Source organism: Canis lupus, chromosome 4, assembly GCF_003254725.2.
Source record: "Canis lupus dingo isolate Sandy chromosome 4, ASM325472v2, whole genome shotgun sequence".
In the NCBI taxonomy this organism is placed as follows: Eukaryota; Metazoa; Chordata; class Mammalia; order Carnivora; family Canidae; genus Canis; species Canis lupus.
The window spans coordinates 86,737,113-86,802,451 of record NC_064246.1 but is presented as its reverse complement, the minus strand read 5'-3'; the positions used below and the strand labels follow the sequence as shown (position 1 = coordinate 86,802,451).

General features: G+C 46.1%; 1 long non-coding RNA gene across 3 annotated transcripts; it reads left to right on the top strand.

Moving 5' to 3' along the window:
• Nucleotides 1-15,484: 15,484 nt before the first annotated feature.
• Nucleotides 15,485-48,785, top strand: LOC112652803 (uncharacterized). 3 transcript variants are annotated; one of them, XR_007410454.1, is made up of 4 exons: nucleotides 15,485-16,006; nucleotides 23,181-24,137; nucleotides 44,799-44,989; nucleotides 46,034-48,785. It is a non-coding gene; the product is annotated as an uncharacterized LOC112652803 (long non-coding RNA). The 3 variants fall into 3 exon arrangements; XR_007410453.1 differs by having other exon boundaries at nucleotides 23,133-24,137; nucleotides 48,218-48,785; XR_007410452.1 differs by having other exon boundaries at nucleotides 23,133-24,137.
• The last annotated feature ends 16,554 nt before the right edge of the window (nucleotides 48,786-65,339 follow it).

Sequence of the window (65,339 nt, the reverse complement as noted above, 5' to 3'; positions counted from 1 at the left end):
TTGAGTTTTCAAGGTCTAGGAAGGGACATTTATTGAACCTCTTTGCTCAGCAACTAGCAGGAATCGAGCCCCTACTCATTTTCGTAGTCCTTCAACATCACAACCCCGATTGCCAGGCACCAGGGACACAGAACCTTGCTCTTGAAGACCTTCTGGTTGGAAGTGGGAATTGCAGCCTCACCGATGCCACGTATCAGAGACCTTGTGTTCGTCTGCACGGTGTAGTTTACTGGGTCAACGGCAACAAATGTTCAAGGTTAGGAAATATTTCTCCTGCAGAAAAATGTCGCCTGTAATGGTGTTTATTTTGTTTGGAGTTTGGCCTAAGCTGTGCCGATAACTCAGTGGAGTCACTGAGCTCTGAGAGACTGAAGGCCTCACGTTGTGTATCTTTTTCGACACTTGCGGAGAATTTTCCGGAAGCTGGCCTGTAATCTGATTCTTTGAGAAGACGGACACCTCTGCTGGGGACTAAAGACAGAATTTGATTCTGCAAGTGAAGGAGCCTTAGTGCACATATGTGAACAGGATCTTGTTTCTTGTGAAGAAAACTTTTATTTGCTTAAGGAAGACACGTCTTTCTCAAGACTGTCACTTCACAGGGACATTAAATTAGCATTGGCTAGGAGCTGCCAACGACAATTCATCTAGGTGTTACAAGTCTTCCACCAACAGGATTACTATTGTAACGTGTGAAGGAACCTTTAGTTGAAATTAAAAAAAAAAAAAAGAAAAGAAAAAAGAAGGCATAATTGTTAGAAATCGAAACACAGTCTAACTAAGCAGAGACTCGTACGGCTCCCAGGCAGGGTGACGGTCTTGCGTGGATTCAGTGAGCACGAGCGCAGGGTCGGTGTTGCAACCTTCGGTGAGGCTCATCGGGGCAGATAAAATAACCGTAATGTAATGGGGAAGTAGAGCGATGCCAGTGATACGCCCTTTGAAGTCACAGAACAAGTCCCAGAAAGATTTCTCCAAAATTCTAATACTTTGAAAGGATCATCAGGCGATTATTTGAGCAGATATTTGGCTCTAGATTAAAAATGAAATTTTATGGTCACAATTTTTGTCAACGGTGTTGACTTTGGGTGGCTAACAAGCTGGGATCAGGCCTGCTGGATATTGCTTCAGGCGGTGATGTCAGCAGCTGCGTGTAAAATAAATAAACGAGAGATTTGGCCAATGCCAAGTTACACAGGCAGGAACACAACCACCTCTTTCCACTTGCTTTTCACCATGAGTTTTGTGTGACTTCAAGGAAAACCCAGAGCAAGTTCACCGGCAAACCTGGAGACTAGTGAATATTTTATAGGCTGACGGGTAAACTGCATGCACTGGCTGAGAAAAATCCCAGCCAGTTTCTCAGTCCCTGGGAGGTGTCTGGGGTGGATGAAGCGTCGTAGGAGCAGGTGGGAAGCTGGATCCTCCGCAGGAGTCTCCTCCCCTCCTCCCCCCTGCCCGGACTGGACCAATTCTCTGTGACGTCTGCCTTCTGCCGTGTGCTGTTTAGCACCGTGTTCTTTTAATTATTATTATTGATAATAACAACTGCTATTTATTGAGGGCTTCCTACGTGCCCGGCACTCCTTTAGGAGGTTAAAATACATTCGGCCTTTCATCACTGTGGAGTCATTTTAAATATTTTTCAAAGTTTTGAACAACATCTTTTTTAAAAAAAGATTTTATTTATTTGAGAGACAGAGAGTGTGTGGGTAAGAGAGAGAGAGAGAGGGAGGGAGGGAGGGAGCAGGGGGGAGGGCAGAGGGAGAAGCAGACGCCCCGCTGAGCAGGGAGCCAGATGTGGGGCTCCATCCCTGGCCCCTGAGATCATGACCTGAGCAGAAGGCAGACGTTGAACCGACTGAGCCAGCCAGGCGCCCAAACATGACTTTTCAACAGATTCAGGAATGGATGAAGAAGGGAATTTTAAAAAAAAATACACTTGAAAGCAGGTCCTCAAACACGTGTACACAATTTTTCTTAGAAGCTTTAGTCACGATATTCAAAGGTGAGACAGCCCAGTGGGTTCGATCTGCGCCGAACCCCTCAACGTGGCCTCCACAGGAACAGGCTGGCCTTCAGGCACAGAAGGAAGAAAGTGCTAGGAATGAACACCGCTGCCCGTGGATGAGCTGCGGAAGCCTTATGCCACCTGAGAGAAGCCCCAAGTAGAGGGTGTTGCCTGCCGCAGGATCCCGTTTACATGAAACACCCAGAAGAGTACATTCAGGGAAACAGAGAGCAGATTGGTGGTTACCGGGGGCTGGTGGAGACGGAGAGTGACCGCTTCCAGATACGGGGGCTCCTTTTGGGAAGATGACAACGTTTCAGCCGCAACACCGGGAAGGCGCTAAACACCGCTCCCGTGCCCAGGTGCAACAGCTCATCTGTGTTAGGTCAGGCTCGTCTCAGTAATACGAATTTTAAGAGACTAGTCCTAGGACTGAACCAAAGGGATCTAATTTCCGATAACCCTATATTCACCCTGTTTCATCCCAACTTGAAGCGCTTGTGACAGTCCCAGTGGGAAAGAGCAAGCAGCTGGGTTGGTCTCACTCACTTGATGTCTTGGTTCAAAAGACACCCTTTATTAGAAAGTTCCCTCCAGGGACGACTGGGTGGTTCGGTGGCAGAGCATCTGCCTTTGGCTCATGGGATCCAGGATCGAGTCCCGCATCGGGCTCCCCGCATGGAGCCTGCTTCTCCCTCTGCCTGTGTCTCTGCCTCTTTCTCTGCATCTCTCATGAATAAATAAATAAATGTTTTTTTAAAAACATTTTTAAACATTTAAACAATGTTCAAATGTTTAAACATTTTAAACATGTTTTTTTAAACAGGGCCCGGACTCACCTCTTTGTTTTTACAGCACTTTAAAGCAGCTGACATATTTATTTGTTAATTTTTCCTGCCTCTCCTCCCAATTAAATATAATCTCTACAAAAGCAGAATTTTTACTATTTTTATTCACCCTTGTACATAAAACAGTGCCTGGTTAGGAGAAGGAGCCCAATACCTATTTGGCGAATGAACCAAGTCCTGATTTTCTTCACTGCTAATGATCACGGGTCCCCTAAGGGAATAACATTCGTGGCGGGAGGGCAGGTGTCATTTACCTTTTACTTCCACATCTAGGACGATGCCCAGAGCAGAGATGATGCTTACTGAATGGCGTTGGGACCAAACTAAAGACGGTCCAGTTGGCAAGATGAGACATAGGTAAACAAGAACTTAAGTGACAATGCAGAAAGGGCCAATGATGCTATAGGGAAGGCAAGTGTCATCAGGGAGTCATTAGATTTGGTTTCTAATTCTGGCCCTTTTCCTCCTCTCAGGAGGGGATTTCAATCTCTCTAGGCTTTGGTTTTCTCATTGCAAAGTTTAGAAGGTGGGACTGGATGGACTTTCTGACCCATCCTAAGCTTTAATCACAACACACATATGTGTAGCAAAGGAAAAGAGTGTATGCATGTAAATAAATGGAAAATCACCCCAGACGGGAAAGGTGTGTGGTTACCTTCCCTCCCTCCCCAGCCTGATCAAGTGACAGGTCTACAGAGTACGAAGGCTGAAGAAAATCTCTTCCAGACGTGAAATTTTGTTGCTTCGTATAAATTTGTGAACTGTAGGCACGAATGAGCTCTAAAGGACATCCTACGCCTTTTGAGACAACAACGTTTAGTTGGAGAAGCGGTGAGTTTATGCAGTTTGACTTACTGGATGGAAACTCTTCACAGGAACGTTAACTGCATTAAAAAAAATTCTAAAGGTTGATGGGAGCTTAAAGGCATCTCTAAGCCTACGTAGCAGTGAAAGATCTGATTGCGATGATTCCCAACTGGAGTTCTCAAGTGCACCCCCCCCCCCCCCCGACCCCCTGATTTCTCTTGTTTACAGCAATATGGACGGAAGGTGTTTGCAAGCTCTAGATAAATGCAGACACGGAACTGAAGCCCAAGCAAAAGCTCTGTTCTCCCTGCCTGGGGAAGTTGACTTGAACAATGATAGCAATAGCATGCAAACGGAAATCGGGGTTCGGCTGACTCCTTGAAGAAACTGGTTGGCTTCAAGGCCCTTAACATGTTTGCTGAATTCTTTGTGATTTGACAGTAGGGACTCTCTCTCTCTCTCTCTCTCTCTCTCTCTCTCTTTAAGGGGAAAGGGGCAGAGGGAGAGGGAGAATGTCAGGCAGGCTCCCCACTGGGCAGAGCCCGATGCGGGGCTCCATCTCATGACCCTGAGATCGTGACCTGAGCCGAAATCAAGAGCAGACACTTAACCAACCGAGCCACCCAGGGGCCCTTTGGCAGGTCTCTCCTCCTCGGAACTGTAGCGCAAGAGCAGAGACGGGAGCCGCCCCGGACAATCAGACACAAACCCTCGGCTGGGCCAGCGCCGCAGAGACGTTTGTGAAAGGCCGGCTAAAAATCCATTTAAAGATTTTTCCTTCAGAGCGCTATGAAAAAGAAATAATCTTGGCAAACCGAAGTCATTTGAATTCAATGCAACAAACATTTATCGAGTACATACTCTGAGACACATACTGTGCTGCAGTGAAAACAAAAACGGGGTTGAATTTTTAAAAATCTAAAGGTCGTTGTGTAAATGTGACCAGTACGTGACTGAGTTCTTCCTCTTAGTCCTTTCCCCGCTTAGAGGACATTTCTGCCTCATTTTCACATAGAATGTAATTTTCTTTCCTTCTCTAGTATTCCTTGAAATATGCATGATTATTTTTTACCATACTTTGATTTTTCTTATACTTTATTTTGTACTATTTACAATGATACACATATATATAAAATATACTACACTACATATTGTATTATACGTAAGTATATTTGTGTGTGTGTGTGTGTGTGTGTATATATGTCTTTAAATATGTATATACATTTTCCCCTCCTTTCCCAGGACTAGAATTTCCTCCCACCCTCCCATCCCCCAGCTACATGGTCCCTGTCTGAATATTCGATGTAGTTCTTTGCTTTGACCAAGTGAGCCGAACTGGGTTATAATTCTTACAACTATTGTTCCGTTGTGCAAATTGGTTAAATTCTCTAGGCCTCACTCTTCTTTTTCATAAAATTTATAGGCAGTAAAATAAGGAAAAATAACCTCTGGATTTTTGTTGGAAGCCTGGGTGGAGCTGTAACTCAGGGACGTCAGGAAGAGCGATGGCAGGATGGCACAGACGGCTGATAGGTGGCCACCTACTAAGCTGACCCTGTATTAGCACAAAGTAAATGTTTGTTTAGTTGCACAGACGTGCAAGATATCACTGAGAGATTGTAATAAAGGTCTTAGATTAATGATAAAATCTGAGACAGGCTAAAATAAAATATTTAACTAAGAAGTACTTTGCATGCTACCAAGTGGTAAAGACGATAAGGACACGGGCCTGCCGGGCTGAACGTACCCTAACACTAAGGCGACGGATCGGGCTAATCCGGAAGACTGCACCGCATCTGCTGAGAAGGCGACAGAGACGACGCCTGCTGCTAGAAATTGAATTAGGGACCAAATTGCACAAGTAAGAATGAGGCTGGCATCTAGTGTTCCGTCATCTACGTGACTTCTGAAAGGCAACTGCCCGAAGCATCATGGAAAGAGCCTAGAGTGGTAAATAGTGTCACCCGGGTGGCCCCTAGCAGAAATCGGGATGGCTTCAAAAATGGGAGATTGCAAGACACCCCCCGACAAACGTCCCCAGAGTGAAAGAGAACCACCTTCCTCGAGCTATGTTTGTTCCAACCATGTTCTTCGGGGAGCTTGTAGGTGGAAAAGCAAGAGATTTCCTACCAAACAGCTGTTGGTGAAGGATCAGAAACGGAGCAGTGACAAGCCCCCCGGAGGCTGACCCTGGCTTGGAAAGCGGTGCACACACCGGTGTGAAATAGTCAGAACCAGGGGAGGTCCTCAGGGAAGGTGTCAGGTGACCTCTGAGCGAAACCGGGTCCCAGGAGAACTTTAAATCGGTTCCCCCGGGAGATTCGGTTGCTGGTGTAGTTTATACCTACAGAGTTTGTGCCAACTCTACTGTTCCATGAAGTATTTGCAACTCCTCCAGGGGATTTGTTGTTTTTTAAAGATTTTATTTATTTATTCATGAGGGACACAGATTGAGAGGCAGAGACCCAGGCAGAGGGAGAAGCAGGCTCCAGGCAGGGAGCCCAACGTGGGACTCGATCCTGGGATCGAGCCCTGAGCTGAAGGTAGACACTCAACCCCTGAGCCACCCAGGCGTCCACCTTCAAGGGATTTTTGATGATATTCAAGTTTGGAAATCAATACTCTTAAGTCAAAAGTCTGCAAACCGTGGTCCACCCACAGGCCAGGTTCGATCAGTTGCCTAATACTGTATGAACAAAGAATGGCTTTCGTATTTTTAAGCAGTTAGAAAACATGAGTACTCTTTTGTGACGTGTAAAAATCATCTAAAATTCAAATTCTCCAAGTGAGAATAGCACAGTCAGGCTCAGACCAGTCCTTTGGGATCGGAAACAGCAGAGTGGGGCCCAAGGATCTGTGTTTGAACTCCTGGGTGCCCTGTCCTACGGTGTATTTGATTAAAAGCTCATGCGTGTCCTCTGTGCAAAAGGCACCATGCATATGCTATTTCATGCTTCTGGGCTAATGCAAATCAACTCTGAGGGAAGTGCTATTCATTTATGTGTATACAATGCAAGCTGTTCTTCTTCTTCTTTTTTTTTTAGAAGCGGGAGAGAGATAAGGGGAGGAGGGGCAGAGGGAGGGAGAGTCTCCAGCCCGCTCTGTCCCATGCTTAGCACGGAGCCCGACACAGGGCTGAGTCTCACAGCCCCGAGATCCCAAACTGAGCCAAAATCAAGAGTCAGACACTTAACCGACTGAGCCCCCCGGGTGCCCCGGTGCAGGCTGCTTTTAATGAAACCCTTCCTTGCACTAAGGAAACAGATCTGGTCCAACAATATGAGATCCTGGAAGGTGCAATTACTTTTTCCCCAATATTCCAGGCATTCCAAGCCAGGGCCACCCCCATATATAAGGGAACCAGCAGCCAAAAGTCCCTTTAAAATAAGTTGGCATTTTGAATTCAATTGTACATTAGAACTTTGAGCTGTTTTTGTCTTTTTAAGGGTTTCCACTGGGACGCCCGGGTGGGTCAGAGATTGAGCGTCTGCCTTTGGCTCAGGGCGTGACCCCGGGGTCCCCAGGATCGCATCCCACGTCGGGCTCCCTGCATGGGGAGGGAGTACTCTCTCACGAGTAAATACATAAAATATTAAAAAGACTTTCCCCTAGTTTTTATGGAAGGTGATAGACAAAAGGCTGAGTGACACTCTGTATTAGTTTATAAAACCCATCCACTGCCGACCAGAATGAACCGGAAAGCAAGAATGCAACGACCGAGGAACAGCAGTTTGCTATGACATTTTTTAGCTGATTGTTCCTTGCAGGTGACTTGGAACCTCATTGTCATCAGGGGCATTTGTAGAATTAAACGTGTTTGTGTAAGTTACTTGTCAGTCAGAGATAAAGGAGGGTGACTTTGGGGACCGCTAATGTCCCCGGCACTAGTTCAGTGTTGCTTGAAATGCAACAGTGAGACCTGAAGGCATCGGGCAGTGCACGCAGGGCTGGCAGGTGTGCAGGTGGCTGCTGCGGGCGGGTCCCGGGGGAGGAGGGCGGAGAGCGAGAACACTCTGAATGGTTTCCCGGAGAGTTCGGGGATATTCTAAAGGACTGAGCAGGTTCCCTGGCAATATATTTGGAGGGAGGGGCCAAATGAAGGGAATATAGTCTGTGGCCAAGTGCAGAAGAGATTAAGGGACGCCTGCCCGCCAGGTACGGTGCCTCCATTCACAACTGTTTTGTCGGACTGGGTGAGGCCCTGAGTTTCTGTCCTTCCCGATTTCCTTTCTCTCCCGCAAACATTTTTGAAACACCTACGACGTGTAAAACGCTACACGCTGGGAAGTCTGTCGAGTTTATCATTTGCGTTAAGTCACCTGTAAGAGCTGACATTTCTCAAAGGTCTTGGATTTTAGTCTGAATCTGTTTGAAAACATTTTTAAGTTGTTAGAGTTGAAAATATTTGTCATACAAAAATAATTGAACGAATCACATTTTGGCCAAATCCACAAGGTGATCTGGTGTTTCTGATGCTTCCTCAAAAAATATGCTCAGCACATGCACAGCCTCAGCACGTCCTGGGAGCTCGTTGGACGTGCAAATTCACGGGTCCATCCCGGACCTACGGAGCCAGACCCTCTAGGTGGGGGTGGCGCGAGCAATCTGGGTCTCAATAAGCCTTCTAGGTAATTCTGAGAAGCCCTGAGCTAAGCGAAATTATGAGACCATGATTGTTCTATTGATTGTTCTAATTAGTAGTTTGGAGTTTCAGTGATGAGGAAAACAGTATGGTGCATTCAGCAGAATGGGCAAAAAAGGTCAACATCTTATTTTTCATGAAATTGAAAATATTGCCATATGATAATCATTTACACATTCCCGTGGTAGGAAGACGGATGTGAAGAGTTGGGGGGAAAATGTTGGGAAAGACATTTAATACTTTTTTTTACGTAAGAAGGCTTTGGATGGAGTTTCTATGTTAATTAAAGTTATCTGAGCCATTTAATTTGAGGAGCTGGCTCATAACCAATAATTGCATAGGAGAGATTTTTCTCTTTTAATAAAATTGGAATCTAGAACATAGTGGAATAAATCAACTTGCACGTTTAGTTGTTCAAACTGGCACTTCAAAATGATCCATGAAAGGAAGAATATTTTGTTTTTGTTTGTTGGTTTTTAATTTCCAAATGCATTCTGGAGTGTTACTTGTGTCATATAAAATGAAACCACTAGAAAAATGAGATTAGAAAGATGCACGAAATGCAAGCACTGGGTTTTATTGCTACAGTCGGCAGACACTGAATGACTCTAACAACTGGTATCTCCAAACGCCGACTCTCCCTCTCGGAACCAGCGTCACTGCGGACTGGCAACGAGGTTCACAGAGGGACACGCATCTGCAGGCCACACTTGGTGTAGCCCCAGTTAAACCACCTCTAGTGCAAGCACCGGTAAACCAGCTGCAGTAAGAGACCAGGTGAGTAAGCTCCAGGAAACCAAGCAGCGGTGGAGGTTGCAGGGTCTTGGCTAGAATCTCAGTTGGACCTTTAACCTTGTGCCTCAATGTTCCGACCTATAAAATGGGGACCATTATACCACAGACCGCCCAGGATGCTGGAGGCAGATGTTAGTGGCTGATCCTGCTCTCAGTGAAAGAGTATGGGATTTAAGTTCTGTAGGGAGGGAAATGAGGACAAGAGAGAGGAGAAGGACTTCGAGAAGTGGTAGGATCAACGGATTATAAATCCCACTAGGGTTAACTGAGTTAGTAGGATAAGGGGAAGGACGCACACACACAAATGGTTGTCAGGGACTGCGTGTTTGCGACCCCCCTCCACTCACATGTGAAAGTCCTGAACGCAGTGTGACTGTATTTGGAGATGGGGCCTGCGGGAGCCGATCAGGGTTAGGGGAGTTCGTGGGAGTGGGGGCCTAACGACGGCACGTGTGCCTTTGTAAGAGAGACACCTGCGAGCACACAGGAGAAGACGAGGGTCTGCAGCCAGGAGTGTGCTCTGGCCATTAGTGGGCCTGGCCGAGCGGGGCCGGGCTGCCGAGTCCGCACCTGGGGGAGGCTCACCTCTGCGGGGGGAGCTGCTGGCCCGCGGCATTGGTCCCCGTGGCGCTGGCGGCCTCGACGGCAGGCCTCGCCAGTGAGATGCTTGGAATTAGGGTTCCTGGGTGAAGTCCAGAACAAGGACAAGATCCTTTAACTTCTGTACCGGGAATGCTTGGACTGGCGCGGGGAGGAGGCCCTCTTTAATCCTACAGTGTAATGCCTGAGACGAAGCCCGTGGCGCTGGATCGTGTCCAGGGTGGTGCACGTGGGTTCATCGCCTTGATGGTGGCCCGCGGGCCAGGTGCGGGTCTGTATCTGTGTCCTTGAAGGTGTCCGACTGTCTGCCCCTACTTGCTTTAGGCCCAAAGAGATTTGCACCACTAGTACCTCCATTCATTCAGGGATACTTCAGTGCCGCTGAAGGTGCCGGGGGCGGGGTCCCTGAACCTGGGGACCCCGGTGGGCCATCCCGGTGGGCCATCCCGGTCGGTCTGCGCAGCTCAGCGGGTGCGCCCTGCACTGGGGGCTTGCAAACAACCAACAATTCTTTTCCACAGTTCTGGGGGCTGGAAGGAAGGCTGGGATCAGGGTGCCGGCCTCCCCCTGCTCGCAGGCTGCTTTCTGCTTAGGGACAGGGGGACTGACTTCTCCTTGTGTCCTCAGAGGGTCGAAGGCACTGGGCAGCCCTTCGGGGTCCCTCTTATAAGGGTACTAAGCCCCCTCGAGAGGGCTCTACCTCAGGGCCCCATCCCCTCCCAGCGGCCTCCCCTCCCGCTACATCACACCGGGGATGAGGTTTCAATGTATGAATTTTGGGGAGACGGACCTGGAGCCCTTGACACATACTCATCTGCTGTCCTTGCCCCACAGCGGCCTGTGTTCTAGGCATATAGGAGGGGGGCGCTGAGGGGGACAGATCAGAAGCAGTGCGCTGTCGCCTGCGGGCGGGGCGGGGCTGGCCCTGGGGCTCACCCTGCGGGTCGGAGCGGACTGCGGCCTCCAGGGCAGCGGCAGCGGGGCGGCTGGCCGGGGCCTGGGGCCGGAGCTCGCACACGAGGCGCCGCAGCACACCGGAGGGGACTGAGGGGACTGAGGGGACAGCGCTCAGCGGCCCGGACACTGAATCATGGTCGTTTCCTGCCTCCAGGTTCATATACAGCATTTGCGTGTGCGCATCCTCATCCTCACGCCCCTCGGTGACCCCCCAGCGGCCCAGCTGGCCGGGCTGACCCGTGGGGCCCGCGGGCACCTCCCCTCCCCCTCCCCTCTCCTCCCCTCCCTCCCCTCTCCTCCCCTCCCCTCCCCCCCCACCTGCGGGTCTGGACGCCGGCGCCCCGCGGCCCACGGATGCGCACGAGCCCCTGGGGGGCCCCGACCAGGCCCACGCTGCCCGCCGCGCCCCGGGGACCTGCCGGATCCAGGAGCAGCGGGGCCTGCGGAGGACACGAGGCCCCGACACCGCCGCTGCCGCCCGCGCTCGCCGTCCCGCGGCCACACCCCTGCGGCGGCCGCGACCTGGACCCACCGGCCTCGGCGCGCTCGACCCTTCGCTCCTCAGCCCCCGCCCTCCGACCCCCACACCGTCCCCCCAGGTCCCTCCGTCCCCCACACCTCTGCCCCCCAGGTCCCCCCGCCCTCCACTTCTGCCCCCCGGGTCCCTCCGTCCCCCCCACCTCTGCCCCCCAGGTTCCTTCTCCCCCCCACCTCTGCACCCAGCAGGTCCCTCTGTCCCGCCCCACCCTCCCCTGGTCCCTCCGCCCTGCCCCCCCGCCCCCCCAGGTCCCTCCGTCCCCCCACCCCTCTCTCTGTGTCCCCCTGCCCCCCAGGTCCCTCTGTCCCCTCCACCTCTGCCCCCCCAGGTCCCTCCTCCCCCCTGCCCTCTGCCCCCCCAGGTCCCTCCTACCCCTGCCCTCTGCCCCCCTAGGTCCCTCCTCCCCCACACCTCTGCACCCAGCAGGTCCCTCTGTCCCGCCCCACCCTCCCCGGGTCCCTCCGCCCTCCCCCCTCCCCCCTCTGACCCCTCAGGTCTCTCTGCCTCCCCTCCCTCCGCCCCCCCACCTCTGCCCCCCGCGGGTCCCTCCTACCCTCCCACCCCTGCCCCCAGCGGGTGCGTCCCTCTGTCCCCCCCCCAGCAGGTCCCTCCTCCCCCCACCCTGCCCTCCGCCCCCTCACGGGCCCTCCCCCCGCGGCTCTCCGACCAGAGGAGGGGACCAGCCCGGGCAGGCGGGCTGCGGGCGGGAAGCGGGGGGGCCCCCATGGGAACCAAGGCGGCGCGGGGTGGGAATGAGCACCTGTGGTGGAGGCACGTGCCCCAGCTCAGACTGTCCCTTCCTAAAGCAGCTGCGCCCTGCGGCGGGCCTGTGCCCGGGGTGCTCCTCTTCCTGCCCGCCCGCCCCCTCCTGCCCCCCGCCCCCCCTCCTGCCCCCCGCCCCCCTTCATGCTCTCCCTCCTGCCCTCCCCCTCCCCCCCCCAGAGCGGCCTCCCCCAGCGCCCCGGGCAGCGACGAGCCTGCGGTCTGGGAAGAGCCGAGAACAGCGTCAGGGGAGAGGAGGGGAAGCAGACTCCGGACCCAGGAGGAGGTCTTCGTTCTGTGTGCACAGATTATCTTTCTTACGACTTCTATTATGACAAATTCCAAGACCGGGAGGAGGGTGACAAACATCCGTCCACCTGCCCAGCTGGATCCACAAGTTGTTAACATCTGCTTGTGTCCCCTTTGGCCGTCCAACCATCGGCGCCCGTGTCCCTCTCTCCATCTCTTTATCCATCCCAGTCCATCCATCCACTGACCCATTTGGCTCTTTTTAAAATATTTTATTTTATTTTATTTTTTTAAATATTGTAGGGCAGCCCCGGGGGGCTCAGCAGGTTAGTACTGCCTCCTGCCCAGGGCTGATCCTGGAGACGTGGGCTGGAATCCCATGTCGGGCTCCCTGCATGGAGCCTGCTTCTCCCTCTGCCTGAGTGTCTGCCTCTCTCTCTCATGAATCAATAAATAAAATCTTTAAAGATAAATAAATAAATAAAAAATATTGTATTTATGAGAAAGAGAGCCCATGCACATGCACGCACATGCACGGGAGGGCAGGGGAGAGGGAGGGGAAAGCAGAGGCCCTGCTGAGCGGGGAGCCCAGCCCAGGGGTCATGAAGGCAGACACTTAACCCGCTGAGCCACCCAGGCCCTGGTCTTTAAAGCCTTTTACAAATAAGTTGCCCACATCATGAGCCTTGATTTACAAGTTAGCTTGCATCTCTTCAGAATAAGGACCTTCCCAGCACATCATCAGTACACTTCAAATCATTAATGATAATTCCTTCGTATGTCAAACATCCAGGGTTATATTGAGCTTTTATTGTTTCCATCATTATGCTTTTCCCTTTGAGAAGTTACAGTCCATTTAAATTTTGCCTCTTTCCGGTTCACTTTTTAGAGCTTCTTTTAAGAAATGTCCTTGAGGCATCTGGGTGGCTCAGTGGGTTAAGCGTGTGACTTCGGTTCGGGACATGGACCTGGGGTCCTGGGATGCAGCCCCTGTGGGGCCCCCTGGTCAGTGGGGAGTCTGCTTCTCTCTGGGCCCCTCCCCCTGTCGGTGCTCTGTCTCTGTCTCTCACTCAAATAAAAAATAAATAAATAAATAAAATCTTTTCTAGAAAAAGAAGTGTCTCTAGAAACTATCAGCATACTTATTATTTATGTTGTATCTAATAATCCCAATATGTAAAATTTTGTATGTCTGTTTCAGCTGTTTGCTATTTTTGCTGATTCTCTTATGGTTCATGCTCCTTTTGTGTTTCCTGAATTTTGAAGGAGAACTTCCCATTTTCCTTGGAAATTTATTAATGGAAATTCTTTGAGATTTGGTGTGAACTTAAAATCCTGCAGAGAGCATGTGTCTCACTTTTGCTTGCAACAGAACTGAGACGGCTGTATCCCAGGTCTCTGCTGAGATGAGTCTGAGCACACGGGCAGTGCATATTTAGACTGAAAACCCAAGTAAGGGGCCGCACTGTAATTACTAAACCGTAGAGGAGATTTCTGTTTCATTCATTCAGCATGAACTTTGGGATAGGTATGGAGTTTTTGTTTTGTTCCCTTTTGGTTTTGGTTTCCTTTTGTGTGTGATGTATTTCTTGGTTCCCTTTGGGGGTCTAGCTTTGGGTACATGGTCTCCTATTAGATTCCGGATTGGACAACCCTAAACTTTATTGGATCTTCCGATTTCAGCAAAAAAAAAAAAAAAAAAAAATCACTTTGGGACTGGCTTGCTTTTCAGAGTTTCCAGGTTTCTCCTGGGTTATCATATGTCCAGAAAGAGGAATTCCACAAATCCTTCACTAGGATTAGAGGAGAGAATATTCAAGAAAGAAGATGGCTGTAGGGAAAGACAAGTTTCAAGGTTGGAGTTTAATTTCTCGTCTTCAAATAGTGTAGAATAATGGTGATACACAGAGGTGCATGCCAAGGTTTTCTATTTCATTATAATCAAAACACGAAACAAAGATTAACTTCATCTGACCATAAAGCAAATATTCAATTTTCTTGCAGCAATGGAGGTTATAAATTGTCTAAAAAGGGATACTTTACACTTTCCAAACCAGAGCGACTACATAATGATCTGATTAATAACCAGAAGATGAAGTTCCTGCTTTTGATCTTTAGAGCAGGAAAAGGTTTCTTTAGACGCACAAAAAGATGATCCCATAAGAGAAGTGAAAGATGAAGGTGACTCTTGCGGGTGTAATCTTTAGGATGGGCCCTATAGGAAACCACATGTCTGGCATCTATGATGACTCAGATGAAGGAAGCCAAAGTCTACAATTCGACTGAGTGACCATCACCATTAACCAATCTGAAAAATCCAAAGATGTTAGTAAAAATCTGGTAGATAATGTTATCTTAAAATTTTGAATTTTATTATCAGGTAGTATAGAAAACATTATCTTTTTTTTTTCAGTTTAATTCACTAATAAAATCCAAACCTCTGACTTGTTTATGTATACGAGGAAGAAAATGAAATATTAGGACAGGCCTCCTATTACATTTCCTCCAGAGTAATTCCACAGTGACAGTAGGATACATGGATGAGCAATGAGCTCTCTTCTTTTGAAGATGGAGGGGTTGTTGTGTCTTTTTTGTTCAGTTGGCACATAAAGAATATGTAGATATCAGGCTCCTGAAGGTAACCTTGCCTTGTTCCTCCCAGGGTGGCTGAAGACAATCGAAAACTGTAACACACTCAACTTCAAATCACTGGATAAGGATTTTATGGGTCTTTTAATTCTTACTTGACTCCCCCTTATAAAATTCCTCTAATATGCCTGGAGAGGAAGTTCCCCTTTTTGAAGTAAGATGATTTTTATCTACTATATAAAAAAGAATTGATGATACGTCCTTCCGGACTTTCCTCTGCTTCTTTAAGAGTTCTGTCGAGAAGCAATGAACAGGACGGGAGAGGCACCTACTGTTTGGACTCAAAATGATGGAGTGGCTCCTGGTCTTGGGCCCGTTCCAGTGTCTCAGGCCATACAGCCCGGAGAAGCCCCATGGAGCATTAGCTTGTAGATTATTTTTGTGCACTTTAGTTGAACTTGCCCTCTGGCCTGGTGTTGGAGAGTTTTTGGCACCAAGATTTATAAACTCCTACATCACTGTCAACCATGTAGACATTCTTCACTTTGTACTATTTTCTCTCTTCTCTTCTCGTTGCTACTATCTTGGTCTAGACCCTCAATCCCAGCCTGCACTGGGATTGTTAGAATTTTAACCAGTTAGAACACTGGTTCTGTATTGTTAGAATTTTGACCAGTTAGAATACCGGCTCCCACCTCTCCCCACACCTGTCCACCCTGTGTGTGACAGTCTGTTAATCCTTCCGAAAGCCATGCAGTTTAGATTCCCCTGTGCTCGGAAATACTTAATGGCCTCCGCGGTGGCTCCGTAGAAAAAGCCCAAACGTTGAAATTCTGCTGTAAGGTCCTTTAGGATCGGGCCCTAAGTTCCTTATTCAACTTTATCTGTCTCTTTACAACCACTAGGAACCTTCGATCTTGGTTACATTCGTTGATCGTTTGTAGCTCGCTGCAAGGATCACATTGCAAACCTCCAAGTCGGTGGAAATCATTATTTTTATAATGTGAGACCACAGAGAACGAGGTAAGGATAAACACCAATGGACGTATGGAAGTAACAAACCTATTTCAAGATTTAATGGCTGTTTCTAACTCCACACATACCAGCACAATCTTCCTGAGTAACTCCTTGGTCGCAAAAGAGGGATGTGACCCAATCCATCTTACCTGGAAGCCAAAGTTCACACCATGTAGGAACTTCTGTTTCAGGTAGATCCGTTCTTCAGCTTTTCTCTTTCTGCCCTCTCCTCTGACATTCATTGTTAACAGTGTCTGCAGGCCTGTGCTCCTGAGTGTTTCCCATCCTCAGAACCGCTGGGTTTATTTTGATGGATGTTCCATTGTTCACCGTGCAAACACAGCATCACTTTGGATTTAATTTTCAAATTGATGAATATTCTGAGGGTTTATTATGCATGGGTGGTCTTGTCCATAACAGAATCCCTAGTCGATTTTGGCAGCTTTCCACATTCACATGTTTGTTGCCCTGGAATTCATTTTGTTCGCTAATTCTAAACCCTAGATCCCTTTATTCTTAAAAACCGTGTGATAAAATCAATAATTTTGTATTGAAATATTACCTATGTATGTATTTTAATCTCCTTTCAGTTTTGCTTTTGGGCTATATTGTATGCTCTGCACGGTATATTATTATATTAGTGCATTTTATTATTTGCATAGAAATAAATCGCATGTATACTGAGGAAGAACATAGTTTTAATGACAAGGGTGCATGATATTATGAGATTAAAAGTTTGGTGGCCATTTTTTTAGACCATTGATTTGACATTTACTACGTTTCACAACATTCTTTTTTTTAAAAATTTTTTTTATTATTTATTCATGATAGTCATAGAGAGAGGAGAGAGAGGCAGAGACACAGGCAGAGGGAGAAGCGGGCTCCATGCCAGGAGCCCGACATGGGACTCGATCCCGAGACTCCGGGATCGCGCCCTGGGCCAAAGGCAGGCACCAAACCGCTGAGCCACCCAGGGATCCCCCGTTTCACAACATTCAATTATGTGCTTAAAAACAGCTTTATCGAGGTATAACTGATTTTCCATAAAATTCACTCATTTTGGGTGTACAATCAAATAATTTTTAGCAAATTTACAGAGTTGTGTGACCATCAGCACAATCCAACTTTGGAATATCTTCATCATGCCAAAAGATCCCGATCTCTCTTCCTAACCCCAATCCCAAGCAACCAGTGATCTTTCTTTCTCTATCGATTTGTCTTTTCTAGATTTTGGATATAAATGGAATCATACAGTATGTGGTCTTCTGTGACTGGCTTCTTTCACTTAGTACGTGTTTCTGAGGTTCATCCATGTTGCAGTACGTATTACAACGTCATGTTGCAGAGTGTGGATATCCCACACTTTGTTTATCCATTTACCAGCTAACGGTCATTTGGACTGTCTCCACTATCTTGATTATTGTGACTAATACTGCTAATGGACATTCACGTGAATATATGTTTTTATTTCTCTTGACAAGATAATTTCCTAAGACCTAGTTGCTGGGTCATATGGTGACTTGATGCCTAACTTTTTAAGAAGCAGCCAAACTGGTTTCCAAAATGGCAGAGCCATGTCACATCCCACTAGCAATGTGTCAGGGTTCCAGTTTTTCCACATCCTCCTCTTTAATACTTGCTATTGTCTTTTTAGTCATAGTAATTTCAGGGGATGCGGCTAGTATTTCATTGTGGTTTTCATTTGCTTTTCCCTAATGACTAATAATGAGCCTGTTTTCCACGTATACCTTCTTTGGTGAAATGTCTATTCAAATGATTTGCTGGTTATCTTTTTATACCTTCTTCAACACAGGAATCCTCCATGGGGATAGGGATAACATTTTATACTTCTTTGGATCCCAAATACTTCCCTGGTACATCATAAGGTCATTTGCATACTGGTGTCCCAAATGCCCAAAAGGGTGATGATAATTTCATATATTAAATGTAAAAAAAAGTTCTATATTTTATCTTATTGGTTCACAAACCCAAATGTCTATAGTCACCGCGCTGGTAATGTAAATGCATAACTTGGGGAGACTTTAAGGAAATAGGGAGTGGTAAAGAGGGCAAGCCCTCCTTTACAAAGACATCTATGTTCATTAAAAATAATCACTGCGCAAAGGAAGTTCATTTATCACTAGGTTGACCCTCCTCCCCCCACCTCCCCGCCCCGTAGGTGCACACCAGACCCTCCACCACTGAGCCTAATTCTGGAGAAGTCATCATGCTACTCAGAGTGCATTTCTCTAGCTGATGCTATGAGGATCTTTTCCGAGAGAGTCCACAGGCTTCCAGTAAGTTTTCTTTTCAGGGGGCTTTCTACACCCATTTTATTGCAACCACAGGGGGTCTTTCTGCCTGTGGCCTTGCTGATGACCCTGGGACACTTGGAGCCCCTCCCAGATCTCTGGTTACTCTTTAGGTCAGCTTGCAAGGCTCCACTGCCACCTGCGAGGGCAACTGATGGGACCCTGGTTCCCTGCTGCCAGCTCCCATTCTCACCACTAGCTCTTTGCTCCTGTCATTTCATTGTCCTGCAAGATTTCCCAGCCTCCACCTCCACCTTCAGCTGCTAACTCCCACTAATCCCTCTAGCTCAATTCCATACCACCCCCCAAAACCTTTCATAGAACCCCATTTTGCTCTTGTCAGAGCACAGTCCACATTTTATTGTAATTTCCTCTCTCTTTTTCAATTTCTCTGTTCCTTGAGGACAAGGGCTACATGGAGCGAATTCACTTGTGTAGTCTCCATGACCAGAGCTTTGGTTTCATGGAGGAGCCCCAAAAGATGGCATAGCCTGCCAAATGCATTGATGTACACGGGGCCCTATAACATCACATTGGGGAAGGACGTCTTGATGAAGAGTCAGTAGGCCTGAGTAGCAAGGATGTAATAAAATCCCCATATACCTGCCCGCAAAGTGGATATCGGATTTTAACTCCTATTCTCTTCTGAATTTGAAGCTTGGGAGCCACATAGCATTTTTCTTAGCTTCAGGGTTACTGCAGGTGCTCAGGGAGATAGTGTCTGGGGCCTGATGAGAGGTGAGAGACTGGATGGTGTGGCTCCAAGCTGTGGAGCCATCCACATGTGATCTGACGGGTCTTGTCACTCTGATGCCTGTGTCCTTTAGTTACCCAGCCCCTTCTTCCAATAAAGTCCTTCCTCGGGGGAGGGGGAGGCACTTACCTAACACACCAGTTTCTATGATATGCCAAGTGATGGTTGCCCAACTAATCCATGGACTTAATCTTCACCCAATGAAACTCAGGGCTGGGAGTGGTAGAGATCTGTAAGTGCCGAAACTATGACTTTATCTTCTCCTTTCAAAGGGCTTAAGTCATCTGCAAACCTCTAGGGCTATATACACTGGCTTAACCTTCATTTGGAAAAGGAAGTTACCCTTTCGGCTCAAAGTTTTCAAGTGACTTTTTAAAACTCGACTTGAAATGATGCCTGACGTCGGCATGCTATCTTGACGACTTGTCCTTATGCTCCGAGCTTTGAGTGCCTCCAGAAATGAGAACTGATGAGAGAGATGTCTTTCATTACATTTATTTTCCCTTTTTCTTGGGCAGGATTGGACCTCATTTGTGGAGCTTGCCAGGTAGATTCTCCAAATTCTAGGATGAGTAGAACCTTGCCTATGATGTTGCTCTTTCAAATCCCCTCCTGTGGGGCTATTGGCAATACCACAAAGGACATGGTAAATTGAGGAGGTTCTTCCCTTGGGTGTCAGGATTTCCTCAATCTTTGTAACCCTAGAGTGTTTTTTTTTTTTTTTTTTTTTTTTAAGGCAGTGTGATTAAAAGGACTTCTGATTCCTCAGTATTACTAATTAGCATGGGTTTAATTTAATAATATTTTAACACTTCATTTATTTGGCATAGTTGTGGAATGAGAGGCTTCCTATTAAGTGAATTATTAAGGGATATTTCCCTGAGAAGCATTAAAACATACACTTAATTATTTTTACAACTACAGAAACATGCTTCTCTGCCTTATTAAAGCATTTTATAAAAGCCACAATGGAATGCCATACTGATTACTTAGGCAAATCATAAGAAATCCAGATATTGCATATGATTCAGTGCATTTCTATGCCGAGGGCTTCTGCTGAGGTGTCTAAATATAGTTGATCCTTCACTAAATGGCCCCAGGCAGCTGCCTTTTGTTTTTTCCTTCCTAAATTCTGCGGCCTGTTTTTTTTTTTTTTTTTTTTTTAAGGCTCTTTATATCTCATTCATGTTGTCAGGTTGTGTGTGACCTGTCACTTTTTTCCGCTAATATTAGATCTCTTGTAGCTGTCCACTAGTCACACCCTTCTCAGATCTGGGCCTTCAGATCTTACAATGGGCCGGACAAGTAGATCACTGAGCTGGTGAAATGTTACCCAGGAATGATTATGTACAGAGACGCTCTCCTTGGGGTCAAAGAGAGGAAATCCACCAAATGGAATGTGTCATATCCGAATTGGTTAGTTTTTAAGATCATTTTATTGGCCCGAGAGTGGCCTTTTTTCTTTAATAGGTAATTTCTCTGTGTAAATGATGTGTTCTTTCATTGTACCTGAGTGCTCCAACTAAGGAGTAGAATTCTAGAAGGAATCCAACATTCTGTTGTTTTCAGGCTGTGAAGATGATCATGGTGAGGTGGGGGGGCGGGGAGAGAAGATAAACATCACAGAGATTCGTTACAGGTCCATAAATCAGTTTTCATCTTTCAGAATTCTAATTTTTTAGCTCGCCCTGAGGTGATCCGGCTGTACAATAAATCACACTGACTGTATTCGTTCTCACTGTTGCTGTAACAAATCGCCACCAACTTAGTGGCTCACAAAATATACAACTTTATTAGCTTACAGTCTGAAGGGTTCAAAAGTCCAAAATCAGTCTCACTGGGCTAAAGTCAAGGTGTCTGGAGGGCTGGCTCTTCTAGAGCCTCTCGGGGAGGATCCGTCCCCCCAGTCTGTTTCAGCTTCCAGAGGCTGCTGACCTTCTTTGCCTCCCGATCCCCTTCTCCATCTCCAGAGCCAGCCTTGCGATACCTTCAGTCCTCTCTGACCATCTGACCTCTGCTTGCATCATCACCTCTCCTTCTCTGACCCTGGTCCTCCCAGCTCCCTTTTATAAGGACCATCGTGATTGCCCTGACCCCACCAGACAAACGAGGATGCTCTCCCTGTCTCAAGGCCCTTAACTTAACCACACCTGCAACATCTCTTTTGCCATGTATGGGGACATAGTCACACATCCTGGGGGTTAAGGCAGGGGTGTTTTTGGTGAGAGGAAGGGAGCATTACGGATCCTACTGCACTAACTAAACCTGCAATATGTTGATTCAAAAACTAGAATGGCAATTTATGATTTAGGGTTTTAATATGTCTAGTAGGATAACTGGAATTACCCATTACTTCAGACAGTCTCTACTGCCCGGCATTGGTCAAGCGAGGAGACTAAATAAATAATAGAAGCTTGCTTGGTGAGCATATGATTATACCTTGGTCATTGCCAAGAAACTACAGAAGCCTGATAAAGTGCCTTTGTACTCTGACTATGTCTACCCAGGTAGGCAGTACTGGCTGTTAGATGTTTTTTTTTTTGGATAGTACTTGAGTTTGATACCCTGACAAACTCAGCCTCACTGATTCTTCTTTCGATAGACCTCATGGAATCTAGAACTTGCTGCTGTAATTATGTTTTCTAGTGTATAAAAAATGTGACAAAACTGTGTAAAATTAACTCTGATCACCACAGTTAAAATGCCTGGATCAGAATCCACATCTGAGGGTGAATACTTAGCCTGTGGAATATCATAATGAGGAACCAGCTCTTTTACTTATTAGTTCCAATCTCTGAAAAATCTGGATGCAGGAAGTAACTTCATTGGTGCAATGTGTTGTCTTCAAGATTAAGTGAACCCTTGGCTGGATCTCTATGCCTTTGGTGAATAGGGCCCAGGACCCGGCAAGCCCAGTGGGCTGCCAGGGTCTGTGTAGAGCTCAAAGTCTAGAGCCATCTTAGTGCTGCCCTGTCCTGCTTCAGGTCGATGCTGACATCCCAGTAGGATCTGGATGGTATAGTCTGCAAAATATCACTTTACTGGCCCGAGAGTGAAAATTTCATGTCAGGTGCTTGTCAGAGGGTCCAAGAACAGGTAGGGGACTTTCCTAAGCTATAAGGATAGATCTCCTTCCTGACTGCTTGGCACCTGCTCACTAGTAAATGTTGCCACATTTGTCAGAAATCAGACTAAGTCTTGCTTTCTTCATAATCTGCCACCTGGGAGGAGGGTCTTGGGTCTCTGTGGGCAGAAGGATGGGTTGGTAGGTCTTGGCGGCCCAACTTCAGCGAGCATCAGCATAACCCAGAGAGCTGGTTAAAAGGCAGAGACTGAGCCCAAGCCCCTGAGTCCCCAAGGCATAAGTCTTGGGGAGGGGGTTGAGAATCTGCATTGCTCACAGGGTCCCAGGTGATGCTGTTGCTGCTGGTTGGGAACTACTCTTTGAGGTCCTGTGGGGCTGGGCTTTGCTACGCCTTACAACAACGAAGGGTTATTTCTTGCTCACACTACGTGTCTCCCGTGGGTCTATAGAGGCTCTGCTCTGCATCATCCCTGATCGCACTTTGCAATCCAGACCGATGGAGCTTTGCTGCTTGTGGTACGAATGTGAGAGCCTTGGCGGTGCCATGCTGGCAGCTACAAGACTTCCAGCAACTCACTGGCTAGAGCTGGTCACATGACTCACCCAAACCAAGTGGTACCACGAAGCACGCTATCTGGATGTTGGCAAGATAGTACTGATGGCTACTTCAGGTACTGCCCAGCTTTAACTGAAGAAGCCCGGTAACAGCTGAACAGTCAAAGTGACAAGTCAGTTTACAGGGCTTGGGAATGATGTAGCTGAAGCCATCATGGCTCAGTTTATCTTGGCTATTGTTTCATTCTCTCAAATAGAAACGGAAATCATTCTAGCCTCATTGCTGCTAGATCTACACAGCATCTCTACCTCTGTTCCTCTGAGGTGTGTGGTTGATCCATTTTTCCCCTTTAACTCCCTTTTTATTTTTTTATTTTTATTTATTTAAAAAAATATTTTATTTATTCATTCGTGAGACACACACACACACACAGAGAGAGAGAGAGAGAGAGAGAGAGGCAGAGACACAGGCAGAGGGAGAAGCAGGCTCCATGCACCGGGAGCCCGACGTGGGATTCGATCCCGGGTCCTCAGGATCAGGCTGTGGGCTGAAGGCGGCGCTAAACCGCTGAGTCACTCGGGCTGCCCTTAACTCCCTTTTTAATTTTTAGGTTCTACTGCAGACATGATCTTTTCTGCCTTTCTCTTCAATTTTAAAGATTGACCTGGCTTCAGAGACCTGCTGCCCTGATGTGCTGTCTACAACGGCGTAAGAACAGTCTGCAAATTTGAGTCATCACCGATTTTTGCTTTGTGGCCCTTCCTTCCTTCCTTCTTTCCTTCCTTCCTTCCCTCCTTATGCAGCTTTGCAATCAGTTAAACCATCTATGAAATTGCAATGACCTAATGCATCATTTAGGCATAAACACATTTTGGCTCAGAAATTATTTCTCAAAACCTCTTTTTTGAGTTGTCACTTCAGCACATATTCCTGTCAAGCACTGACCTCTTACTGATTCTTAATTTCTTTTGAGGCAGCCAGAGATAGTAGTTACCTCTTCACCAAAGGAGAAACCATAGGGGAAAATGACCCGGTGAGGACTGCTGGTTTTCCATTCTTCGGTTCAATCACTTCGGTTCATCGGGGAAATAAAACTGTCAGCACAACATCTCTGGGCACAGAGGACATGGGTAGGGTGTGTGATTCAAAGGATTGCCTACGGCTAAAGCCACTGTGTAAGCTTTAATTAACTGGGACAGCCAGGGGCAGGTACTGTAGAAAGAAACACTATCATTATTGATGTTAATTTTTTATGTGAATATTGGGAAACTCCTGGATGCATTGTTCCATAATTAATTTTCTTATAAGTTATGAATGTCCTAGGATATCCCCTAAAGGAGAGCTGGAGAGAGCGATTCATTTAAGTCAGTTTAGTTTTTAGAGGCTCTTCCTGTAGCCATATATTTATGACTACAGTTGAGTTTTGGTTTCTTGTGTGGCTTTCTGGAGCCTAGAATAACTTTGCCTTAAGATGGAAACGGTTAATGATTACGACTATGCTTTTTCAGAATAGTTTAAGTTCCTTGGGTGCATTTTTAGGCTGCAGGCTGAAGCACGATGAACGGAACTTGCAGTTGCGTTGGAGTTTGAACCAGTTATTGCAGGAAACACACAGGTATTTATTCGCCAATCAAATACATATTTTCTTCTTTTGTTTTTTTAAGTTGAGGTTATCCTGAAAATTGGTTTTAGTTGTCAAATATATTGCCTTATGCTAAATATCATGTATATTCTAATATTTTATTCTCTTAAAAGTTGAAATTGTTTGCCTTCCTATTGTTGATACTGATATTTTTACTGTTTTTTTTTTTTACCACAAATCTTTAAATGGGAACAGATAGGGCAGGCTACTTGTATTTGCCCCATGGCTTAGAAACCCAGCTGATAAGACCATTTTTAGTTGAACCAGATTTTCAGGTAGAACAGAACTGCTAACATTCAACAGAAGCCCCGGGCAAGGCTGAAGTCAACCCTGAGGGCGAATGGGCTGGGGGAGAGCTCAGTGGTGCAGAGGAGCAAGTTTTCTTTAGGGAACATGACTTCTTTTGCAAAATGAGGACAGTTCCAGAGATACAGGATATCACAGGGTATGAAGAAGATCGAATGATATGCAAATGGCAGCACGAAGAGTAAGAACTTGGCAGATAGTGAACACTTAGTAGAAGTTGGCTTTTATTTTTCAGGTCTCTCTTCCTTATTCCTTCTTGTATAAATAAATAAATAAACAAATAAATAAATAATCAAGCAACAGGTGAGCACTGCTGTCTTGTCTTCAGTGGTAAGACATTGTGGGACTCGCAAAGAAACTTCAAAGTCTTCTCTGAAAGGATTCAAAGCAAGATGAATCATATGTGATGACTTAGAAAATGTAAGACAGAAAGACGTTCTCATTGGTTCTCAGACAAGAAGCACACAGCATGGGCATCAGAGAAATCCAGGGGCGGGAGACGTGACTCTGGAGTGAAGTGGTCTGGAAGGAACCAGTCGATCAGATGGGTATGAAAAGTGCTGGTGGAGGTGAAGGCAGGGTGGAGAGTTGCAGTACCAGGTAGGAAGGGGCAATAAGACTCAAAGGACAAGGATCAGAAAGTGTGTTTGAGGAAGAGTAAATAACTTAGTTTGTTGGTAGGAAAGTACTCTCTACTGGTGAGTATTTGGTGACAGAAAGGTGTATTAGAGTCATTTTAGGGTAGAAACTTGCTGGCTCGTGTACCTTTTTGTTAGAACCATGTTGTAAGTGAGATTGAAAGATATGACCACTAATATTTTAGTTGGGAGAACATATTTGATTCTACACTATGGTTAGAATATGGTCACTAATATGGTCTACTCATAAACATAGTCAAGACAGTATAAATCCACAGGCATATGGTGAACTCTCCAGAGAGCCCCTTCACGCCTTCTCTCACTGGTTTTTAAATAGCACTCTAAGCTATTCAGATATTATACAGTACTTATCTGATCTCATATAATAGTTATCCGTTTTGCTACATTGCTCATTCTTGGCACTGGCCATTTTTGGCCTATGGGATGTATGTACTTATTGACCTGGCAATAGAAAATATTCAGTCTTGGATCAATATGTAAGTACTTACATCATATTAAATTTAATTATCTATCAAAATGTATCTGCTGCTGCCATAACTTATCACTTCGGGGGGGGGCTGCTGATGCTAAAGTAGTATTGAACAGCTTGAATGATTCATATATTCTTTACTTTGTCATTTCTTCTATTGAACTCCTCAAAATATTTAAAATATTTTCGCCTTTAGTGTGGAATTATTTTATGTAGTTTGTGACAAAAAGCATCTAAAGCAGCATGGATAGCCCTAGTGTCAAAGTTGATGCTTTGTAGGATTAAAATATTTTCTTCATAAAGTAACCAACTAAGCTTACGTATAAAAGACATATGCTTGAAAATATTAACAACTCATACCTTTGAAAAGCTGTCCTAGGATTGAATGAAGAGAAGAAGACATTTTATTTTCACAGAATATGCTTTTATAATTTGAAAATTTTACTTTATTCATTTTTAAAGTTCAAATTTTAGAGTCAAATGCCTAGATACTGTTTCTTTAAACTTTGGGGAAAAAATAAACTTTGGGGAAAGTTTTGCTGTGTTTAAAGTGATAGAGTATAAAGGATGTTTGCACTGTATAAAGCATTATTTACTAAGTGTCTGCTTGGTTAATATAATGGTGAACGAAGCAGAAATATTTGCTAAAAAATAAGGCATAAGTGCTTATGCTTTCTGGGTTCTCATTAAAATTATAGCAGCACAGATCAACAGGACATTCATGGTATTTAAGTATTTCCTTTTTCTACTCTGATATCAGAGTGAGGCACCAGCCTTGACATTGCAGAGATCAGATGGAACATAGTTTATAAGTTTGGATTGTCTTGGGAGCTAAGGGGCTCATGTGTTATGCTACTTAGAATCAAGGGAATTGGTGCATCTTGAATGAAGTCAGGAACTTAAATTAGTATTCTGAATAAAGGTGTTCTTAACATTAAACATTTAAAAATTTAAACATAAGAAAAAAATAAAAAATAAAAGACATATGCTTGATGACAAATGCTTCTTCTTTTAAGATTGTGTGTGTGTGTGTGTGTGTGTGTGTGACCATAATCAAGAATTAGGGTAATAAGGGAAGGAAGGAAGGAGGAATATAATCCAATAAAACGACCTTTGGGTAGTTCAGATGTTCTGGATGTATAGGTATTTCTTTTTTCATTTTGTTGACATTTTATTATGAAACATTTAAACTTACAGTAAATTTGAAATAATTTTATGTAACCATCTATATTCCTATATTGTACCATAAGCATTTTACTGCATTTTATCATATATTTATCCATCCCTCTACCCGGCACATGTACAGAATTTAATTCTAACTATGTAAGGAAAGACTAAATCAGCTCTATACAGTCAGAGCTCCAGTTGTTTAGATTTATGCTATTTGTGTTCCTATTTCTGTAGTATCTACCATCACTTCCAAGCAAGACCAATGGGACAGATTAGAAGAGTCTGTTCATTTTATCAAAAAAAAAAAAAAAAAAAAGGAATCCTTTTTGAGCATGTTCCCAGCATGAGTCTGTGGAGCTGTGCAGGCTTAGCTATGCAGCAATCATCTGGGGAGCTTGTTAACTTGATATTCTCTCACTCCCTAAAATTCTTAGTCAATAAATCCAACATGAGGATTTGAAATCTGCATTTCTTTTTAGAAGTCTTTCAAAAGGCATCAGAGGTTATTTTGACATGCGGTTGGATTTGGAAACCATTGACCAAAGGACTATATCTTAGTCTTTGGAGGAGGCAAGACATTTTGAGGGAAAAGTCAATAATACAATATATAACCAAACATTAAATTCTGTGGTTTGCCTTCTAAATTCAAGAGATTTCCAGGAAATGGAAAGCCCCGTGTGGGTTAGAAAATTGGCCAAAGTTTCATAGATAGCAAGAGGCTTAAGAGAATGAGAGGAAAGTATGGAGGAGATACGAAGTTAGTAGGTTTTGAAGGGTGTCAGATGCTAGAGAGCAGAAAATGTAAATTCCTGAAGAACTTTCAGAGAACAGTCTTGAAGGACTTTGCTCCCTGTCTTACCAGCAAAGACACACCGATCATAACACACACTGGAGTATTCAGAACCCTTCTCATGGGAAAATTATAAAAGTTGAATTAATCCATACCTTGGGACAAAAGGGGGGATTTTCGGGAAGGCTTGTACAGCTCCAGGAAGGCGGGGGTGAGGACACAGATGTATGCAAGGCACCAAGTCCCAGTGGGGCTCACCCTTCCCATTTCTCACTTCAGTCACTCTGTACTGGCCTCATCACTCAGACTGGCTTCTTCTACACGGTGACCAGTCGGCTTCTGTCCGTCCCCGGGCTACGGGTCGCCCCCATCATCAACCCTCAGCATTGACCCTGTGGTGGACACACGGGTGGGTGCCGAAGTTACAAACCAAAAGCAGATTCCCCGCGAGGGACAAGGCGGGGGGCAGGAGGGTTAAGAAGCTCATCGGTAGGCCTGAGATGGCCCATCTGCACGGCGGGCTGTCGGCGGCGCTGGGCGAGCAAGGGGGAGCCTGCAGGCCGTCGGGCAGGCCACGCGTCCTTTCCACGCCGCTTCAAATTTCCCTTCCTTTTCTGTCTTTATGTTTGGCGGAGTCTACTCAGTCCCGTCTAGGCTGCTGCTTTATGGAGCGTCGAAGCTCTTCCCAGGCTGTGCTCCGAGTAGCACCTCGCTTGCTAAAAGGCACTGGATTTCGAACAAGTCATAACAGTTTCTGACAAGATCTTTCTTTTGAAGGAAAATGTGAGAAAGCGAGGGAGATAAAAATGTCTTTGTTTTCACCAAAGCATAGTCAGGATGAATAATTAAGAAATTGATACTGAATTCAGTAGCATTATCTGAGCTGTTAGTCAAAAGAAGGTGGATGAGGGTGTGGGTGTGTCTGTGTTTCCAGACGACAGGTGGAAGTTCCTGAGTCTGTTCCTGTTCATGGTTCCATCCAACTGAGGATGAGGGCAAAACTGTCACCTGGTTGGGTAGAGCTGTCTTTCCAAAACGACACACTTAGAGCAAGTACATGGCTACCCAGTGGTACGATTTCGGGAAAGAGATAGGGTTCTAAGACCAAAATACCACCCTTAACCCCATGTTCAGTATCAAAATGCTTTTGGCAGAGGGCCAAGATACTTTCTTCTACCTTTAAAAAAAGCGACAGACACCAGTATTTCTGGAAGGACACTGTTAGGACACTGATGTAAATGCATATCAAAATGTCAATAAACCGCACCAAACACTTTCCTGACTTTTTTTGTTGGATGAGGCGTGTGCTCATGCGTGTTTGCATTTGTGTCTGTAAATTAGACGAGGCACCTCGACCTCTGCCTGATACACTCTGCCTGGAGCGGATCGGGGTATTCGGTTTTCATTCTACTTCGTACCACATGCAATTCATGGGCTTGAATGGGAATCCTGTCTGCAAGGATAATAACCAAGAGTCCGACGTTGGAGGATTGTGGGATATTTATGGCTTTGACCCTGTTAACAATTCGTTTGGATATTAGCATCGACAAGGCTGGTTCTCTCAACACTCAGATCTTTTCAACCAGCCCGTAGGAGTTAACTTTTTTCTCTCCGGTTTCTTGTTGAAGAGCAGAGAAAAGTTCAACATTCCTTCCCCAATGTGCTATCTTTCACTAGAGCGTTATCGCCTTCAAATGACAACCTTTGGATGCAATTCAAATCAGATAAGGCCTGTTATTTATTTAAGGCCCTTTAAGAACATAGCCAATTAGAGACTGTTGGATAATAGGCACATCACAGAGATTTCCTAGAAAGGGCCCGGTAACGGGGTTTTAGAGCTCCCATTACAAAGCATGGCGGGTTGCCTGCTTTTAAAAGAATGTTTATTTTTGGAAAACTGCGATTCTCTTGTTAGCTTCACACTCCTTCGGTTGTAGGTGTTTCAAAGAAATCTGAGCTCTTGTCAGGCTATTTCTATGAAGCCACCTACTTTTTTATCTCATAGATTGCTTGCAAGAAAGAATTATAATTAAAAATAGGTTTAATGAAACTGTACTCTACATGATTCCACTAACCTCAAATTAAGAGTGCACCGAATTTCGATTAATAAATTGCTTTGTTAATTTAATTCAGTGACTGTGTGCTGCGGGCTTACTAGGAGTCGAACGCCACAGCCAACGGATAGAGGAGTTCTCTACTCTTATTTGACGATACACAACAGCTAGGCTCCCATGGACGTACACACACAGGAGCATCGTAGAGCAGGCAGATGCCAGGCTGAGAATCACCTTAAAGTGAAGGGCTGGGCAGTGGCCGTGTCAGCATCTTCCTTGAGGGTGCTAGGGACAGTCGTTTTTAAGAGAGGCCACTTAATTGACGTCTTAAGACCAGAAGGAGTCAGGCTCGTGGAGACCTAGGGAAGAACATTTGAGGCGGAGAGAGGCCGAGGGAAGAGCCGACTCGCAGGCCCCAAGACGGACGTGGGCTTGGCATGTTGGAGGAAGAGAAAGCAGGTCCATGCGACAAAAGCTGGTACAGAGATTCAGAGAAGTGGGTAGCTTCTAGATCCTGGACAGTTTTGTAGGTCAGAGGAAGAAATACAAGTTTTACGTGCAATGAAAAGCATCGGAGAGTTTTAAGCAGAGGAGTGACATGATCTAATTTAATTTTTCTATAGGAAATGGGTAAGAGGAAACAAGGATGGCAGTCGGGAAATCGATTATGAGGGAATCATAGTAAGCGAGGCCAGTGGCTTCAGTGCACAGTGCACACAGCCCAGAGCGGGTGCAGGATAATCCCTTAGACCGAGGAAAGAACGTATTAGAGGGCCCTGTGTGCATAGATGTGCATGTTCATAAAACGGATATATATGTATATATATATATATGCACGTGCATGTGTACGTGTATGTGTCTAAGCGTGCGTTACATACGTGCATGTTACACTGTCTTTTTTAAAACCTTCTATTTCGGGCAGCCCGGGTGGCTCAGCGATTTAGCAGGGCTCCCTGCATGGAGCCTCCTTCTCCCTCTGCCCATGTCTCTGCCTCTCTCTCTCTCTGTGTCTCTCATGAATAAATAATAAAATAAAATAATAAAAATAAAAATAAAATAAAATAAAACCCTCCTATTTCTATGTAATATAATGCATAATATATAAATGCCACCATCCATATGTTATTTAGAAATAGATCAACATACATAATGGGTGTGTATGCGTTCAAAAATATTTTATTGGTGCAGGCATGATCCAAAAGTTTGGAAGTCACTGGTCTGGGCGTCAGGTGGTGATGACTTGGATTTGGTGGTGTAGTGGGAATGGAGAGCAGGAGATGCTTTAGGGATAAGGGTCAAAGGTAAAAGTAACAGGACCTGGGGCGCCTGGTGGCTTGGCTGGTTGAGCGTCTGACTCTTGAGTTTGGCTCAGGCCATGATGTTGGGGTTGGGAGGTTGAGTCATACCTCAGGCTTCATGCTTGGCACAGAGTCTGCTTGAGATTCTCTCTCTCCCTCTGCCCTTCCCCTCTCCCAGGGCCCCGCTCGTGCTCTCTCTCTCTCTCTCTCTCTCTCTCTCTCTCACACACACACACACACACACACACACACACACAAGACCTGTTGAGTTGGGTTGTGTTGCCGTGTGGGTCCAGCTCTGGCTCAAGAGAGCCCAGCCCCAGGGAGCCCTGTAGGTCTGTATTTTCTTGGCGGAGGACTAGGGACGTAACAATTTTCAAGGCCTCGTTTACCTGCCGCTTTCACACACAGTATGGCCTCCACTTCTGCAAGACAAAATAGCTGTGTCTTCATTTCAGGGCCACGGCTGCACAACACCGAGGGCCACCGTTAGCTTTCTAGCCTCTGGAATCGTGTTGTGTGTGGTTGTGGCTGTAGGACAAAGAGTTCAGATTTACACCTCGAGAAGGTGCTCTGTGTGAGCGTGTGCGCATGCACGTCTTCAAGAGTCTTTTCTCGGGGCGCCTGGGTGGCCCTGTCCATTGGTTAAGTGTCTGCTTTCAGCTCAGGACACGATCCTGGGGTCCTGAGGTCAAGCCCCACATCGGGCCTCCTGCTCAGCGGGGAGCCTGCTTCTCCTGCTCCCCCTGCTTGTGCTCTCTCATTGTCTCTCTGTCAGATAAAGAAATAAAATCTCTTTTAAAAAAAGAGTCTTGGGACACCTGGGGGGCTCAGCAGTTGAGCATCTGCCTTCAGCTCAGGCCGTGGGCCCGGGGTCCTGGGATCGAGTTCCCCCTCGGGGTTCCTGCAGGGAACCTGCTTCTCCCTCTGCCTCTCTGTGTGTGTGTCTCATGAATAAATAAACTAAATGTGTGTTTTTTTTTTTAAGAGTCTTTTCTCTTAGAGTGATTTTTGGATTAGGCTTATTCCCCTGCCCACCTTCCAGATGAGGTTCTTTACTTGAGACGAGAGAAACAAAGGAATACTTTGAGCCTAATGGGGCACTTCGTGGCCGGGGGCTCAGGTCTCAGGGATGAGAAGCCGACTTCGGGGGGATCTGCACCAGCACCGGGGCTCTCGCTGCCTCTTCCTGAGGGTGGTTGTAAAAGCGCGGGACCCTGGGGTGTGGGCATTTCCACACGTCATCTGCTTTTGCCCTTTGTCAGGCCTGATGGAACATATAACACCTCTTCTTTTTTTTTTTAGAATTTATTTATTATTATTATTTATTTATTTATTTATTTATTTATTTATTTATTTAGAGAGCAAGTGAGCCCCTGAACAGCAAGGAGGAGCAAAAGTAGAGGGAGAAGCAGATGCCCCGATGAGCAGGGAGCCTGACGTGGGGCTTGATCCCGGGAGTCGGGATCATGACCTGAGCCCAAGGCAGACGCTTCACTGACTGAGCCACCCTGGCGCCCCCTTCTCCTCTTATTCCCACGTCCCCAAAATAACCCACCCACCTGAAAGGCATTAGTGACCTATATTAACCTTATTGAAAAATGCGTCCGCAGAAGATATTTGTCCCTCCCTCGTCCACTCCTAGCTCTGCCTTCAGAGAAGCCGACCTCCCCGCAGCCCTGAACCTGGCCTGAGCTCGCTCAGCCTTCTGTATGGCACAGACTCTCTCCTGGTTTCCCACACGTCACACCAGGAGCTCTTGAAGTCGTCTTCGGGGCAGCCCAGACCCCTCACTGAGGGGGACCCGGGCACCTACTACCACGACAGCGCTCTGTCCGTGTTGGTCCCTGGAGTTTGCCGTAGGTGTTACATGTTACCCAGCAGGTTGTTACTGCGATGAGGTGAATTCCAAATAAACTGTTGGAATATAACCTGTATTTGCATTAGAGACTGTTTTTTTTTAAAGATGTTTATTTATTCATGAGAGACACAGAGAGAGACGCAGAGACACAGGCAGAGGGAGAAGCAGGCTCCATGCGGGGAGCCCGACATGGGACTCGAGCCCCAGGTCCCCAGGATCAGGCCCTGGGCCCAAGGTGGCACCAAACTGCTGGGCCTCCCAGGCTGCCCCCGTAGGGCTCTCCCACCGTGCTGTGCCTTCTGCACCCCTGAGACGCCCGGGACGTCCCACCTCTGTTAGTTCTCTATTGCTGTGCTTAGGAAATGCCCACAGAGGTGCCCGGGGCCTCGGTCGACCAAGGGCCCGACTCAATGTTGGCTCCATCATGATCTCAGGGTGGTGAGGTCGAGCCCTGGGAGCAGCTCTGCACACAGTGGAGTCTCCTTAGGCTCCTGTCCCGCTGCCCCTCCCGCCTCCCCTGCCCACTCGCACACTCTCTCTCTCTCTAAAAAAAAAAAAAAAATATATATATATATATATATATACACACACATATATATTTTAAAAATATAGTACATAATATATATGTATATAACCAGAAACTCAGTGGCTTAAAATACACAAGTCTATTAAGTCATAGTTCTGGAGACAGGAAATGCAAGATCTGTGTCTCTGGGGTGAAATCAAGGTGGCAGCAAGCCTGTGTTCCTTCTGGAGTCTCCGGAATCTGTTTCCTTGCCTTTCTGGCTTCTGGAAGCTGCCTGTGTTCTTAGCTTGAGGCATCCTCCTCTAACTGAAAGCCAGCAGCATGGAGTCCCCAAGCCTTTCCCTCTGGCCTCTGCTGCTTTCGTCACATGTCCTTCTTTCTTGCTCTGACCCTCAAGCCTCCTAGCCACGTAGACTCTTGGTGAGATAAGGCCCATCTACATAGTCCAGGATGATTTCCCATCTCAAGGTCTGCGAATTCCCTTGCCGGGTCAGGTCGCGGGCTAGCCGAGTCCCAGAGCATGGCCATCGTTGAGCGCCCTCACTGTTTGCACCACATCACCTTTCAGTTCAGAAGCTGGACTTAAAAAAAAAAAAAAATTATTCACTTATTCCTGAGAGAAACACAGAGAGAGGCAGAGACACAGGCAGAGGGAGAGGCAGGCTCCCTTCCGGGAGCCCGATGTGGGACTCAATCCCGGACCCCGGGGTCACACCCTGGGCTGAAGGCGGGCGCCCAACTGCTGAGCCACCTGGAGGCCCAGAAGCTGGACGTCTCCAAAGGCTCAGTTGCTAAGTTGAGAAGAGTGAGGCGTGCACCTCAGAGGACAAATTTAAGGGAGAACCCCCCAAAAAAAATCAGTAAGCAAAAAAATATTTTAATGCAATATTAAAAAAAAATTAAAATTTCCAGAATTGATACCCACATGACAGTGCCCTTTGCTTAATCAGCAGAAGCAGGGGACCCAGTGTCCACAAATGACACGCTCATGTTGGACGCGGGTTTAGGAAGAGTAACCGACGGACGCAGGGCTCTGGTGGCTGCGGGGCTGGCACCTGGGCGAGCGGGGCTGCAAGGGGTGGCACCTCGGGGTGGGGAGCAGCTGCTGGCCCGGGCTCTGGCTTGTGGAAGATGCGAGTGGCCTTCGGGCCATTGGACGGTGCAACATCGGTCCCGGGCCTGGTTACGCAGCTGGGCTATAGACTCAGCTGAAGGTTCCGGGGGCTCCTATCATCCTTGACTAAATCCCTTTTCTACTTAAATAGCCGATTTGCTGTTGTTGGCAATGGACAGCGCTGAATCCTGCGACTTGAGGCAGTGAGGACGACCTCAGTTGGTAGGGTGGCCAGTCCCAGCCCCGCGTGCACCCCCGGGAGGACGGCCGCGTGGCGGTGCCTGCGCTGAGGACGTGAGGCTCGGCCCCCCCAAACAGAGGAGGTCCGAGGAGGCCCCAGAACCTTAAGGCAAAACCATTGCTTCTCAGCTCCTTACCTAGTACTTCCCTGGTCCCCAGTTAGGAGCTTATTTGGGATTTATTAGTAATAAAAAGATACTGACTTTTTCTTTGCTCACTGACTAGCAGATCAATTCGTACTGAACTCGTGTCTGAAGGGCCTGTGGGGTCCTGCTCCCCTCCCTGGGTGCCCGGGTGCAGGGGCCCCGAGGGCCTGTGGGGGTCCTGACCCCCTCCCCGGGTGCAGGGCCGTGGGGCTGGTGCTCAGGTGCAGGGTCCCCGAGGGCCTGTGGGGTCCTGCTCCCGTCCTTGGGTGCAGGTGCCCGAGGGCCTGTGGGGTCCTGCTCCCCTCCCTGGGTGCAGGGGCCATGGGGCTGGTGCCGGGTGCAGGGGCCTCGAGGGCCTGTGGGGGTCCTGACCCCCCCTCCCCGGGTGCAGGGCCGTGGGGCTGGTGCTCAGGTGCAGGGTCCCCGAGGGCCTGTGGGGTCCTGCTCCCCTCCCTGGGTGCAGGGGCTGTGGGGCTGGTGCCGTGTGCAGGGTCCCCGAGGGCCTGTGGGGTCCTGTTCCCCTCCCTGGGTGCAGGTGCCCGAGGGCCTGTGGGGTCCTGCTCCCCTCCCTGGGTGCAGGGGCCGTGGGGCTGGTGCCGGGTGCAGGGTCCCCGAGGGCCTGTGGGGTCCTGCTCCCCTCCCCGGGTGCAGGGCCGTGGGGCAGGTCCCCCGATGCGGTGAGGCCCTTCTCTCTTGTCACGCACACGGGGCCGTGCGCAGCCCGTTTCCTGCAGGAAGGGCGCCGGGGTCTTTGCAGGGACCAGGCCGTCTGTCCCTAACTGAAATTGTTGAAGGTTGGGAGCTCGGCTTTGCTGATTAACGAAGAATTTGCTGGAGAGGGAACGACCTTGTTGGTGGCGCGGACGGCAGAGAGTGAAGGAGACACTTGTCATCTGTTCCCCAGGGCTGATGTTCCAGCGGGGCGGCCGGGAGTGAAGAAATCCGTTACTGTCATTCGGATAACGGGGTGAAGGCACCCAGAGGGCAGCGGGGTGGCCGGAGGCTCCCTCGGCCCTGGCGGCCCTGGGGACAGGTTCTGATCAGGGGGCCTGCGCGACACGGGCCGGAGCCACAGCAGACCCAGACCTGAGACCTGAGCTGGGGGACAGGGTGACCTGGGAAGGGTGCGGGAAGGTGGCAGGGGACGCGCTGGCCTGGGGAGGCAGGAGGGCCGAAGGCTGCAGAAGACCCGCACCCGTTGTCCTCCTCCTAGGACTGGTTTCCTGCTGGTAATGTGGGCAGCTCCGGTCCCCAACCCCACCCCCTCCTCAGACGTGATCATCCCCCCCGTGTCTTTTTCTCCCCCCACCCCCATCTGATGTGAGGCTGCAGCAACATTTGTTTCCTCTTTATTAAATTGCAAGGACCACTTTCCAGAATGAGGTGTATGGATCGGCGATTCCTGCAGGCACGTTGCCTTGGCAACAGGGCAAATCTTACCCATTTCAGCAAAACCTTATCAATAAGGCAGCCGCATAGGAGACTCAGGGGCACCTCATTAAATGCGTGCTGGGCTTGCCCTGGTCCCTGGACCACGGCGGCGCCTCTCAGACGGCTAAGGAGATGCACCCGGATTGAGGCACTAAGAGGACGGTCCTCAGCAGTCGCAGGGGCCACCCCAGGTTGCCGGGAGGTTCTGGTCCCCTGGTTCGGCCGCAGCACGTTCTGATCCCCTCGGGCCTAGGCACGCAGGAGCCAGGCCCAGCACGGGCGTCTGTTCACTCCCACCAGGACCCATGGCCTAGAAGCCAGCGCCTGGGCGGACGACAGGGTATCCAGTCCTGCCAACTGTAGTCTGTGAATGGGCAGGTGTGAGGGTCCCTGAAGGCACGAAATAAAATGGAAAAACCCATATATCTCACACCTTTCAGGTTAAAACTTAAGACACCTGGTGCCATTGAGGTATATTATATAATTTACTGTAAAAAACAAGTATATAAATGGAGCCTTTTTTGTTACAATAAATTGTATTTTTTGTTTTATTTTATTTATTATTATTTTTTAAATATTCTATTTATTTATTCACACAGAGAGAGGCAGAGACACAGGTAGAGGGAGAAGCAGGCTCCCTGCGGGGATCCTGATGCAGGACTCGATCCCAGGACTTTGGGGTCATGAACTGAACCAAAGGCAGATGCTCAATCCCTGAGCCCCCAGGCGTCCCTGTATTTTTTGTTTTATTTTTTTAATTTAATTTATTTTATATTTTAAAATTTTTATTTATTTATTCATGAGAGACATACAGAGAGAGAGGCAGAGACACAAGCAGAGGGAGAGGAAGGCTCCACACAGGGAGCCTGACGTGGGACTCGATCCTGGGACCCCAGGATCATGCCCTGGGCTGAAGGCAGTGCTAAACTTCTGGGCCACCGGAGCTGCCCTATTTTTTGTTTTAAAAATGGGAAATATTTACGAGAAATCTAAGGGGGAAGCTGTATATTAATTCAGAGAAACAATATACATACACACATACATATGTACTTAAATACAACTATCTATCCATCTATCCATCATCTATATCTGTCTATTGATTGATTGGTTGATTCATTGATGGGTATAGGCTCACGTGATTGGGGGCCCTGGCAATACCGAAACTGGTAGAGTAGACTTGTAGGCTGGAGATTCAGGTAAGAAGATGTTTTAGTCTTGAGTCTGAATTCTGCAGAGCATCAGGCCTCAAGCAGGTGGGGTTTCTACATTCCAGTTTTAGGGGAATTCTTTCTTCTGATGAAATCTCGGTCTTTGCTCTTAGGGCCTCCAACTGATTGGATGTGGCCCATCACTTTATGGAGAGTACACAGCTTTGCTCAAAGTATCTTTATTGATTTAAATGTTAATCACATCCATAAATACCTTCTCAGCAACACCAAAACTGCTGTTTGACCAAACAACTGGGCACGGGAGCCTACCGACGTCTGCACATGAGATGGCCCATCACCAAGCTCAAAACAAGAGATTTGATTTCGATAGCTCTGTTTTCTAAGGGTAATTTCATTTTTTTTTAATGTGAGAGAATAAAAAGGAGGTGAAACTAACATGTAGAAGAAAAACAGGAGCTAGAATAAAAGTGATTCTAATATTTCTAGGAACTTCCTTATCCTTTTAAAAATGTTCTTATTTCTAGAGCTTTTGTATGGCAAAACCATTAAGGAAGCATATTCAGGAAGCTGGTGAACCAGAATTTTCTTTATAATTATTTTATGTAGTACCATCAAGTTAAAAAATAATCGTGTACTTTGACAACAGGAAACTACTGCATATCCTGGATAAAATTAAACTCTGTATAATCTGAGGCTTTTTCAACTAGGAAGGAGATAATTGACTTCTTTCATGAATGTGGTATGGTTTGATCAAAAGGCGTAATAATTGGCTGTTGACAGTAAACGTGTATAAAGGACTAATATCAATGAAGTAACCCGTGTTGGGTTTTGTCGCTACAGGGATGTCTCTCTCTATGGCTGAGTGGTTTTAGCTTATGTGCGTGGGCAATCTTCGAGGATCGCCAGTTTCGATTGTTAGATGGTCTTCTCTTGAAAAACAGGAGCTCTGGCTTCCACGTCTTGGTAATGGCCTCCTCCATCTGATAGACCCTCTCCTGACCCCAGATCTAGGATGATATCGTGAACCAGGAAATATTGCCACACCTTGAGTGCCAACCCTCCCAGGCCGGCGTACCAAGGTGTTGAATCCAATGCTGCTGTGGAAGTGTTTTGTAGATGTGGTTGTTATCTATCATCACCTGACTTTAAGGGGATAGCCCTTGGTAATTGGGGTGGGTCTCATCCAATTAGTTGAAGGCCCTAAGAGCAAAACCTGAGGTTTCTTAGATGAAGAAGAAATTATGCCTCAAAACTGAGGCACAGAAATCCTGCCTGAGTTTCTAGCCTGCCACCTGCCATATGGATCTCAGACTTGCCAGCCTCTACAGTCACGTAAGCCAATTCGTTGCAATAAATTTCTCAAAAGCCTCGTATATACTGACTCCGTATACACATGCATATATATTTATGCGTATATATCCTATTGGTTCAGCTCCTGTGGAGAACCCTGAATAATACCCGCACTCATATTGCTTTTGTTTGACTCATTCATGTGCATTGTTGAGCTTGAAATGTATCTGTTAAAAATTAGTACTTATATGCCTTTGCTTAGTCTAATGGAAATCAGCCGTTTAGGCCATGATGCTGTGGACCTATTAGTATAGACCAAACAACTATTTTCCTGGGGATGACTAAGGACTTGTAAAACCTCTTGTAAGTTGGATTGAATGTAGTAGAGTTTATTAAACCAGACAATATCATCCTATAAATCTAACTTGTTTAGCTGTGGGACTCAACATTGAAGGTATTAATTGCCAAATATTCCTTAGAGTTGGGTATCCAGTAAAATAAATAGACTAAATACAATGTCAATGCCTAAAATCACGACCAATTGCAAGTTACATGGATCCCTCTGCAAACGGAGCCATCCATGAGCAGGAGGGGTGAGAATGTTTATCGTCTCAGATGGATGAAGTTCAAGGCATGTGGTAAGGATCCCTGCGTGAAATTTCAGTGCCTTAAAAAAGATTCCAGAATCTGAGCTTGGTTTAAAAACAAATATCAGCCAAGGGATGCAGCTTCATTTTCTGAAAAGGACACTAAGATAGAGAACACCAGGGATGCTCAGGGCATCGACGAATAAGGAAACTTCCCCAAATTGCCATCAGTAGATTTGTTTGAGAAGATGCTGGGTGTAGACGCATTGTCAGTACTATTCTAGAAATGCAGACACAAATACAGGGCCTTTGGAAGCTCAGCCTGAAGCCATGTTCTGACATGAAACCCTGGCAAGGGTTTCTTTTCTTTTTTTAAGGTTTAATTTATGTATCTGAGAGAGAGAGAGAGAAAGAGAGAGAGCGTGGGGGGAGGGCCAGAGGGAGAGAGTATTCGAGGGGACCCCCACTGAGCAGGGAGCCCTTCAGGGAGGCTCTTTCCCACCACCCGTGATATCAAAACCTGGGCTGAAACCGAGTCAGGCGCCCGACCTGGGTCATGCAGGTGCCCCAAGAAGAGGGTATTTCTAAATCACAATGAAGCATGGAATTATGTTGAGGATCCTCCAAATCAGCCAAATAAATGATTTTGGGTCGTGTTGTGGCCACCTCGCTCAGAAGAGTCTGGAAGACCTCTATCTACTCGTGTGGGAGACAGATGGCAGCCCCCAGCCATAAGAGCTTCCTCTACAGGGGACCCGGGGACATGGGCCCCTGAGCCCTGACTGGCAACACGTGTTGGGGAACACACGAGGCCTTGCGCAGAGATTGGAAGGGCGGGGAGAGTGGGAGAGAGAGCTGGGCCCCGTGTAGACGCTGGAGGGGTGGCCTGAGAAAGGACCAGAAGTGCTCTTGCACGTGCCTCAAGTTTGCACGGCTGAGAACAGGTGGGTTTCCTCCTGGGGGAGGCCAGGGCCTACTGCTCCTCCTGCCCTTGCGGCCGGGCAGCGCCTACCTCTCCGGGTGAGGTGCCTGAGGTGGGGTGGCTGTTGCAATCCTCTCTGTCGTTCTTCCAAAAGCCTCGCCCTCGTATCTCTAGCTCCCTCCAGAGCCAGAACCCCCACGGCCGCAGGTGTGAAGGGTCCAGCCCGCCCCAAGCTCTCCGCACCCTTCCTCGCCCGCTTCATGCTCCTGGTTCTTAAAGCCCTCACCGTCTCCGGGTCAGGACCCTGGCCCTTTGGAGTTCTCGGCTCTTCTGCACGCCTGATGACTCGTCCGCCCTCAGCTCTGTGTTCTGTAGCTCGTGGGCCCATGGGCCGGGTCGTGTGGCTCCACTCCTGGCTCCGCGGACTCTGAACGCTCTCTCCGAGGCTCCTTTACCTCGTGGGTCGGCCTTCTACTCGGCTTCCTCCTCCTTCCTCTCTCTTTCAAGCTGAGTATTTTAGCTAGACTTGTTTTCCTAAAAAAAACAAAACCAACCAAACGAACAAACAAAAAACCAAAAACCAAAAAACTCCTCTTGTCTTGCCTCTTGTCTTGCCAGACAAAGCCCGCTTCTTACCGTGGCTGGCTTTCTGCTCATCCCTTGTAGGGTAGCTCGTTAGCCAGGATGGTTTCAATTCTTGAGATCCCCCCCTCAGTACTTGGGAGCCCAGGAGGCGTCACTTCGTTTGCATCGTTTGGCCCCCGTCCCTTCTCATCTGCTTAGCACACCCTTCCTGTCTTCCGTCTGGCGCTGGCTCGGACCACAGCCGCGGGGCGTCACGGTAGGCACCGGGCACATGCCATTGAAGAACACAGGCCACCTCCTCATGAACACGAGGGTCCCAAGGGCGATCTCCGATGACTACACACACCTGGAGCAGGACGCCACGTTTCCTTGTGGCCACCGAAGAAAGCCCTTCACAAGGCGTTAGCGAGCAATGTCGATTTTACCAAAGATTTCCAGGGCGACCGCAGGGGAGGGTGCCGAGTCCACAGCCGGTGATCACAATACATCTTGGTGAGCGCTGAAACCAGTGTCATCTCCTGCCTCCGCGTTAAACAACCCTGGGACCAAGCACGTTTTCCTGTCCTTGCGTTACCTGGAGTTAGGTGTACTTTCCTGTCTGTGTGCAAAACACCACTGATGACGATTCAACAAAAACAAAACAAGCAAAGCAAAACACAATACGACAAAACAAAACACAATGACGGAAATCTTCATGACTCACTCCAGAAAACACTTTCCTGGAAGACCAGATGCGAGTCACCAAGTAGCCTGCTCTCCAGGGCTCTCTTTGAAATCCCTGCCTCCCTGTCCCCATCGACCACAGCTCATATGTCCCAAGCTCTGGCCAGTCCCCATCAGATCCCCACCTTGCGAGACCTGTCGGAAGGACACCCCGGTTTCAAGACTCCACGTGTGTGTTTTCCCAATTTCTCCATTTTGAGACACTGCTAAGCTCTGTCAAGTGTTGTTCTGTCAAGTACTGTTATTAGGGGAAGTTAATAGATTAAGCTTTGCTTGAGCAACAGGTTTTTCTGGTGGCTTTTTGGAAAATCAATGAGATATTTTTCTCTCTGTCTCAAAGTCTGTCATCTTCCAGGCTTCTAAACCCTCATCATGTGGCTTCTAACTGAGTTTCTAGCCCAATTTCCTGTTTTAGGGCAAGGAAATTTAGGTCAGCCCGACTGTCAGACCCATAGGCCTTTGGAGCCCGACCATCAGGTAGATGAAGCTAAGCATTTACCTGACCACGTGGGTTTCTATCTATGGAAATTAAAATGATGGTCTCCATCATGGTACGTAGCATAACTCCACCTTGAGTCTGGATGGTGTAGAAGCCTCGGTGGAGTTTTTATTCATTTTTTTCCCCATTTCTTTCCTCTCTACCCTACCCATCTCAGGAGGCTGGACCAGCTGCCTAGCAGCTGCTCAAGAAATAGTTTGTAAGTGTAGGATCAGCACATGGCAGGAAGAAACATGCACAAATCCCACTGCCGCACTTCCTCTATTCTAAGGACAGAAGAGTTTGTTTTTTGGGTGGATATAGATTTACATGAGGATTACATTCCTCTCCAACCAACTTCTCCCAACACCATGATCATGTCAACGTCTCTGATTTCAAAAAAAAAAAAAAAAAAGAAGAAGAAGAAGAAAGGATATGAAGAAATCCAAAAATTCTTTGGGATTAACCAGTGTTTCTGTGAACCTTTTGGAAGCATGGTGGAATTTTTTAGAGCACAAGTGTGCTTTTAATAGTTCCTGATAAATATAATTTTTAACGACTATATGACATCCCATCACGGTCACATGCTGTAATTTTCTTTACTGCTTCCTTATTGATGGACATTTAGGTTGTTCACAATGTTTCAAGATTTTGGATGTTCCTAAAAACAAATCCTTGTCTTCATTCCATATTGTTTCCTTCCAGGGTAAAATTCTGGTTGTGGAATTACTGGATAAAAAGCTATGGCTATTTCAAAGTCTTTACCTAGACATTGTACACGTGTCTCCCGTTGGAAATGTGAGATGTCCCTGACATATGCTGAGAAGAAAACATGCCCAGTTAGTCGTGGGCGCTAGGTGCCGACCACATTAAGAACGGAAATCGAACTTTTGAGTGTCAGTACCTGCCAAGTCGTACCTTTGCTTTTAAGCAACAAGCTGACCCAGCGGATGGCAGTCAGGGTCTGTCTGTTTTAGGAGAAAGCTTTGCTATTTTCAAATGCAAGATTTGGGAAATGCCATACTTCTTCATTTCCCACCAGAGCTGCAGGGACTCCGGGCTTCCCAGAGAATACGGAGGCCAAGGCCCCGAAGCCCCTTCCTGGTCTCAGATGCCTCATCTGAGGCATTCATGCCCACTTGGGAGCATCGTCCTCCCTTGGGATTACTTTCCATGTGTTCTTTTTACTGGAGCACATTGTACTTTTGAAAAGCCAGACCCTCTTTTCTCTCCTTCCTTTACGCTGTGTTGAGAGTGGTGCATTTTGCTAAATTGTCTATCCAGGCAGAGCAATTAGTGCCCAAGGAGACGGGAGGCTGACTGCCTTGCCAAATGAATGGTTTTCATGGGAACAGTGGTGAACGCACTGGGCTCAGCAAGGAAACTTGCCAGTGACCTTGTTTGGGGCTGGCCCCCCTGTCTGGTTTTCTAGAACTTGTTTATATTGCTGATGCTCTAATAAACAGCCCTTTTCATGGGGCAAATCCTTGAGATAGTTTTATTCCCAACTTGAGTCCCTATGCCAGTCAGATGCTACAGCACACAATTGGCTGAGTGATTGCTGTTTTCTGGTAAATTAGCTCAGAAATCAGTAAGCCCCTGGTCTTTTACCTCCTGTGTGAAGCTTTACTTCAACTACTCAGTCTTCAGATATCCATCAATTGGCCAAGTGGGTCAGATGCTGTTTTGGGCACTAGGGATAGTGTGATGGATAAGACAGACAAGGTCCCATTTCTCATGGAGCTTGTATTCGGTGGGTATAACCAGACAATAAACAGATAAATAAATACAAACTATGTCAGATGTTGATAAGGATGGCAGAGAATTAGAATTGCCTGCTGTCATGGTGAATTTCCACTCCTGTTTGGATGATCCAGGAAGGCATAGCTGAGCTGAATTCTGAATAATAGCTCAGACTGGCCTGTTGAGAAGAGGGTTGGAACATGTCAGGCTGAGGAAGAAATAAGTATAAATTCCCAGGGGAAGTGAAAGATTGGGAGATTTAATAAACAAAACCAGGAGGAGGGCCACGTGGGAAGGACTTAATGAGGAAGGGGGCGTGGTGTGTGATAAAGTTTGATAATTAGTCAAGGGTCAGATCACAAGGGGCCTGAAAATCAGAATAAGCTGACAAGGGATAGGAAGCCAATGGAGAATTTTAAGCAAGGAGTGACAGACATCCTGTCATTTATGTTCTTAAAAACCCACTCTGCTGGTTGAGTGTTAACTGTTTTGTAAGAGCAACAGAGGAAGCCACAAGGCCACTCAGGAGCCCAATGCACAGGAGATCTAGGAAAGAGATGAGAATGGATTGACCTAGAAGGGCAGCAGGGAAGAGGGAGGCTCGGGGCGGAATCGGGATACGCACTTACATGTTTTTTTTCTAACAGCAGCCAATTCTCCAACACCAGCTGGGTGTCCAACAATTCGTTCAAATCTACCTAGAGTTAGCACAGACCCTAAGGTTAAAGACCCAGTTCCACAAGGCTGCCCTACTTCCGACACCCGCGGCTTGTGGGCTCTCCAGGCTCCCTGCGCTTTTTGCCGGGCTGACTAGAACTTTGAGGGTGCCCATGATGCGTCTTGCACTTGGATAGCTTGCTGGAAGGACTCAGGGAAGTGCTACACTTACTATCAGAGTCATTATAAAGGGTGGAGTGGACAGCTACGTGGAGCGGCACATAGTGTGAGACCCGGAAGAGTCCCAAGTATGGGAGCCCCTGTCCCCATGGAGTCAGGATCACCACCTGCCTGGCATATGTTCACCAACCCAGAAGCTTCTTTGGCCTCATTATTGCTGTTTTTCTCTATCCAAGTTTCATTGCACAGGAACGATTGATTAAATCATTGACGGTTGGAGACTGAACTGAATCTCTGGCACCACTTCTTTTCCTGGAAACGGTGAAAGTTCTCACGCTCTGATCAATGCTTGGTTCCCTCGGGGGACCAGTCTCCATCTCGAAGCTATCCAGGGGCCCCGCCAGTCATCTCATCAGCACGAACCCAGGTATCCTTGAAAGGGGCTAATTGTGAATAACGAAGGACCCTCCTATCTCTCAGGAGATCCAAGGGTTTCAGGAATTCTACCAGGAAAGGGGACAGATATAGGTTTTTTTTTTTTTTATTATTATATCCCAGACCTGGAGATAGATTTTATAGATTTGGATGTAAGGAGTACAGAAAAGAAAGTCTGGGCGTATTAGCCAGGGTTCTCTAGGGAAACAAAACCAACAGTTATCTATCTATCCATCTATGTATCAGCTATTTATCTATTTATCCACCCATCTATCATACATCTATCCATCATCCATCTATCCATCATCTATCATCTATCCATTATCTATCCATCCACTATCTATCTATCCATCTATCCATTATCTATCTATCCATCTATCTATCCATCTATCATCGATCCATCTATTATCTATTTATCCATCTATCTATCCATTATCAATCTATCTATCATCTATCTATCTTTTCTATGTAAAGAGAAATGGCTGATGCAATTATGGTGGCTGGGTAGTTCAAAAATCTACAATATGGATTGGCAGGCTCAGGACCCAGTGGAGCCAGTGGCATAGTGCCAGGACAAAGATGTCCTACTGGAGCATTTTCTTTTATTTGGAGAGACCACTCTTTTATCCATTCAGGCCTTTAATTGGTTGGATGAGGCCCACCCCTGCTACAGAGGTCAATCTACTTTTCCCAAAGTTCATCAGTGTAAATGTTAACCTCATCCAAAGACACTCTGCAAAATTAACTATCCCTATGGGTGGCTCCTAATTTTCTTGCTTATGTGTCACCAAATTGTACTGGTGTCTTGGCTTATTCAATAAGAACACAGACATAAGACATAATTTGAGTTTTATGATTTCCAAAGCTTGTTTAGACGACCCTACAAAGATTTCATGTGCTCCCTAGCATTATTTGGGTGGGCGAGGGGTGGGGGGGAACAGTGAGGACTTAGTGGGAAGAAGAGGAGAGTTAAAATTACTGGTTGGTATATTTTAAGATTTCAAATTACCTAGTAACCCTTGACCTGCTGTGTAAGAGAAAGATTGAAGACCGTCTGTGCACGTGTTGTGGGGACAAACACCTGCAGTGCTCTGAACCTGCCTCAGTTCCAGGGGTCATGAGCATCTTCCACTCAGCAGCTTCCTCACCAATATGCGATTTCAGGTCCACAGACAATGTGAGCCAAGTGCTGCAGCAGGAGGCAGTGGCCCCCCCGCCAGGGCCAGCACAGGTAAACTGGCTGCTGATGAAGTGAGGTCTTCACAGGTTGAAGGTAGGAAGGACAGCAGCATTGTCCTAGGGCACAGACCATGCCCCCTGAGTGAGGGCTGTGGAGTGTGCAGAAGGTGGGTCACTCAGGTGGGACTTCCAGGACGCAGGCAAAGCCTCTTGTATCTTTTCTTCCTGCTCGTGTGGTCCCTTGTGTCCCACCCTTTCGTCAGGGATCCCCAAATCATATTTTCCTTTAGGTTCCCCCGTTTCCGTAGCCTGGAGTTGTTTTCTGGTCTTTGGAAAGAAATTCTTTCTTTTTTTCAGGCACATTCCTGCAGAGATTTCCTTCTTTCCTTTTGCACTGCCCTTAGCAGAAATTCTGAAGCGCCTTGGCTTCAATTTTGAAATCAGGCTTTGGGAAACCAAAAGTTCTGAGCTTTTGAACTCATGCAAACCGAACTGTTTGAAATGGAGTAGGGGTGGAGAAAGGTGTCAAGAGTTTTGAAAAGGAAAGGAAAAAACACTGGAGGAAAAGAAAAAGTCATTTAATATCTCAAAAAAGTATTAGCCCGACAAATAAGGGTCAGGGTCTCCATCCAATATTTTTCTTTTAGGTAATCCACAAAAGTCTGCTTTCCCATCAGTTTCTAAAGGGATAGCTTTTTTCCTCTTTCAGTCAATTTTTAGTAAGTCATATTTTTTTCATAATGAGTTAAAAGGCTATCCAGATATCCGAGAAGGCTGTAAAAATGACTGAGATAATTTATAGACACAGAGAAGCTGTTAAAAAGCAGTATAAACAATAGCCTCCATTTCAAAAATTTCCTCTACCATTGGCCAGTCTTTCCTCTTTATAGACTTCTCTTGCAGGCTTCATCTCTGTCCTGTTCTTCTCTGTCCTTGTCTGGAAGTGGATGGTCTCCAAAGTGGAATGGATGCACAGGGTTGGGTGTGGAGTAGCCAGAGGATCTATTCGAGTGTAGGAAGAGAATACTAGGATTTATACATTAAAAAACATATCTTATCCTTTTTTAAATATCTTATCCTTTACATTTTTCTATTTTTTGATGTTATAATATTGGCATGATGGTGACATATATCCATATTGCATGTCATATAATAAAGAAGTTATCGTGGTTGAACAATGAAAATATTTAGAACTGTTGTGCTAGGAATCTTGAAGGGCCACATTTTCTTTTCTAAGCCTGATTTTCTAAGTTATTGGTCTTCAAAGCTGAGGTCACCTGTAAAAAGTGCTGATTCCTGTTTGTCTCCCACCCCAGTTCTGTTCCAGTTGGTCTTGGGTGGGGCCCAAGAATCTGCATTTTAAGAAGGTTTCCAAATGGTGCTTGAGCAGCTGTTTGGAAAAGACCTCAAAGTTTTAGTTTCCAATTGTTCACGGCATCTCTTTGCAAAGCAAAACTCATGAGACAGGATGAGTTACCTGCAGATTTTGACTGAGGCAACTCGCCCCAGACTGGGACCCTTCTTGTCGGTCTTCTGCATTGAAGCAATGGCTGCTCATGTGTTCTTGACCCCCGTCCTGGATTCCAAAAGAGGAGAGGGACCGTTTAAGATGTTTTACTGTTGTCTTTTCAATTCTTGCCTCTACATGTCCTTCTGTTGCTCCCGGTGCTATGAGCAGTCATGTCTCTACATTTGTCTCCTCTAGTTCTAAACTGTGTTACGGTGTCCTCAAATGATGCTTGGAATGGCCTGCCTCTCCTGCCCCGAAGAGCGGTCCTCTGTCGGTGACAGACCCCTCTGACATGAGCACCCTGACACTTCCTGTAGGGATGTTTTCAGCAACCCTGGCCGGGGCCATGCCCATTAGTGAACTAAAGATGTGACCTTTAAATATCACTTCTCTTAAGGTCACACATGGTGGGATGAGTGTTGGGAAAATATCGTGTCGACGAGTAAACAACCTCGTCAGTACAATTTACTCTATTTTCACCACTGGGGGAAAATGTTTGTTTTAGCTGTAAATTATTTCTTCTTTCCACAGAGCCTAGCAAAGGAAACACAGGAAGGAGAGGTGAAAAAGGTGAGCTGTGCCGCGGATCAGCGATCCTTTCACCTAGAGATGGTCGAGCGGGGCATGCCTGCCTCATACCGCAGAAGCACACTCTCCAAGGGTGCACTGGAATCCTGGAGAGTTTTTAGATGATTCGGCTTCTGGATTCTCAACTTCTGTGTATTATCTTCCTTGGAAAGTGATCGGCCTCAGACCATGCCCTGAGCGTGCCCGGTGGCTCCCCTTCCCACCTCTTCTCACATCTCGTTTCTGCTGCTTACAAAGAACAACGTGGCCCTCCCATATGACAGCCCTTACTATGCAAGCTTGTTCATGATGAAAACATCTTGGGAAGGCCACAGCCCGGACGACTCAGAATGCCATGTACGTGTCAGGGAAGTTTCTTAATCCAGACTCCCAAACCTCACCTGTCCCTCTTATTAAACAATGTATTTCCAAAAAAAATTACTTTTTATTGCTTATTAAGTACCAAAACTAATAGGTGCTATGTTGTCTTGATCATTTGTGGACTAATAAATAATATTATTGGTTCCTGAAACCTCTGCCCCCCATTTTAACTTAAATGACTTTATTTTTTTTTTAAGATTTATTTATTTATTCATGAGAGACACAGAGAAAGGCAGAGACACAGGCAGAGGGAGAAGAAGCAGGTTCCATGCAGGGAGCCTGATGTGGGGCTCGAGCTCAGATCCAGGGATCATGCCCTGAGCCGAGGGCAGGTGCTCAACCGCCAAGCCACCCAGGCATCCCAACTTGAATGACTTTAATACTATTTTAATTTAAAATTATATACCTATGCTTGGTCACTGATGATCAGGTGATCAATAAACAATATTCCAAGGGAAAGGTGTATCACCTTATGGTAAATTATTGAGAAAATAAAATAAAAATATGGTTCCCAAGGGAAAGGAAGTCATGTACAATTTATGACTTTTACAAAAGAGCTTATTTGTGTATTTTAAAAATGGATGATGGTCAGAAGCACATTTAAATTAAGTTTAAAATACCAAATTTAAATATGATGCCCCAAATTCTGTCCTTGCAAGCATTTAGACCAACAATGAAAAATTGGGGATATCACCTTAAAATGTGTTATGTCATCAAAAGTTTGAGGGTCTCACCACCCGTCAGCACTGCTGTTGGAGGCCTTGTATCACAGGCCTATTTTTCCTCCTAATTATTTCTCTGGTTTTAGTTTATTGGTATGTTTAAAATCATCCTCATGAAATCTTTGGTTCTACAGGATGGGGGAACTTGAGGTCTTACATGTGATGGGAAGGAGCTAGGAAAGATGAAGAGGTGGGAGGTACAGATGAGAGGAGGACCCAGTGAGGGATCAAGGCCTGGGACGCGTGGCTACTTCGTGATGAGAGGTTTGCCCATTTCTTTGCCTCTTGTGGGAAGGACGTGAGAATAACTATGCAGCCAGCTGTGTTTGATGGCGATGGTGGTGGTGATGGGGGAGTGGAGCGTTGCTTAGCTAATAAAGGCAAGTTGCCTCAATTTCCTTGATGGAGGAAGAAGCACATTTTTTGAGGGTGAAGAAGGCAAAATTGAGTAGCTGATATGTGTGTGACATGTTAAGCTTTGGAGAGAATGGCTCCTACCCAGAGATTGTGACACGGTGCTGAGCGTCAGGTTGCACCCTTACAATGACAATTTTTTAAAAAAAGATTTTATTTATTTATTTGAGAGAGAGAGACGGAGAGAGAACATGAGTGGGGGGAAGGGCAAAAGCAGAGTGAGAAGCAGATGCTCTGCTGACCGTGGAGCTCGACCGTGGAGCTCGACCCCAGGCCCTGGGATCATGATCTGCGCCCAAGGCAGGTGCTTCACCCACTGAGCCTCCCAGGTGCCCCCCGACTATGACAATCCTTATGTGAGTCAAGGAGTTGACTTACTCTTTTACAAATAGTTTTTTATTAACTTTTGCTCGTAGGAAAGACCCGTGCTGATGTGCAGTTCTCCCCAGACTGGTCTGGAAGCATTCTCGGAGCAGCTGATGCCCTCAGAATTTAGAGATCTTCACTGTTTTTGGGAATTGGGGTGAGGATGCAGCAGCACAGGGACGGGGCTCAAGACCCCGTGGCCGGTCCCGGGCCCACACTTGTCTTACAGCGAGCTGGCAGGGGCAGCCGGCTAACCGCGCTCCACACATGGGCTCCTGCCGGTTGGCCTCTTAGACATGACCCCTGCGAGGCTCCTGCCCTCTGTGCCTCCCCCACGTCCCCCTTTACTCTAAGCCATTCTCTGTGCCAAGAGAATGTTAGGATTAAGACCAAAGTCGTTAACAGCCTAGCTTCCTTATCATTCTGGGGCCTTAGAAATAAAAATGTTTTTTCGAGGTCTCAGATTAAAGATCTTATCTTAGCTTTTTCTTTTTAATGAAAAAATTTTTGCACCTGGTGTTCTTTTTTGGCCGAGAGCACGAACATCCAAGACACACCATAGAATCACTACATTACATAATGTACTTGTACTGTTTACCTTCTGTTTCTTATAGACAGAATAATAACTTAAAGACTGTGTAATACAGATCATGCTCTCTTTGATCATAATGATAACCCATTTTTAAAGATTTTTATATTTATTTATTTATTTATTTATTCATTCATTCATTCATTCATTTATTTATTTATTTAATTATTTCGAGAAGGGCAAGCAGGAGGAGGGCCAGCAGGAGAGGGGGAGAGAGAATCCCAAGTGTATTTGCTCCGAACGATCTGATAACTCTGAGATCATGACCTGAGCCGAAATCAAGAGTCGGATGCTTGACAGGCTGAGTAATAAGCCATTTTCGAGAAGCCTGATGCATCTTGTCACCTTGAACCATAGACATTTCCAAGAAGCAGTAGGTTGAACTTGACACACTTTATTTATTTATTTATTTTAAATTTTATTTATTTATGATGGGGGGGAGAGAGAAAGAGAGAGAGGCAGAGACATAGGCAGAGAGAGAAGCAGGCTCCATGCACCGGGAGCCCGACGTGGGACTCGATCCCGGGTCTCCAGGATCGCGCCCTGGGCCAAAGGCAGGCGCCAAACCACTGCGCCACCCAGGGATCCCTTGACACACTTTAGAAATGGGCTAAACTGGTAGCTGCAAGAGCTGTCCCAATTCCCAACTGTCAGCTCCTTAAAGAAAGGAAGGCAGCGTGCCGGGGAACTCCAGCCTCAGAAAAAGTTTTGTTAGGGAGGGTGAAGAGATAGCGGCAAAGTCTGTTGCAACATCGCCCTGTTCTGTTCTGTTCTCAGCTTTCCAGGTCCTCTCCTTTTTCCTTTCTTACTTCTTTTATGTGTTCCAGACTTGGGAATGGATCTGACCTTTTTTTTTTTTTTTTTTTAGCATGACACTGTGTGGATGCAAATCAAAAGCCACAGATTCCTGAATTCAGAAAATGCAACTTAATTTATTTTCCTGTAATAGAATTTAATTCCTATTGGAAGCCTTCATGACACCAGGCAGCAAAACCTTGAGTTTATTCAGTAACCCTCTTTAGCCGCTTCCCACATTTTGTAGGGGGGGGGGTCCAGCCTCATTTCCAAGGAGCTTTTAGAACACGTCTCTTTCCAGCAGGTGTGAGAGGGGCTCCGGCTGTCCTCGTCATCAATCCCCATCACTCTCTGCGGGCTATACTCATTCCTGCCTGCGTTTTGGTCGTTGGTGCATTCAGATCACACTCGTTCTGGGGCCTGAGACTCTCACTCTGTGTCCCTGCCAAACATGGAGAAAATTCCACCCCTTCCTCCAGCAGGCTGCCTGGACCTACCTCCCATCTGCATAACCCATATTTTTCTGACCCTCGATCTGCATGGTGACGCACCAGTCAGTCAAATCTGGGGTCATGCTGCTTTCCCAGGACCCATGCATGCCCCTTGTAGGAAGCAGGTCTAGGCCCAAGCCTGTGTGCCCAGCTCCGGGGTGGGAAAGAGAACAGGGTGAGGCGTCTCACTCCTCCTCAGGCAGCCCCAACTTCCTCTGAGTCTTTCTTTCTCCTCGTTTCTCTTGCCTGGGCAAATTTACTGGACAGAAAAGAAAGCCTGTGCCTGAGTCCTGCTTTAAAAGCAGAGGCTATCGTACCAGCCTGCCTCCTGCCCTTCTGTCCTTTACCCCGTTATCCAGCCTTATTTTTCCCCACAGCGTTTTCATCTGCTGGTCCTTTAGAAAACATTTGTCTAAAATGTTGACCTTTCCCCACTGGCATATAAAGGGCTATGAAAATAGACTATTTTCAGCACATAGGACAGTGGCACGCAGATGGTGCTCAATAAAAAATTTATTGAAATAAATGAAGTTGACCCTCATGTCCTTTTGAGATACTCCTTTCTCGAGGGAGTGAAAGTAGAGATCTGTTGCCTGAGGTGGGGTGGGGGTGGGGGAAGGCTATAGGCCCACAGATCCCAGAAAAACAAAAGCAAAAAAACCCCAAACTTGAATAATATCTCAAGATGTTTCCTCATGATGTATCCACACACGCACACAGGATGACAACTCTACTATTAGGTTATTATGAGGACGGTGTTTTCCTAAAGGTGGAAGAGTCTCCCTGGCTCCTTTCTGGTAGGTAGATTTCATTTCCTGATGTGTTTGCCAGAAAGCGCTTGGCAGAGATTTGGAATGTAGCACAGCCATTCATCTTGGGATAGCTCAGTAGAGATTTTTGCTCCCAGTCGTATTCATGTGTTCTAGCCTGAGTCAACTGTTTACATTCCTTTTGGAGGCTCTTGATATAGCTGGTTGCAAAATCACTGCGGAATGCAATAAAATATAAAAATGAAGACTCGAGTGGGAAATGGATTTGAAGTTCATGGTGTTGTTTTTTTCCCCAGCAAATATATTAGTGAGGAAAACACATACAGAGCTAGATTTATTTTTCCAGAAATAGTATTTGCTCTAAACTACTTATCCTACATAGAACTGTAACTTCTTGTTTTTTTTTTCCTTTTGCTAAATCTGCATTGAGTAATAAAGAACAGAAATATTTTGAAAAGATTTACTGATTCATTCATGTGTCTTCAGTTGAGATAAAAAGACATACATTGGGGAAAACCAGTGAGAATCCCTAAGGTCGTGAGTCTTGGTGAAAATTCTCCTGGGTTAGAGACAGGAAAGATTTGGTGTTCTCCTTGAGAGGGAGCTTCCTCGTAGATTATAAGCACCACCAAGATTAAGATTTTAAATCATATGTTTATTCTTAACACCAAATGATCACTTTTCAAGTCACAAATGGCTGTCGTTGCAGTCATTTAAAAATCTAGGCAATAATGGACCTGTACGTCACAAGTTAGATATTGGGAGTTGAAAATGTAGCCTGCTTTTTGCAGATTCTGGGGGTGTTCGAGGGCCTATTTCTAAGAAAAACTATGTGCTTTCCACATAATTCATGTTTTAATCAAGTCTCTCCTTTCTGGTAACTCCCGGTTCAGATGTTTCTCATTTTATGCCATCCTGCTCCCTAAAGAAGTAACTAAACTGGATCATCTTTTAAATGTACTGAAAGCCCTGGCTGCAATAAATCAGGAAAGGCGATCTCTTCTCCACACTGAATCACTACCTCTAATGTAGCTGACTTTTAAATTTGAATTCCCTGAGGCTTGACTTAAAGCTTGGCCCTCAGCCAGACTGCCATTAGGAGATTTGTGCAGGTGACTCCGATACACTCAGTGTAATTGCCCCCAGGCTTGCATCTTATAGACAAAAAAAGACACACCGTGGAAATTTTATTACAATCGCCACTTTCCATTCGCTGTTATTGCTTGTGTGCTTACAAGAAAAATACTAATATAGGTCTAATTAAATTGGAGAGGAAGATATATTACTACCCTTTTTGTATTTTTCCCCATTATAGACAAATCTCAAATAAGGGACCATTTGGTCACGTGGCCACATAAATCATGCCACTTTGACTATATATCATACGCCTGAAGATTGTATTGTTGCCTCCTTCCCATGTTGGCTGCCAAATGGAGCAATTTATCAGTGAGGTGTTCCGGGAGCTTGTAGGAGAGATATATTATAGGGTCCCTGTGCTTTGATTTTTGTTTTACAATTTTGTGGTTCCTAAAAGAATGCAGACTTGCCCAAAAGTTCAGCGCTCCATGGGAGCCGAGTTGCCAGTACTGCTGTTAGTATTTGGGGGCACTTGTTTTCTGTTCTCCCAGAATTTGAGATAAAAAATTTCCCAATGAAAGTCAACTTTTGAAATCAACTGAGTGGGATTCAAATAATATTATACAAAGAAATTTTTTTTAAAGACAAAATAGCTCTTAGGACCCCCTAACCTAGGGAAAGCATTCTCTCATTGGAGAGGTTGAGCCTCTTGGAAGCTTGGATAGAAGGAGAGTCATGAGCAGAGAGGGCATTTCCCACTAAGTGCTACCTAGGGGAAGCGAGTTTTAGCCAAGAATCCTCAAGGGCTGAGGACCTCAAGGGATGCCACTGCCCCGATTCTAGAAGTGGTAGCCCAAATAACGTTAACTTTCCTACTAACCTTATTCCCTGTGTTCTTATCCCAAATTCATTAGGCCACTTGCCGAGGACTGTTCCTTCTCTTATATATCTGTTTGCCTGGCGTTTCTCAGTTCAGGCAGTGGACATAGACCTACATCAACAGAATCTTGCTCCTCTTGCCCACTTGGTCACTTAGGAATATGCCCCTGAGAGACAACAGATCTCATGTCCAGCACACAGAAAATAAGAGTTTTCTTATTCATTCGCTCAACCAAGTACTCATCATGTACCCAGTACTGGTAATGCCAGCCCGGGAGTCCTCTTGGGACAGAGCAGGGGATGCCTCACTGGCTCAGTACTTGTTCCTGCTTGGAACTCTCTGCAAGCCTTTCCCTTGCTCTTTTCCACAGTGGACTCTTCTTCAGGGTTTGATGTGACACTGTGGGTGCCAGATGCTCATGCAAGCTTTGAAAGGCTTTGATAATTTTCATCAGCTATTCCAGGGTGGCAAGGTGAGGGGCAAAATTGCGCTCTGGTTTGCAGGGGAAGCTTTTGAAAACCCTGAATTGCAAATCCTTCCCTATTGTCACTTTCAGGGCTGTCCCTTCCGTGAGGCATGGCTCCTGGGTTTCTGGGAAGGCTCCTTAGCACACAGCAGATCTTGACTAATAGTTATAAAATCTTGGGATGGTTGTAAAAGCGTGGGGCCATTATGGAGCTGGAAGGAGCCTGAATGATGATCTGGTGTAGCTCTTCTGTTTACGGAAGGAAACAGGTTCAGAGATTAAGTCATTTGGTCCAAGACTTGGCCCGCAATCTACAAAAATAATTTTACTTGCCTTCTGTGACTAGGGGGCAAATTTTTCACAGTTTCCAGGAGTGTGCTCTCTCTCTCTCTCTCTCTCTTTTTTTAAGATTTTATTTATTTATTCATGAGAAACAGAGAGAGAGAGGTAGAGACACAGGTAGAGGGAGGAGCAGGCTCCATGCAGGGAGCCCAATGCAGGACTCGGTCCCGGGTCTCCAGGATCAGGCCCTGGGCTGAAGGCGGCGCTAAACCGCTGGGCCACCCGGGCTGCCCAGGAGTGTGCTCTCTTGATGGCGGGTGCTTCTAACACTGATCGTGATACTCCTCAAATTATTAAGATTCAGACCAGGCAAACTCAACTTGACTCAAACTAGAAAGTTCATGATATGATTTTAAAGAAGCAGAGAGTGTTTAGGATGCACCGACGAGGTCTAGTTCTGAGGAATACTACAAATTGATGATGAAGGCCTGCCTCTGTTGTTTCTGTGACCCGGTGTCTCTGGTTGGTTGATAGCATCAGGTTGTCATTCACTGTCACTTGTGTTATTCACCTTTGATGCAGTCACGATGAGCCTCTGAGAGATAGCTGTGTAGGCAGGCTTCTTGATGGCCCACAGGGGATCGCCGCCTCCTGGCTTCAGGGCCTCGTGTTATTCTCTCCCCTTGAGCCTGGGCTGAGCCTAGTGATCTGCTTCTAACCAACAGACACGGCAAAAGTACGAAGATGCCCCTTCTAAGGTGAGGTCACAGAGGATTGTGACTTCCACATTGCTAGACTCTTTACTGCCTTCTTGGCTTGAACATGTTGACAAAGCCAGCTGCCACGGTGGAGGGGCCAGCATGACAAGGAAGTGAGATCCTCCCTTCCACTGCCTGTAAGGAACCAAACCCTGGAAACAACCACATAGGCTTGGAAGCAGATTGGTTTTATCCCTTTGAGAAATAAGACGGTGACAGCTCAGTGTATGCCTTGATGGCAGCCCATGCGAGCCCCTGGAATGGGTGGCTACAGCGAAGCCCCGCCTGGCTCCCTGGCTCGTGGAAACTGTGAGGCAGTAACGGTGTGTTGTTTTAAGTTGGTACATTTTGGGGGTCATTTGGTTACAGCAACAGATAACGGATACGATAGCCAAAGGGGTAAGGCAAGTTCATAAGCATACATTTATTTTAAATGCATTGCTGCTCTAAAGGCATTGCTGGTCACGCGAAGTTTTGCATTATGCATGACCTGAACTTGGCAACTGCAACTCGAAGAGCATTTTGAATGGAAATGCATTCAGATACAAATGTGCGAAACTCCTCTGCTCCTTTTAAATCCACGGGGACAAAGGCGCTGCATTTGTGCCTTAATGTACAATTTGAATTGCACCAGGCTTTTCAGATTCAGGCAATTATGAGATGCGGAGAGAAGAAGAAAGAGCACATGCCGTCATAGTGTTCATGATTACACAAACCATAATAGCAACTGTTTACTGAGCCCTTGACAAGTGCTAGGTAAAGTGCTAAGTGATTATGAACCTCACTTCATGGAATCCTCTTACCAGCTCTGATGTAGAAGCGGGTTATCCCAGTGTTTCAGTGGAGGGGAAGGGGGCTGCGACATTTCCCAAGGATTGATTCGCAGCAGCAGTGACATCGGAACCCGCTGCGTCTTGCCGGAAAGCCTGTGCTCGTTCACAGCTTTCAAGCCTAAAAAGTTGCCCCAAGTGATGCCCATTCCTCTCCTCTGCTTTGTTCAACCAGTGGTGGCAGGTCATTAGCAATCATACCTTTGTTTTGGAGAGCACAAAAACTGAACAGACAAACACAAAAATCTCCCTAAACTTCCTGACGCTAAAAGCCACTATTTTCTCACGAGCATGTTTGCAACAAATCACATCCTCCCTTGTGATTGTTTTGCACTTGTCCTGTCATGTTAGTTTTATTATTGTTTGATATTTTTATCCCTCATTGGCTCTGGTCACAGGTAAGTTCCTTGAGGACAGGAATGTTCTTTTATACTTCAGTGTCCCCCGCCACGTCCGGAGCTGGACTGTGCATATAATAATAGTCCAATAAGCCTCTGTTGATGGGTTTGAGTTACTCTGAGCTAAATACAGTGATAATCCGAGAGATGATTTCTCTCTAGGACAGACTGTCAGCTTTGCCGAAGGGGCCAAGGTCGTCAGGAAAGAATCTTGGCTTGAGTTGTGCTGAGGATCAGACGTTTCCATCAGATCAGCTGTACGAGTTATCTCAGGAGCCCTGAGACCCTCGTGGAAGGGTTGGCAGGTGAATTGGGGTGACCGACCATCCTGGTTTCCCCAGAGCTGAGTTTTCCAGAACCGTCAGTGCTGAGATCAGGAAAGTCCTAGACAAGCTAGGAAGAGTTGGTCATTCCAGCAGGAAAGCTCTTCTGGACATTCATATGTTACAGCCCTAATCCCCAGTGTGACTAGATTCGGAATAAGGAATTGATTCAGGTTAAGTGAGCTCTGATGAGTGGGGAACTGGTCCAATAGGATAGTGATCTTATAAGAGGAGACAGCAGCGCTCACTTGCTCGCGCACTCTCTCTCTCTCCACCATGTGTGGACTCAATGAAAAGGAAGCAATCTGAAAAAAAAAAAAAAAAAAGAAAAAAAAAGAAAGAAAGAAAGAAAGAAAAAAGAAAAAAGAAAAGGAAGCCATCTGTGAACCGAGAAGAGGTCTCTCGCCGGAACCCAACCATGCCAACACTCTGACCCGGGACTTCCAGCTTCCAGAGCTGTGAGAAATAAATCTCAATTGTTTAGGCCACTCGGTCTATGGTCTTTAGTTGCGGCTGCCCACGCAGACTAACACACGTGTGCATTTGGTGGCGAGGGGTGCTGCTTTCACTACATTTAAGTGGCTTGTCACTTCTATGAGCTCAAACCCAATCAACCGACCAACTAACCAACCAAACTCTATGCATTTTGGAAGTATACAGCATCTTAGTATTTCATAAGGAGTATACGCTTCTCACCAGGAACGTTGGCTAGGTCCACACGGTCACTGAAGGGTGGAAGCTCTAACAGTATTCTGAAGGCCATTATCATCCATATTTATCTGTGATGTGCAGAGCCCCTGGGTCTTTTCCATGTTACAGATCTTCTTTGAAGTCCTGGAGAGTTTGGCCTAGGGCGCAGAGAGGAATAAACCCGGGGAATTAGCGTGCACAACGGGTCCAGGAGAGCCGTATCAAAAGCTCACACCCCAGGCTATTTAATTTGTTGGCCTGATGGGTAGACGGACACCTGCCGGGCCAGGGTGGGTTTGAAGAGTCAGAGGGAGAGAAATGCAAATGAGTATAATTCACGCTATTATTTCTTTTTTTTTTTTTTCACGCTATTATTTCTTGGCTGCATTCACATATGGATGAAAAGTTTTTCCTACCTCAGAGCTGGCATATGTCTTTTGCCACTTTTTCGGAGCTAGTACCTTGGCAGCTGAGAGTTGGTGGAGAAAATCACACAATTGAGAGCCTGACTCGTGTTTTTACTTCCAAGTTATTTTAAACTTCCGATTGGCATTGCCTGGTGGTTCCACGGTGTTGCTTTAGCAGGTGATCTTTCCTATTCACTGAGGTTCATCCTTCCTACCTTCCTCTTGATCCCAAGCCATCACAGCTCCTCCTTCAGCAGATGACTTTGCCTCGTTCTTCACAGAGATTTAAAAAAAAAATAAAAGATGCCAGTGGACCAACTCCAGTAACAAGTCACCACCAATGATAACAATCCACTTCGACCTGCACCGTATCATCCTCTCCTGCTCAGTTACCATGAAAGAAATGTTCCTCTTTCTCCAGAAAGAGAGCTCAGTAGGCTTCTTTGTTCTCTGCAGGCGGCTTCCGAATTGGCCCGCAAAGATTCCCATCTCCGGCTACTCACACCCTTGGGAGGTCTCCTCGCTGGATTTAGCAACTTGCTTCTCCTGAGCAGAATAAGGCAAAAGTGATGGGTTGTCTCTCCCAAGATTAGGTTATGAAAGGCTGTGACTTCTGCCTTGGCCCGACTTCGTTTCGATGATCCCTGTGATGACGCAGGGATGCAAACCTTGTCATTGCATCGGACAATGACATGTCTCTCCATGTCTGGACCCCATTGGCGTGATTCTGAGGTGAGTTCTATACTCGTGGTGGCAGTGATGTCGACCAGCGCGTCCCGATTTCCAGTGTCCTTGTAGACAGAGTAACAGACGACATAGTTGGTAGAATGCAGAAAGGTGTTCGATCTCTGAATTTAAACCCTTCATCACGTTTGATAAATACAGTTAGAAACCTTAGCATGCTTTTTTCCCTATAATTAGCTATTCGTTGTGTGACCTTCTCCTCCTTACTTTGTTCTCAATTTGAGTTTTTCAACTTTATTCCAGTTCAGTATCTCAACCTGGTTGACGTAGGTGAGAAAGTGATTAGCCACAAGCCATTTCTTTGGGAGAGAGAAAGATACGATTATTTGAGAAGAAGATGCAGCATTTTCTTGATGACCTAACATGATTTATACCTGACAGAAGAATGGGAGGAAAGAGTTGGTGCTCCAAGAAGCTGTCCATACCCTAGTCACTTCCTGCTTGACCGCTAGACTCTGGGCAGCCCAGGTCTGGGCCAACATGGCATTGTACAACCCAAAGCTGAAATAGTTTTATATTTTTATCCACTGAGAAGAAAAGAGCTTCCTAAAGAAATCAGAGGTGTTTCTCAGGTGCTAGGCCACAGAGGCGTTTCTGATCTGTCCAGGGGCACGGGCTCCATCACGAAACAGCGCGTGTGAGTATCGGTTGATGTGAGATCCTGAATGGAAGTGGAGAAATCAGAGCGTGATAGACAGTCTGCTCTGTCTAGGCAGGAGCCTCGCCTGGTGTTATCCTCCCTGGATCTCCAGCAGGTACAAGCCATATAATAAGCACTTAATAGATCTGTATTTACTCACTTGAGTAACTAGGTCGTATGTAGCACAACTAGACACTGAGGTAAAAGTTAAAAACAGAAAAGTCCCCTGAATAACTAACTGCTTGCTGAATTTAATGCTTGCACTCTGAAAAGACTCCGTAAGTGTTCCTTTGTATAATCAACTGATATTCAATTAACTTGTAATAACTACCTTAATAATTCTAGAGCGGTAATTTGAATCTCCTGAAAAATCGTCTAGCATTTCCCTTTGTAGTCTTTTCTGGGGAAATGAGTCACGAGTATTCATTACTGAGTGGAGATTCTTTTTTTTTTTTCTTTCTTTTTCTTTTCTTTTTTTTTAATGCAACGCTAAACATGTTGCACTAATATTAAATAAATTACTGAGTTTTTGATAATTTAGAAGTCATTAATAATTGTTGGGCAAAGGGAGGATTTAATTCAGTTGTGCAAAGCACATGGCAAAAGAAAACTAGCTTAAGTTGTTGGATTTCTGCTTCTCCTGAAAAGCTGTTTAAAAATGAAACTGAAGAACGTGTAATTACCCCAATGGAATGATTACGGGACATGGAAAAACTGGTTGCCCTAGGTGGTTAACTGCATGATTAAGGAACAATAATGGCGCGGAGAACATGAACCTTGTCCAGTAGTGATCTCGATTTGCATTTTGGTTCAGCAAAGCACAGTAGGTTAACTGAATACCAAAGAGCAGTGAACTGCCTCCGATTTGCATCTTTACATGGTGATTAAGAATTCAAGAAATTAGAGGGGCGCCTGGGTGGCTCAGTCAGTTTAGTGTCTGCCTTCGGCTCAGGTCATGATCTCAGGGTCCTGGGATCGAGCCCCCCCATTGGGCTCCCTGCTTGGCGGGGAGTCTGCTTCTCCCTCTGCCCCTCACCCCACTGGTGCTCTCACTCTCGCTCTTTCTCTCTCAAATAAACAAATAAAATCTTAATAAAAAAAGAATTCAGGGCATTAGAATATAATATTTGTAGCACTATATGGACAAAATATCCCTTCAACGTCTTATACTAAGGAGTAGAAAGATAGAAAGGGCCATATTCTTCACTTATGCAACTGATACCTATTAATTTTCTAAGAATTTTCCAGTGATTGTTTGCTTTAAAATGTAAGATGGTGCCAGAAGCTTCAGCATGTGTTATTCACACTGTAATTTTGGTTTATTTCTTTCTAGACTTTTTTTTTTCCAATGCATAGTTTTTAGAATCATTATAATCATGTTGTTCTTAAAGTTTACCCTCAGTTTTTAAAACCTAGTTGTTATAAATGTTACTGAAGTCCATAACAGCAAGAAATCTGGAAATGAGGTAAATATTCGTCATCATCGATGGACACGTGGCACTCTTAAATGTATTGGTTATGAAAATGATAGCATTTAGTTAACAATCCCCAGAAAACTGGGTACTTGGACTCTTCCCATTTTTAAATTTTTGTTGTTACAAATGAGAAAAATGTTACAATACGTTTTTTGTTTTTTTATGCACAGATTGTTTTAGGATTTTGATCGTTTTCTTAAGAAAAAATTCTACAAGGGAAATTAGTGGGTGAAAATTTATAAATCTCTATTAATTGCTTTGGAAGCAGATGTTATTTAGAACCTATTTGTTTTCAAGTGTTACTAATTAGCTTAGAAATAAAAGGGGAATTTGTTAGATGCAAACTATTGCATATATAGAACAGCAGGATGGAAAGAAAAGTGCTTCTGGATGGCTGGAATCGGGGACTTACATGCTCTCGGGGTTTTCTCTGACTCTGCTTCCTTCTGGGGTTCAGCTGTCAGCCTTATTTTATGCATTCAGAGGTCGACTTTTATTTTCTCCCCCAGGGGTAACACAGCCTCCCCAAACTTCTGTGTTTCCACCAGTAACAAGGGTCTGGATTTAATTCCAATAGGGAAGGTTCTGGAGAACTGCCTTCATCTCAGCTTGGCTCAGGCAGGCAGGTGGCTGCTACAGAGCTGTCCCCACTGGAGCAGTGGGCAAGACCTCATAACACAGACAAGGTTTCAGAGACCCAAGGTTTTTTATTCGGTCCATTCCTAGAGAATGCAGAACTCAGGTGAGCCAAGTGTCTTTATTATTTATGTCCAAATATATGATAAAGTTGCCTTATCAGTTGACAGTCCTATAAACACTGTTATATAAAGGTACCAGTTTGACCACCCCTTCACCAGTGCGGGCTACTGGCATCATCATTATTATTTTAAAATATTTTCATTCTGGTTCAGGAAGGTAGACCTAACTTACAGGTATGTAAGTCCTTGTTCATCCAGATCCACTGGAATAATGAATAAATGCAAGAACAATAAATCCATAAGAACTTCGGAAGGGGAAAAAGAGCCCAAGTTGGTCAGTGACTCGGATACATTTATGGGGGACACAGAGATCATTCTGATGGATGAGGGAGACCCGAGGATGGCAAAGTGCAGAATAGGTGCAGAGAAGGCCACGCTGGAGGGAAAAATTATTCTTACTGATGTGGCCCCAGAGAGGCTTCGTGCCTACAGTCTACAGATAAGAAGAGGAGAGAGGAACGCAAAGCTATGGCAGAGAAGTCGTAGTGAAGGACGTGATGCCGGGGGCCTTCAACTACCCTTGTTCAGGTCAGCTCCTCCCTTCATGTGTAACTCGACTGCACAGCAGCAGCATGAGGTGCCCAGATAAAGTCAGAGCAAAACTGTTCCCCCGAAAACCTGGAGGAGTATGTTGGGCCGGCACTCCTAGGGGACCGTCGACATGCTAGGCTGGAGCTCCTCTCATTCGGCCAGGTCTCATTTAGGTATCATGATCTATTACTGAATAACAAAGAGCCTAAGAACTTAGGGGCTTAAAACAACATTTTTATATTTTCTCAGGAATATGCGGGTTGGAGGGCCCTGCTGGGTGGTTTCCTCCCTGAGGTGGGATTGGCTGGGCTACTCTTTTATCTACGTTCTGCAGGGGGCGAAACACCCAAGATGGATTCCCTCCCGTATCTGGAGCTTCACCCCTGGTGTTCGCCGTGCCCGTGGGCTCGCTGGGGGGCTCTCATTACATTGTCTCTTACCACTCTGTAGCCTAACCCCAGATTCTTTATGAGTGATTCTATCATGGTAGCTGAACAGGAGGTGCAAGGTCCCTTAGATCATATGGCATCACTCTGACCTAGTCCGATGGTCAAAGCAAGTCACAGGCTAGGCCAGGTTGATGGGAGGAATGGCAAGATCCTGGGTGATTGTTAATGTTATGTGTCAACTTGATTGGGCCAAGGGGCACCAGACATTTGGCCAAACATTACTCTAGGTGTATCTGTGAAGCTGTTTCCGAATAAAATTAACATTTAAATTTGTGAACCGAGTAAAGCCATTGCCCTTCCTAATGTAGGTGGGCCTCATCTAATCAGTTGAAGCCCTGAATGAATACAATGAGTAAGAGAAAACTCCTCCTTCCTGACCATTGAGCTGGATCAGCCTTTTCTGGCCTTTGGATTCAGGCTGAAATATCAGGTCTTCCTGAGTCTTGAGCCTGCTAGATTTTGGACTGGAACTCATAGCTTTTGCTCTCCTGCAGTTCAAGACTTTGGACTTGGGCCACAACTACACATCAGCTCTTCTGGGTCTGGCTTGCCAACTACAGATCTTGGGACTTTGCAACCTCCATAACTGTGTGAGCCAATTTCTTATAGAAAGTCTCTCTCTCTCTCTCTCTCTCTCTCACACACACACACACACACACACACAATTGGTTGTTTCTCTGGAGAACTCTAATTCAGCATTCTTGGACATGAAGTAGAGATTGTTGGTGACCCTTTTTGTGACTATTGTACCACAAAGACGGTGAGTGGTCATGCTCGCATTCTAAAGAGGCCACGTGCATAGAGCTGGGACTCAGTACTGCCCATGGGGAGAAGACTGGGGGAAACAGAGCTAGTCTCATATCGGCAGGCTGCATTTCTAGATATAAACAGGAAACAAAGGATCTGAGACACTTAAGGAAAACTATTAGCATGGAAGGGAAGAATCAAGATGAAAATACAATGATTAATTTTGGAGGAAGAAGAGATAATTCATTGAGTAAAATAGAACTTTATAATGATTATAATTAGTGTCTATCCATTTTCTAACACTTCTATGGCAAATTATCACAAACTTAGTGGCTTGAAATGACACAAATCAATAAGCGTGCAGCTCTGGGATTCAAAACTCTGGAATGGTTCTCATTGGACTAAAATGAAGGTGTTGGCAGGTCTCGTTCTTTTCCGAAAGTTCTAGGGGGAGAATCTGGTTCTTTGCTTTTCCAGTTTCTAGAGGCTGTCAGCCTCCCTCGGTTCATGGCCCCTTCCTCTACCTTCAAAGACAAGAACAGCCAGCTGAGCCTCTATCATACTGCAATCCATTTTTGACCTTCCTATCTCCTCCTTCCCCATTTAAGGACTTTTGTGATTACATTGGCCCACCTGGAAAATTCAGGGTAGTCTCCTTAAAGTTAGGTGACTGGCAGCATTAATTTCACCTGCGACAGTAATTCCCAAGTAACCTAAAATATTCACAAATTGTGGGGATGAGGACATGGACGTCTTTGGGTGAGTGAGGGTCATTATTCTCCCTACCACAGACCAGGGAATCATGAGAAGAAACATAATCCTATGAAAATAGGAAGCAGACCATTTATTTTTTGATTTGATGGCATTTATGTGTTGATGGAACCTCAAACATACTAGGGAATCAATAAGCAATCATCTGTTGGATGACTGGAGGGCGGTGATAGAAGACGGTTATCATGGACCCTGTGAGGTTTCCGGGTCTTGGAATCATGGATAAATATTTTAAAGGGTGTGTAGAACTATTTCTGGAGACACGGTGCAAATGAAAGGTTATGGAGCAGGATTTTACTTTCAAATAATTGCTTACAAAATGGTATCTTACA